The 60,948-nt window shown below is 44.6% G+C and overlaps 1 protein-coding gene across 1 annotated transcript; it reads right to left on the minus strand.

The window, feature by feature from the left end:
* Positions 1-17,624: 17,624 nt before the first annotated feature.
* LOC132385207 (A disintegrin and metalloproteinase with thrombospondin motifs 8-like) lies at positions 17,625-59,634 on the minus strand. The gene is made up of 8 exons (XM_059957121.1): positions 58,609-59,634; positions 54,486-54,618; positions 43,666-43,833; positions 38,878-39,167; positions 34,127-34,313; positions 33,107-33,279; positions 25,355-25,530; positions 17,625-19,173 (listed from the first exon to the last, which is right to left on the minus strand). Exons 1-8 carry the CDS (start codon positions 59,458-59,460, stop codon positions 18,435-18,437), a joined length of 2,718 nt encoding a protein of 905 aa, XP_059813104.1. The 5' UTR covers positions 59,461-59,634; the 3' UTR covers positions 17,625-18,434.
* Positions 59,635-60,948: the final 1,314 nt, after the last annotated feature.

Consider the following 60,948-nt stretch of genomic DNA (forward strand, 5'->3'; position numbering starts at 1 on the left):
TCGATGCTGCCTGACCTGCTGAGTTCCTCCAGCATTATTATAAACTGTTTCCATCTTCATGCTTATCAAAATGTCTTTTAGAGTCATCGAGTCACAGAAACAGGCTTCTCAAAGGAGTATTAATCTGCATAGTCCAATCGACCTGCACCCGGATCATAGGCCTCTATGCCCTTAACCCATGTTAGTTCCAGTCTCACCCAACCTCAGTGGAAAAAGCCTGTTTGTACTTTCTCTGTCTATAGGCCTTAAAAAGGTGGTTATTGTATCTACTTCTACTACTCCTTCTGCAGGCTCATTCCATATACTCACCTCCATCCATGTGAAGAAGTTGCACTTTGGATCCCTTTGTTTCAAATCTTTCTCATTTTACCAGTGTTTCCTTCACAGCTTTTGTTGGTAACATGGAATCAAGAGGTTCTTTTGAGGCTAGATATCCAGAGTAATACACACAAAATGCTGGAGGAAACTCAGCAGGTCTGACATGGAGAGGAATAAAGAGTCAACATTTCAGGCTGAAACCCTTCTTCAGGACTGAAAATAGACAGTAGGTGCAGGAGTAGGCCATTCGGCCCTTCTAGCCAGCACCGCCATTCACTGTGAGGATCACACACAATCATACACAATCAGTACCCCGTTCCTGCCCTCTCCCCATATCCCTTGACCCCGCTATCTATAAGAGCTCTATCTAACTCTCTCTTGAATGCATCCAGAGACTTGGCCTCCACTGCTTTCTGGGGCAGAGCATTCCACATATCCACCACTCTCTGGGTGAAAAAGTTTTTCCGCATCTCTGTTCTAAATGGCCTACCCCTTATTCTTAAACTGTGGCCTCTGGTTCTGGACTCACCCATCAGCGGGAACATGCTTCCTGCCTCCAGCGTGTCCAATCCCTTAATAATCTTACATGTTTGAATCAGATCCCCTCTCATCCTTCTAAATTCCAGTGTATACAAGCCCAGTCGCTCCAATCTTTCAACATATGACAGTCCTGCCATTCTGGGAATTAACCTTGTGAACCTACGCTGCACTCCCTCAATAGCAAGAATGTCCTTCCTCAAATTTAGAGACTAAAACTGCACACAATACTCCAGGTGGGGTCTCACCAGGGCCCTGTAGGGCTGCAGAAGGTCCTCTCTACTCCTATACTCAATTCCTCTTGTTATAAAAGCCAGCATGCCATTAGCTTTCTTCACTGCCTGCTGTACCTGCATGCTTGCTTTCATTGACTGATGTACAAGAACACCTAGATCTTGTTGTACTTCCCCTTTTCCTTACTTGACTCCATTTAGATAGTAATCTACCTTCCTGTTCTTGCCACCAAAGTGGATAACCTCACATTTATCCACATTAAACTGCATCTGCCATACATTTGCCCACTCACCCAACCTGTCCAAGTCACCCTGCATTCTCATAACATCCTCCTGACATGTCACACTGCCACCCAGCTTTGTGTCATCAGCAAATTTGCTAATGTTACTTTTAATCCCTTAATCTAAATCATTAATGTATATGGTAAACAGCTGCGGTCCCCGCACCGAACCTTGCAGTACCCCACTGGTCACAGCCTGCCATTTCCAAAAGAGACCCATTAATCACTACTCTTTGTTTCCTGTCAGCCAGCCAATTTTCAATCCATGTCAGTACTCTGCCCCCAATTCCATGTGCCCTAATTTTGCCCACTAATCTCCTATGTGGGACTTTATCAAAAGCTTTCTGGAAGTCCAGGTACACTACGTCCACTGGCTCTCCCTTGTCCATTTTCATAGTTACATCCTCAAAAAACTCCAGAAGATTAGTCAAGCATGATTTTCCCTTCATAACTCCATGTTGACTCGGACTGGGATAGTAGTTGGGTGAAAGGTGAAATGTTTCAGAGGAATATGAGGGGAATCCTCTTCACTCAGAGGGTGGGTGAGTGTCTGGAACAAGCTTCCAGCGGAAGTGGTGGATTCAGGTTCAATTTCAGCATTTAAGAGAAATTTGGATAGGTACGTATATGGATTGGAGGAGTATAGAGGGTTATGGTCTGTGTTCAGGTTGATGAGACTGGCCAGATTAATAGTTCCCCAATGTACTGAAGTTTTTTGTGACTCTATGACTCTTAAAAAAACATTTGGATAAGTACAAGGATAGAAAGAGTTTATAAATTATGATGGAGGAACTCAGCAGGTCAGGCTGCAGCTATGGAAATGAATCTACAGTTGACATTTCGGGTCAAAATTGGCCAATCCCGATGAAGGGTCCATCACACAGACTTTATTCCTCTCTATAGATGCTGATGCATAGATATATGACTAGGACACTGATAAAAAACATTTGTGAGGGAAGTTTATTAGGGAGCGTACTCAGTGGGTTTCATCGCTTCTGACTTGATTATATTTAAAAGCTGGGATATATTGTGAATGTCTGGTAAAAAGTTTGCGCTGGGGAGCTGAACATCCTGCTAATGCCAAACTTCATCTGCTGTCTGCTGAAATTCAATAATCTGTCTAAACCATTGGGCTAAATTTATCCCTAGACTGGAAGTTATTACCCCTGAGCATCAGGCTCTTGAACCAAAGGGGATAAATTCACTTAATTTCACTTGCCTCATCATCAAAATGTTCCCAAAACCTATGGCTCACTTTCAAGGACTTGTCAGCCCGTTTTCTCGATATTTATTGTTTATTTATTAATTACTGTTCTTTCTTTTTGTAGTTGCACAGTGTATCTTCATTTGCACACTGGCTGAACACCCAGTTGGGTGGACTTCTATTATGATTTTTGGGTTTATTGAGTATGCCTGCAAGAAAATGAATCTCAGGGTTGTAAATGCTGACATATATGTACTTTGATAACCTATTGACTTTGAACTTTGAAGTTATCCTCCACATTAATATTCTATCCAATGCAGTAGCTTCCCCCCTCACCCATACCAAACAGTGATGCAGCCTATCAGAATGCTCTCCATGGTACATCCATAGAAGTTTTCAAGTGTTCTATTTGACAAATCTCTTCAGACTCTTAATGAAATATAGCTGCTGTTTTGCCTTCTTTATAGCTGCATTGATATGTTGGGACCAGGTTAGATGCTGAAGAGATATTGACACCTAGGAACTTGAAATTGCTCACTCTCTCAACTTCTGACCACTCTATTAGGATTGGTTTGTGTTCCCTCGTGTTACTCTTCCTGAAGTCCACAGTCAGCTCTTTTGTCTTAATGACATTGAGTGCAAGGTTGTTGCTGGTGTCCACTCCACTAGTTGGTAAATAGTATCTTGCTCCTGTACGCCCTCCCATCTCCATCTGTGATTCTACCAACTATTCTACAATTATATCATCAGCAAGTTTATAGATGGCATTTGAGCTCTAGCTGGCTACAAAGTCATGGGTATAGAGAGAGTAGAGCAGTGGGCTAAGCACACATCTCTGGGGTGCACCAGAGTTGATTGTCAGCAAAAAGAACATATTATCACAAATACACACAAATTGTGGTCTTCCAGTTAGGAAGTCGAAGATCTAACTGCAGTGGGAAGTACAGAGGCTAGGTTCTGTAACTTATTGATCATGACTGTCAGAATGATGGTGTTAAAGACTGAGCTACAGTCAATGAACAGCATCCTGACATAGGTGTTTGTATTGTCCAGGTGATCTAACACCATGTGAAGAGCTATTGAGATTACATCTGCTGTAGACCTATTGTGCTGATAGGCAAGTTTCAGTGGTTCCAGGCCTGGCTGAGGCAGGAGTTCTTTCTAGCCATGACCAACTTCAAGTAGATGTGAGTGCTACTGTGCAAAAATCATTAAGGCAGCTCATACTACTCATCTTAGGCACTGTTCCCTTTTTGAAGTCAAAAGGATTTTTTTTGGGCCAGCACAGCTTTATTGGCATTGCAGTGGATCCTTGACTGCCTGAAGGAAAATGGGAGAAATATACCGAGACAAATTTGACAAAGGAACTGTCTTATAGTAACTCCTTCAATGGTTTGCTCTTATTATTATAGCTTTGGGTCCAGTAGATAACGGTTCATTAGTTGAACTTCCAATGTACTGTATGTTTGCTTTGCCTGTTTGACCACAGCCAAAGACCCATGCCCTCTTGCTTCATCCAACTTGCTTTTCGATGAATTGTCTGCAGCAGAAATTTATGCTCAGGGCTACTTTATTGGGCCCACCTGCTCATTAATGCAAATATCTAATCAGTCAATCATGTGGCAGCAACTCAATGCATAAAAGTATGAAGACATGGTCAAGATATTCCATTGTTGTTCAGACTAGATATCAGAATGGGGAAAAATGTGATCTAAGTGACTTTGACAGTGGAATGATCTTTGGTGCCAGGTGAAGTAGTTTGAGTATCTCAAACTGCTGATCTCCTGGGATTTTCACACACAACGGTCTCTGAAGTTTACAGAGAATGGTGCGATAAATAAACAAAAATACATCTTGGGGGTGGTGGATCTCTGGGTGAAAACACCTTGTCAATGAGAGAGGTCAGAGGAGAATGGCCAGACTGGTTCAAGCTGACGGGAAGGAAACAGTAACTCAAATAACCACATGTTACAATTGTGAGCAGAAGAGCATCTCTGAACACACAGCACATTGAACCTTGAAGTGGATGGGTTTCAGCAGCAGATGACCACAAACATACACTAAGTGGCTGCCTTATTAGATACGGGAGGTACCTAATCAAGTGGCCACTAAGTGTATATTTGCTTTGCCTGTTTGCCCACAGCCAAAGCCAACTTCTTAGGAAATTTGCATTTGGATGAATTGAACATGTTGACATGCTTAAAAACAAGGATTTTGAAAAATCTGCTTGAAATAAAAACTGGAACCCAAGAGATTCTGCAGATGCTGAAAACCCAGAGTAATAAAAATGTTGGAGGAACTCGGCAGATCTGGCAGCATCTATGAGGAGAGATAAAGAATAGATGTTTTGGGCTGTGACCCTTCATCAGCTCTGGAAAAGAAGGGGGCAGAAGACAGAATAAGAAGGTGGGAGAGGAAAAGGTGTCCAAGCTAGACCAGGTGAGGGCAAGGTAGCTGTGTGGAGGAAGGAGGGATGAAGTGGGAAGCGGGAAGGTGACGGGTGATTCCTTCTTCTTCTGAACTTTACCATTTCTACCTATCCCCTCCCCAACCACTCATCTTCCCCCTCACCTGTTCTTACCTATCACCTGAAAGCTCATACTCCTTCAGCTCTCCCCACCTTCTTATTCTGGCTTCTTCCCCCTTCCTTTCCAGTCGGGAAGCGGCCTGGTCGAGGGAAGTGCCCGGTGTGAAAAGTGCTAGTCTTTGGCTCGAGAGTCTTCGGCGCCAAGGCACAATTGCAGAGGGTGAAGACATGACCACTAAGCTGATTCAGTGTGCTATGTGCATGATGTGGGAGGTCAGGGACACTGATGGTGCCCCCAGCTGCAACAGCTGTGGAAAGTATATCCAGATTCAGCTTCTGAAGGAACATGTTGCAGCACTGAAGAAAGAACTGGATGGCCTCAGGTTTATCCGCGAAAATGAGGGTTTTCTGGACAGGACCTACAGTGAGGTCGTTACACCGAGGGTACCGGAAGAGAGAAAGGGGGTGACGATGAGGAAGGAAAGGATGCTTGAAGTACAGGAGACCCCAGGGGATGTACCTCTCATAAACAGGTTCACCTTCTTGGAAACTGTCAGGACAGAAGATACTGCCAGTCTGAGAGGTGGACAAGTCTGCGAGCCGAAAATTGGTGCAGAAGCAGAGCTGAGGACCCAGACATCAGGAAGAGCCATGGTAGTAGGGGACTCCATAGTAAGAGGTACAGAAAGGGGTTTCTGTGGCAGCAGGCCAGATTTAAGGATGGTGTGTTGCCTCCCTGGTGCTAGGATCCAGGACATCACGGACCGATTGCAGGGAATCCTCAAGGGTGAAGGTGAACAGCCGGAAGTGGTAGTGCATGTTGGCACAAATGACATCGGGAAGAAGAGGAAGGACAGTCTGCAGCGGGACTTCAGAGAACTCAGAAGAAGGCTGAAAAGCAGAACTTCCAGGGTGGTTTATCTCTGGTTTGCTTCCGGTTCCTTGTGCTGGAGAGGGCAGGAACAGGGAGATAATGGATCTGAATGGAACTCTCCACCTACAACTATGATATCCTGTACCGACCTGGAAGGCTCAATTAGCCCCTCAATGCCCTATCCCGGGGAACGTATGCCAGCGTACAGCTTGACCGGCTATACACCCTCCATGCAGATCTTTGCTACCCGGGGGTCACCCGATTTTACCATTTTGTGAAAGCCCGGAACCTGCCTTACTCCCTTGAGGACATCAGGACGATGACCAGGGACTGCCAAGTCTGCGCTGAGTGGAAACCGCACTTCTACCGTCCTGAAAAGGCGCAAATTATCAAGGCCACTCACCCCTTTGAGTGACTGAGTGTCGACTTTAAGGGCCCCCTTCCCTCCACCGACCACAATGTCTACTTTCTCAACATAATCGACGAGTACTCGCGGTTCCCCTTTGCCATCCCCAGCCCTGATACCACTGCCACGTCCGACATAAAAGCCCTGCGCCAGCTTTTCACTCTGTTCGGATATCCAAAAGGGGGTGACGATGAGGAAGGAAAGGATGCTTGAAGTACAGGAGACCCCAGGGAATGTACCTCTCATAAACAGGTTCACCTTCTTGGAAACTGTCAGGACAGAAGATACTGCCAGTCTGAGAGGTGGACAAGTCTGCGAGCCGAAAATTGGTGCAGAAGCAGAGCTGAGGACCCAGACATCAGGAAGAGCCATGGTAGTAGGGGACTCCATAGTAAGAGGTACAGAAAGGGGTTTCTGTGGCAGCAGGCCAGATTTAAGGATGGTGTGTTGCCTCCCTGGTGCTAGGATCCAGGACATCACGGACCGATTGCAGGGAATCCTCAAGGGTGAAGGTGAACAGCCGGAAGTGGTAGTGCATGTCGGCACAAATGACATCGGGAAGAAGAGGAAGGACAGTCTGCAGCGGGACTTCAGAGAACTCAGAAGAAGGCTGAAAAGCAGAACTTCCAGGGTGGTTTATCTCTGGTTTGCTTCCGGTTCCTTGTGCTGGAGAGGGCAGGAACAGGGAGATAATGGATCTGAATGGAACTCTCCACCTACAACTATGATATCCTGTACCGACCTGGAAGGCTCAATTAGCCCCTCAATGCCCTATCCCGGGGAACGTATGCCAGCGTACAGCTTGACCGGCTATACACCCTCCATGCAGATCTTTGCTACCCGGGGGTCACCCGATTTTACCATTTTGTGAAAGCCCGGAACCTGCCTTACTCCCTTGAGGACATCAGGACGATGACCAGGGACTGCCAAGTCTGCGCTGAGTGGAAACCGCACTTCTACCGTCCTGAAAAGGCGCAAATTATCAAGGCCACTCACCCCTTTGAGTGACTGAGTGTCGACTTTAAGGGCCCCCTTCCCTCCACCGACCACAATGTCTACTTTCTCAACATAATCGACGAGTACTCGCGGTTCCCCTTTGCCATCCCCAGCCCTGATACCACTGCCACGTCCGACATAAAAGCCCTGCGCCAGCTTTTCACTCTGTTCGGATATCCAAAAGGGGGTGACGATGAGGAAGGAAAGGATGCTTGAAGTACAGGAGACCCCAGGGAATGTACCTCTCATAAACAGGTTCACCTTCTTGGAAACTGTCAGGACAGAAGATACTGCCAGTCTGAGAGGTGGACAAGTCTGCGAGCCGAAAATTGGTGCAGAAGCAGAGCTGAGGACCCAGACATCAGGAAGAGCCATGGTAGTAGGGGACTCCATAGTAAGAGGTACAGAAAGGGGTTTCTGTGGCAGCAGGCCAGATTTAAGGATGGTGTGTTGCCTCCCTGGTGCTAGGATCCAGGACGTCACGGACCGATCGCAGGGAATCCTCAAGGGTGAAGGTGAACAGCCGGAAGTGGTAGTGCATGTTGGCACAAATGACATTGGGAAGAAGAGGAAGGACATTCTGCAGCGGGACTTCAAAGAACTCGGAAGAAGGCTGAAAAGCAGGACTTCCAGGGTGGTTATCTCTGGTTTGCTTCCAGTTCCTCGTGCAGGAGAGGGCAGGAACAGGGAGATAATGGATCTGAATGTGTGGCTGAGGAACTGGTGCAGGAAACGAGGATTTACATTCTTGAACCACTGGGATCTGTTTTGGGGTAGGGATGAATTGTACAAAAGGGACGGGTTGCACCTTAATAGACGGGGGACCAGCATTCTGGCAGACAGGTTTGCCACTGCAACATTGATGTGTTTAAACTAAGTAGTGGGGGGGAGGGGATGAACTGGAAATATAAGGATGGAGTTAAAGGGAAAGTGAAAATACAAAAATTTAAAAAGGACAACAGAATCAATGGAGTAGAATGCTCAAGAAGAGATCATACGGTATGGCCAAGTGAAATGGGAATTGATATGAAAGGAGAGGGGAGTAACAAATTAAAAGTATTATATATGAATGCACGAAGTATAAGGAATAAAGTAGATAAGCTTGAGGCTCAGTTGGAAATTGGCAAGTACGATGTTGTGGGAATAACTGAGACATGGTTTCAAGCGGACAGGGCCTGGGAAATGAATATTCAAGGATATACATCTTATCGAAAGGACAGACTGACTGGCAGAGGGGGTGGGGTGGCTCTGTTGGTGAGGAATGATAATCAGTCCCTTGCGAGGGGGGACATAGAATCAGGGGATGTAGAGTCAGTATGGATAGAACTGAGAAATTCTAAGGGTAGAAAGACCCTAATGGGAGTTATCTACAGGCCCCCAAACAGCAGTCTGGATGTAGGGTGTAAGTTGAATGAAGAGTTAAAATTGGCATGTCGCAAAGGTAATGATACAGTTGTCATGGGGATTTCAACATGCAGGTAGACTGGGAGAATCAGAATGGTACTGGACCCCAAGAAAGGGAGTTTGTGGAGTGCCTCCGAGATGGATTCTTAGAACAGCTTGTACTGGAGCCTACCAGTGGCAGACTTCCTGGGAAAAGAAAAGAGTCGCTCATGAGGGGTGGCATTGGTGGACGTGCATAACAGGGAGCGGATGGAGTGGAGCACATCGGGGAGGACCTCCTGCCAGCGAGAGACCAGCAATCCCTTTGACTTAAGGGCTAAGAGTGTGGCCTTCCACACAGTGGCATTCTCCCTCTCCACCTGTCCATTTCCCCGGGGATTATAGCTCGTGGTCCAACTAGTAGCAATACCCCTAGCCAGCAGGCACAGCTCCTCACTCATAAAGGAAGACTATCTATCACTGTGGATATAGCAGGGATATCCGAACAGAGTGAAAAGCTGGCGCAGGGCTTTTATGACGGACGTGGCAGTGGTATCAGGGCCGGGGATGGCAAAGGGGAACCGCGAGTACTCGTCGATTATGTTGAGAAAGTAGACATTGTGGTCGGTGGAGGGAAGGGGGCCCTTAAAGTCGACACTCAGTCACTCAAAGGGTGAGTGGCCTTGATAATTTGTGCCTTTTCAGGATGGTAGAAGTGCGGTTTCCACTCAGCGCAGACTTGGCAGTCCCTGGTCATCGTCCTGATGTCCTCAAGGGAGTAAGGCAGGTTCCGGGCTTTCACAAAATGGTAAAATCGGGTGACCCCCGGGTAGCAAAGATCTGCATGGAGGGCGTATATCCGGTCAAGCTGTACGCTGGCACACGTTCCCCGGGATAGGGCATTGAGGGGCTAATTGAGCCTTCCAGGCCGGTACAGGATATCATAGTTGTAGGTGGAGAGTTCCATTCTCCACTGCAAAATTTTATCATTTTTGATTTTGCCCTGATGTTTGCTAAACATGAACGCAACTGAGCGCTGGTCGGTCAGCAAGGTGAACCTTTTGCCGGCGAGATAGTGCCTCCAGTGCCTAATAGCTTCCACTATGGCCTGGGCTTCTTTCTCCACTGCGGAGTGCCGAATTTCAGGACCCTGAAGGGCATGAGAGAAGAATGCTATCGGCCTTCCTGCCTGATTGAGGGTAGCAGCCAGCGTGAAGTCGGAGGCGTCACTCTCTACATGGAAGGGAATGGTCTCGTCCACCGCATGCATCATTGCTTTGGCAATGTCCCCTTTAATGCGGCTGAAGGCCGCGTGGGCCTTGGCTGAGAGGGGCAATGCGGTGGACTTGACTTGGGCTTTGTCTGCGTAGTGAGGGACCCATTGGGCGTAATAGGAAAAGAAGCCCAGGCATCGTTTGAGGGCTCTGAGGGTGGTGGGAAGAGGGAGTTCCAACAGGGGGCGCATACGGTCGGGGTCAGGGCCAATGACTCCATTCTCCATGACATACCCAAGGATAGCAAGTCGGGTGGTTCCGAACACACACTTGTCCCTGTTATAGGTGAGGTTAAGAGCTTTGGCCACTTGAAAAATCGTTGGAGGTTGGTGTTGTGATCCGGCCAGTCGTGACCACAGATGGTGATGTTATCCAGATAGGGAAATGTGGCCTTCAGTTGGCACTGGTCCACCATCCAGTCCATTTCCCTCTGGAAGACAGAGACACCATTTGTGACACCGAAGGGGACGCGCAGGAGGTGATAGAGCCTGCCGGCCGCCTCGAAGGCGGTGTAGGGGCGATCCTCTGGGCGGATGGGGAGCTGGTGATAAACGGATTTCAGGTCTATGGTCGAGTACACCTTGTACCGAGCTATCTGGTTGACCATATCCGTGATGCGGGGTAGGGGGTACGCGTCAAGCTGCCTGAACCTATTGATGTTTTGACTATAGTCCACGACCATCCTATTTTTCTGTCCATTTGGAACAACGACCACCTGGGCCCTCCAAGGACTTGTGCTTGGCTCAATGATCCCCTCCCTGAGCAGCCGCTGCACCTCCGACTGAATGAAGGCCCTGTCCCCCGCGCTGTACCTCCTGCTTTTGGTTGCCACAGGTTTACAGTCGGGGGTCAGGTTGGCGAACAGCGGTGGGGGAGGGATCTTGAGAGTGGAGAGGCTGCAAGTGGTGTCTGTAGCGCGGCTGTTGGCATGGTGCTGGGTGGGATGTGTGGGTCGGTGTGTGTGTGTGGTCGGTAGCGGGGTATGTGATGAGGTCCCACAAAACTGAGGATTCCTGACAGTGAGTGGTGGGAGGGGCCCATCATACTCCGTTGTCACACTTTTCAGGTGGCTCTGGAAGTCGAGCCCCAATTGCACAGGGGCACACAGTTGAGGCATGACCAGTAACATAAAGTCCTGATATTCTGTGCCCTGCACCACCAATGTCACTACACAACCCACCTGGATGTCTGTGGAATGCGATCCAGAAGTCATGGTGACCCTCTGGCTTACCAGCCGTGTCACGAGTCCGCAGCATTGCACCGTTTGGGTGAATAAAACTCTCAGTGCTGCCCGTGTCAAACAGGTAGCTGGTCCTGTACCCCTCCACCAGGATGTCCATCATTGACCTTGCAAGCTGGTGTGGGGCGCTTTGGTCAAGGGTTACAGAGGCCAGAGTTGAATCGCTGTCTTTGTGCCCAGTAAGCACCTGTGGGTCAGAGGCGTGGCAAGGTGGCACTGACAAAGATGGCTGCCCCCATGCCTTGCACGAGGTGGGCAGGCAAGATGGCGGCGACCAAGATGTCCACCCCCATGCCTCGCATGCGGCACTGCTCGGCCTCGCTCATGGTTTGGACTTACAGGCCTTGGCGAAGTGGCCCTTCTTTCCGCAGCCGGAGCAGGTAGCTTCTCGGGCTGGGCAGCACTTTCGGGGGTGCTCTTCGAGTCTGCAGAAGTAACACTGCACAGACTTGCGACTGGCACCTGCCGTGGTCGATTCGTTGGAGGGTTGCAGGGAGTTCATGGACTCGTGAGTGGCAGCAGCTGTGGTCGAATTGCCGGCGGGGTCTGCAGCGTCCATGGGACCGGCGGCTGGACAGCGTCAGCGTTGTGCAGAGCAGCCTGCAACATGTCGGCCAGCTCGATTGCTGACTGTAAGGTAAGATCAGTGTTTTCCAGCAGCCGCTGGCGCATGTACACTGACCTGATCCCTGTAACGAAGGTGTCTCATACCAGGAGCTCCGCATGCTGTTCCACCATCAGTCCCCTGCAGTCACAGGCCCGCACGAGTGTCTGTAGGGCCTGGACAAACTCAGTGCTCGACTCTCCGGCCCACTGCCGCCACGTCGCTAAGCGATGTCTTGCATAGACGGTGTTCACTGGCCACAGGTACTGTCTTTTGAGAGCGTCCAGTGCCCCTTGGTAGGTCGGCAGGTCTCTGATTAGGGAGTAGACCCGCGGACTGACTCTGGAGAGGAGAACTCTCTGCATGATAGCAGGCTCAGTCACGCGAATCTCTTCCAGGTACGATTAGAAGCATGCAAGCCAAAGTTCAAAGGCAATGGGAGATTGAGGATCAATGTCCAATTTATCTGGTCGTAAAATGTTCTCCATGTTTTAAAATTGCAGCTAATAAAACTGATGCACCATCAATAACTCTCGGAGATGGGAGGCGAACTATAGGCTTTTATTAGCTGCAAGAGACCACGATTAGCAGCAAGTGACCACCACACAACATCCTTGAGACTGAGGGAGGAGCAGTGCCTCCAATCGCCTTTATACAGGGGTCTGTGGGAGGAGCCACAGGAGCAGTCAGCAGAGGGGCGTGTCCAGACAGGTATATGTAGTTCACCACAGATATGTTTTAACCTACAATTTGAGAAGGAGAAGGGAAAATCGGATGTGTCAGTATTACAGTTGAACAAAGGGAACTATGGAGCTATGAGGGAGGAGCTGGCCAAAGTTCAATGGAACAATACCCTAGCAGGGAAGACAGTGGAACAACAATGGCAGGTATTTCTAGGAATAATGCAGAAGGTGCAGGATCGGTTCATTCCAAAGAGGAAGAAAGATCCTAAGGGGAGAAAGGGGCGGCCGTGGCTAACGAGAGAAGTAAAGGACAGTATAAAAATGAAAGAGAAGAAGTATAATATAGCAAAGATTAGCGGGAAACTGGAGGACTGGGAAGCTTTTAAAGAGCAACAGAAGATAACAAAAAAGGCAATACACCAAGAAAAAATGAGGTACTAGCCAAAAATATAAAGGATAGTAAAAGCTTCTTTAGGTATGTGAATAGCAAAAAAATAGTTAAGACCAAAATTGGGCCATTGAAGACAGAAACGGGTGAATTTATTATGGGGAACAAGGAAATGGCAGATGATTTGAACAGGTACTTTGGATCTATCTTCACTAAGGAAGACACAAACAATCTCCCAGATGTAATAGTGGTCAAAGGAACTAGGGTAAAGGATGAACTGAAGGAAATTTATATTAGGCAAGAAACGGTTTTGGATAGACTGTTGAGTCTGAAGGCTGACAAGTCCCCGGGATCTGATGGTCTGCATCCCAGGGTACTTAAAGAGGTGGCTCCAGAAATTGTGGACGCATTGGTAATCATTTTCCAATGTTCTATAGATTCAGGAACAGTTCCTGCTGATTGGAGGGTGGCTAATGTTGTCCCACTTTTCAAGAAAGGAGGGAGAGAGAAAACAGGGAATTATAGACTGGTTAGCCTGACGTCAGTGGTGGGAAAGATGTTGGAGTCAATTATAAAAGAGGAAATTAAGACACATTTGGATAGCAGTAGAAGGATCAGTCCGAGTCAACATGGAGTTATGAAGGGAAAATCATGCTTGACTAATCTTCTGGAGTTTTTTGAGGACGTAACTATGAAAATGGACAAGGGAGAGCCAGTGGACGTAGTGTACCTGGACTTCCAGAAAGCTTTTGATAAAGTCCCACATAGGAGATTAGTGGGCAAAATTAGGGCACATGGAATTGGGGGCAGAGTACTGACATGGATTGAAAATTGGCTGGCTGACAGGAAACAAAGAGTAGTGATTAATGGGTCTCTTTTGGAAATGGCAGGCTGTGACCAGTGGGGTACTGCAAGGTTCGGTGCGGGGACCGCAGCTGTTTACCATATACATTAATGATTTAGATTAAGGGATTAAAAGTAACATTAGCAAATTTGCTGATGACACAAAGCTGGGTGGCAGTGTGACATGTCAGGAGGATGTTATGAGAATGCAGGGTGACTTGGACAGGTTGGGTGAGTGGGCAAATGTATGGCAGATGCAGTTTAATGTGGATAAATGTGAGGTTATCCACTTTGGTGGCAAGAACAGGAAGGTAGATTACTATCTAAATGGAGTCAAGTAAGGAAAAGGGGAAGTACAACAAGATCTAGGTGTTCTTGTACATCAGTCAATGAAAGCAAGCATGCAGGTACAGCAGGCAGTGAAGAAAGCTAATGGCATGCTGGCTTTTATAACAAGAGGAATTGAGTATAGGAGTAGAGAGGACCTTCTGCAGCCCTACAGGGCCCTGGTGAGACCCCACCTGGAGTATTGTGTGCAGTTTTAGTCTCTAAATTTGAGGAAGGACATTCTTGCTATTGAGGGAGTGCAGCGTAGGTTCACAAGGTTAATTCCCAGAATGGCAGGACTGTCATATGTTGAAAGATTGGAGCGACTGGGCTTGTATACACTGGAATTTAGAAGGATGAGAGGGGATCTGATTCAAACATGTAAGATTATTAAGGGATTGGACACGCTGGAGGCAGGAAGCATGTTCCCGCTGATGGGTGAGTCCAGAACCAGAGGCCACAGTTTAAGAATAAGGGGTAGGCCATTTAGAACAGAGATGCGGAAAAACTTTTTCACCCAGAGAGTGGTGGATATGTGGAATGCTCTGCCCCAGAAAGCAGTGGAGGCCAAGTCTCTGGATGCATTCAAGAGAGAGTTAGATAGAGCTCTTATAGATAGCGGGGTCAAGGGATATGGGGAGAGGGCAGGAACGGGGTACTGATTGTGTATGATTGTGTGTGATCCTCACAGTGAATGGCGGTGCTGGCTAGAAGGGCCGAATGGCCTACTCCTGCACCTACTGTCTATTTTCAGTCCTGAAGAAGGGTTTCAGCCTGAAATGTTGACTCTTTATTCCTCTCCATGTCAGACCTGCTGAGTTTCCTCCAGCATTTTGTGTGTATTACTCTGGATATCTAGCCTCAAAAGAACCTCTTGATTCCATGTTACCAACAAAAGCTGTGAAGGAAACACTGGTAAAATGAGAAAGATTTGAAACAAAGGGATCCAAAGTGCAACTTCTTCACATGGATGGAGGTGAGTATATGGAATGAGCCTGCAGAAGGAGTAGTAGAAGTAGATACAATAACCACCTTTTTAAGGCCTATAGACAGAGAAAGTACAAACAGGCTTTTTCCACTGAGGTTGGGTGAGACTGGAACTAACATGGGTTAAGGGCATAGAGGCCTATGATCCGGGTGCAGGTCGATTGGACTATGCAGATTAATACTCCTTTGAGAAGCCTGTTTCTGTGACTCGATGACTCTAAAAGACATTTTGATAAGCATGAAGATGGAAACAGTTTATAATAATGCTGGAGGAACTCAGCAGGTCAGGCAGCATCGATGGAAAGGAAGCAGCAGTAAGACCAAATTTTAAAAGTGGGTAAGCCACCTATTGATAGATGTGACTGCACTATAACTGGTCAGCAAGAGCCAAGAGTAGCTTATCTTTCACTTTCTTGGCTTAGCACAGCTTTATTGGCATTGCAGTTCGATCTTTGACTGCCTGAAGGAAAATGGAAGAAATATACTGAGACAAATTTGACAAAGGAACTGTCTTATAGTCACTCCTTCATTGACATGCTATTACTATTATGGCTTCGGGTCCAGTAGGTAACGAACGGTTCACTAATTGAACTTCCAACATGCTGTAGGTTTGCTTTGCCTGTTTGTCCACAGCCAAGTACCTGTGCCCTCAGGAAACTTGCATTTGGATGCATTGTCTGCAGCAGAAATTTAACATTTATGCTCAGTGACTACTGTATTGTGTCTACCTGCTCGTTAATGCAAATATGTAATCAGCCAATCATGTGGCAGCATCTTAATACATAAAAACATGCAGCCATGGTCAAGAGGTTCAGTTGCTGTTCAGACCAAACATCAGAATGGGGAAGAAATGTGATCTAAGTGACTGTTGGGGTGGTTTGAGTACCTCAGAAACAGCTGATCTGGGATTTTAACACACAACGGTCTCCGTTCACAGAGAATGGTGCAACAAATAAACAAAAAACATCTAGTGAGTGACAACTCTTTGGGCAAAAATGCCTTGTTAATGAGAGATATCAGAGGAAAATGGCCAAACTGGTTCAAGAATGACAGGAAGGAAACAGTAACTCAAATAACCACGTGTTACAACATTGGCATGTAGAAGAGCATATTTGAATGCACAAGATGTTGAACTTGAAGTAGATGGATTTCAGCAGCAGATGACCACAAACATACACTCAGTGGCCAGTTTAATTAGATACGGGAGGTACCTAATCAAATAGCCACTAAGTGTATATTTGCTTTGCCTGTTTGCCCACAGCCAAAGCCAACTCCTCAGGAAACTTGTCCAAATTCATGGCTTATGTTGACATGCTTAAAAACAAGGATTTTGCATAATCTGTATGAAATAAGAACTGAAAATGACTAATAATTTTAAACTGGTACCCAAGAGATTCTGCAGATGCTGGAAACCCAGAGTAACACATCACTTCTGCTAGCAGCTTTTTCCAGACACTCACCCACCCTCTGAGTGAAGATGATTCCCCTCATATTGCTCTCAAACATTTCACCTTTCACCCATCACCCATGTTAGTTCTAGTCTCAGCCAATCTCAGTGGAAAAAGCCTGTTTATCTTTGCCCTGTTTGTTATCCTTATAAATGGTGTTATTGTATCTGCAAGAACTACTATCCCTGGCAGCTCATTCCATATACTCACCTCCATCCATCTGAAGAAGTTGCACTTTGGATCCCTTTGTTTCATATCTTTCCCATCTCACCAGTGTTTCGTTCACAGCCTTTGTTTGTGACATGGACACAAGAGGTTGTGCAAATGCTGGGTGAGACCAAATGAGGGGCAAGATGAGTGCTTGTGGGAGGGGAGATGAATTCAGAAGCTGGGATGGAATAGGTGGAAATGGTAAAGGGATGTGATGGAATCACATCTCACCTCCCAACTTCTCACTTTACCCCCCTTCCCCCACTCACATACCTTTCCCTCAGCTGGTCTCACCTGTCACCTTCTAACTTGTACTCTTTCCTCTCCTCCTCGTTCTTATTCTGCCTTCCTTTCCTGTCCTGATAAAGGGTCACAGCCCAGAACGTCTATTCTTATGGTTTTATATTGCTATATTTCTACACTATTCTTGGTTGGTGCGACTGTAACAGAACGCAATTTCCCCGGGATCAATAAAGTATGTCTGTCTGTCTGTGTTTACTTCTGACCATAGGTGCTGCTGGATTTGCTGAGTTCCTCCGGCACTTTGTGTGTGTATTGCCTTGGATTTCCAGCATTGCCCAATCTTGTGTTTGTGTTACAAGCAAAGATTGTTAAGGAAACAGTGGGAAGATGAGTTCCTCCAGCATTTTGCTTATGTATTGCTTTGGATTTCCAGCATTGCCCAATCTTGTGATTGTGTTACAAGCAAAGATTGTTAAGGAAACAGTGGGAAGATGAGTTCCTCCAGCATTTTGTGTGTGCCACTTAAAAATGAAACAGCAGGGATAATAAAGATGTCAGAGAGGCAAAAACAAAAATAGTCTAAGAAATAATCAAAATGACAGGAGTTAGATTGGAAGTTAAAATCCTTTTATTGTGCAAGGTTAAACAAGGCTGTAGACAAAGCAAATTCTGCAGTACTAAGGTGGCAATGTTCATACAAAGATTTTATAATATTTTTAAAATAAAATATTGAGCAGATTTTAATTAGCTCCCACTTTGACTGAATTCTTATTATTTGTTACACAGGAGCACAAAGTAAGCAACTCTATGAATGAGGAAAACACGTCCCTTGGGTTGTACCAGCAGCATCTATTTAAAATAAAACAATGTGAAAATAAAACCTGTACAAAAATAAATAGCTTTGAAAGGAAGCTTAAAAGTACCTACTCTCCTTCATTGAAGGTATGACACTTCAGGTACACTATATACAACATTGGAATGCTACATCTGAATTGCTATTAAAATCTTCTATAAAATGCACACTCTTGTGTGGGGTGTACTATATTAAACTATTACAGACAGTACCTTAATTAAATTACAGTTAATATGATTACAGGTTTGTCGCCCTTGCAATGGCCGACTTGTCAAGAGTTAAGACTGGACAGCAGCATATGAAACAATTACAGTATGTTGGCCTGACTTGTGAAAGGCAACATTCTTAGCATCACTGAGGTAGATAGCTTTCTGGAAAACAACAAAAAGGAGATAACCCGTGGTATTTATTACCTTACTACATCAAACCAGTCTACATGGTTGACCTTATTCAGTCAGTTAGTGCATTTTCCTCATTTACCCATGCCTACCACAATCTGGAACTAAACAGGCTTGCATCCAGTTAGTAACGGGCTTTTAATGATGTTGCTTTCCACTGAGAAAATGTAGCCACATTTAGCATTCCTGCAGGAAGCACTCCCCCGTCATGGGCTTGGGCCGTTTGGAAGGGTCACATTTATTCTCTTCCGTGGTTTTGCCAGTATATTCAACACACAACACACTCTGTCTTCTCTCCCCAACACCACAGGTTCTGGAGCAAGAGGACCAGGAGCCCAGCTGCCAAAGTGGGCATGGTACATCAGCGCAGGGTCTGATGCCTTTTGGCCCCAATGCCTTGTTACAGACCGAGGACACGTTGCCATCATTGTCCCGACACTCCACGTTTCTCCTCTGCCAACCAGATCCGCAGCTGCGAGAACATTCGGACCACTCTCCGGGAGTGTACTGAGAGATGATGGCCTGCTTGAAGGCATTAGGAGATTTCTTGGTTGACTTGGCTTTCTGCTTGCTCAGTAAGACATCGTTGGTGATGAAGAAACTATACTTCACCCTGGGAGGCAGTGCATCGGTAGAGATCGACAACAACTGAATTGTCAGTGGCTCCCGCAGCTGCTTGAAACTCTGAATCCTTTCCAGTGTGGTCGAAGAGCCACTGTACTTGAGAATAGCTCCTCCAAATGGAATATATTGCTCTACTGTGATCACAGAATAGTCTCCATTCAGAATGTATGTATCATCCAGCAGTTTCACAGCCAAGTAATTCCCATCATGCTTAACTCCTTTGTGACTTCGCTGTTTGACATCAATATTGGTGGCTCCAGCAGGGATGGTAACAATGTCATTGTAGCCATAGCTAGGAAGATAAAGCCACACCATTAATGCATTCATCATTTCCAGTACACAAGTGTAAAGGAGAACAGAATAATTGTCACTCTGGATCTGATGTAGTACACGAAAAAATACAAGATAAAGAGCACAATAAAAATAAAAAATTCAATGAATATAAATACATAAACACAAGAAAGTCTACAGATACTGGAAACAAACACAAAGTGCAGGAGGAACTCTGCAGGTCAGACAGCATCTATGGTGTTGTGTTGGGCAGCATCTACCCGTTGTCGAGGCTTCCTATCTGCCACAGTGCTGTGTATCAAGGGTGATACTTGAACAAGAAAATAACACAAGGTAAGAAATACAGTTCAGACACAAGTAAGGATTAGGTATGAAGAGGGCATGAAAGATGGCCTTCAGTCTCTGGGGTGGCACGGTAGTGTAGTGGTTAGCATAATGGTTTACAGCACCAGTGACAGGGGTTCAATTCCTGCTGCTGTCTGTAAGGAGTTTGCACGTTCTCCCCATGACTGCATGGGTCTCCTTCGGCTGCTCCAGGTTCTTCCCATTTCCCCAAAACGTACTGGTTAAGGGGTAAGTTGTGGGCGTGCTATGTTGGTGTCAGAAGTGTGGCGACACTTGTGGGCTGCCCAGCACAGTCCTCACTAATTTGAGTTGATGCAAATGATGCCTTTCATTGTACGTTTCATTGTGCATGTGACAAATAAATCTAACCTCTGGAAGTTGAATTTGATGCAACTGTTAACAATGATGAGCTCATGCACAGAATCTGCCTATTGTTCAGTAATGTTATGCCTGTACAGTACAGTTAAGGTCCAACTAGCTTGCAAGCCCTAATTCACTCCAGAAGTAGACTAATAAGGACCAGATGGGTCCTGCAAAGTCTTTACTTATGATAGAACTATTCAGTCTATTTTGCTTGCATTCAAGCAAGCTCTTCAGCTGCACTGGCCTTCTCTAATACAATCTTTTCCCTTTCCACATGCTTCATTTTCAAAATGTTTAAAGCATCTTTGTGTCTTTCTACAAATGTACTGTGGAGAGCATTCTGAATGGTTGCATCACTGTCTGGTATGGGAACACCAGTGCACAGGATCAGAAAAAGCTGACCACTACCCCCCCCCCCCCCCCCGCAGCACTGAGGACATCTTTAAAAGGTGATGCCTCAAGAAGGCGGCATCCATCATTAAGGACTTTCACCATCCAGGACATACTCTGTCTCATTACTACTATCATGGAGGAGCTATGGAAGTCTGAAGACACACACTCAATGTTTTAGGAATGACTTTTTCCTTTCCATCAGATTTCTGAAAGATCCGTGAACACTACCTCACTATTTTGCTCTCTTTTTGCACTTATTTAAAAAAAAAATAACTTATTGTATGTTATAGTACTTCTGGTATTGCACTGCACTGCGCCATCAAACAACAAATTTCCTGACAAGTGTCAGTGATATTAAACCTGATACTGCTATTTGCCTTTTTCACCTAGCAAGGTACAGGCTGAGGATCTTCTGCTCTAATAACCAATGTGAATAAATGTCAGATTGGTTTCACTAACATTGAGATGTGTAACTAACTGGTGGAAATAATGGACCAGTTTCCCCACATGAGGATGTGGGGACAGTCCAAACATAATGATTGTTAATCCTGTTGCTGTCACCTTTCTGCAAAATATTGGCCCAGTCACATGGTAACGTGAGATGGCAATACACACAAATGCCATCTTGTGGTGGTAATGCATGGACTGCCATCTTGTGGGGGATCCAGAACAACTCCCACCCATCAAAATCACCAAACCATACTAGCTGGCTTATCTGGCAAATCAAATACGCTGAGGACAATAAGAAAAGGAAGAGCAGGAGGCTGCCATCTTGTTCCTACTGTCTGCTCGACTCTTCAATAAAGTTTTGGCTTTTTATCTCAGTGTCTCTTTCCTGTACCAATTCCAAATTCCTCAATTCCAGTCACTTGGCCTTGTATATACTCAGAAACAGAGCCTTCATAATACTCAAAGAATTCCAATGATTCATTAAGTCTAGATGAAAAAATTTCTTCTTCTTTAAATCCTGTATGACAACCCTTACTGAGGCTGTGGCCCAGCCAGAAAATGCCAACTCAAAGCTACCTTTAGACCATCACAAATTCTGTATGGTTCAGTAATATGATCAAAGTCTTAAACTTGAGTACAGGCCTAGTCTGCAAAATTCATACTAATTCCCAGAATCATCCTGGTGAAATATTGTTACATTCCCTCTATTGCAGTACCTTGAGTTTTCAAAATCTCTAATATTCTGACATATTCAAACAATATTACAAAAAAAAATCAAATAATTAGTTAATGTGTACTTGTAGGAATTAAACTTGGTGCCAGTCAGCTGTGGAGGCCAAGTCATTGGGAATAATTAAAATGAAGAATGAGGGGGGATCTCATTGAAACCTACCAAATATTGAAAGGCCTGGATAGCGTGGATGTGGAGAGGTCATTTCCAATAGTGGGGAAGTTTAGGATCCGAGGGCACAACTTCAGAATAGAAGGACATCCTTTTAGAACAAAGATGAGGAGGAATTTCTTTCAGAGTGTAGTGAATATCTGGAATTCATTGCCACAGTCACCTGTTGAGGCCAAGCCATTGGGTTTACTAAAAGCAAAAAAATAGAGGGAGGGGATCTCATAAACCTACCAAATATTGAAAGGCCTAGACAGAGTGGACATCGAGAGAATCTTTCCAATACTGGGGGAGTCTAGCACTAGACGGCATAGCCTCAGCACAAGGACATCCTTTCAGAACAGAGATAAGGAATTTCTTTAGTCAGAGAGCAGTGTATCTATGGAATTCATTGCCACAGATGGCTGTGGAGAACAAGCGATTGGATATACTTAAAGTGGAGTTTGATGGGTTCTTGATTAACAAGGGCATCAAAGGTTATGGGGAGAAGGCATGAGAATGGGATTGAGGGGGATAACAAATCAGCCATGATGGAATGGAACAGCAGACTTGATGGGCTGAATTCTAATTCCACTCCTTTGTCTTATTGTCATATTTGTAGCTAAATATTGCAGGTTAAATATGGAGCAGCATTTTGTTTACAATCCTAACTTGTAAAATTTTGAAAAACCCTTTAACTCCATTCCTTTTCCTGTTTTAGAAAAGGTTCAAAAGATTGAATCTTTCTCTTCTCTTTCTCCTGTAATTCTATCAACAGCTCTTAATTGCATCCTTTCCAAAACTTGAATTCCCTTCCAATAATGGGGCCTCAGTTCACCAGATGTGATTTAACAATTTTCTTTTCATGCAAATTCAGCATTAAGGCACTGGCATTAAAAGATTTAACAACCTCAGATTCACAGTGTAATTTTAAAGACTTTTACCCCATCTACACTGTCATTAACATAATTATGTGACGTGTCATATGACATGGGCGATCACAGTCGCCATGATCATGATCGTTCTTGGCAAATTTTTCTAAAGTTGTTTCCTATTGCCTTATTCTGGGTGGAGTCTACAAGACGGGTGACCCAGCCATTATCAATACTCTTCAGAGATTGTCTGCCTGGCGTCAGTGGTCGCATAACCAGGACTTGTGATTTTCACCAACTACTCATACGACCATCCACCACCTGCTCACATGGCTTCATGTGACCCTGATTGACTGCTACACCTCTCCCAGGGGTGACCTGCAGGCTAGCAGGGAGAAGAAGCACCTTACATCTCCACCCCACCACCTTCATCTGCATTCATCTCTTAATTATGACTCTAAAGGCCACTTGTTTCATCAAGCCTGTGCCAGCTCCCAGAGAAATCTCACAAATCCATACCACCTCCTCCAGATTTTTTTGTAGCCCCAACACTTGTTCTCACTTGTCTCCACCAACTCCTCTTTGATTCCTCAATCACTTGCCCACACCAAGGTGTCATTCATAGTAGCAAGTCAATGTACCAGCATGTTCCTGGGATGTGGAAGGAAACTGACCACAGGGGCAATGTGCAAACTCTACACAGACAGCAACCAAAATTGGGATCGAACAAGGGTCCTCGAGGCAGCTCAACTCACTGCCACACCATGAGCTCTTTTAAGCAGATACTTTTCCATGTACAATTGTGGAGTGGTTTTAACAAATTATTTATTAATTTCATGTAAATAAATTTTCAATCTGGTATATTTTTAGCTAAAATCAATTTTAAAAAAATATTATGCCCTGAAGGAGAGTCTTTGCCCAAAACAGCAACTGTTTATTCATTTCCATAGATGCTGCCTGACCTGCCGAATTCTTCCAGCACTTGTTTTTTGTTAAATAGTTTTACTACTGATAATTAGAATAGTTTTGACATCTTTTGAATGTTTCTAGGACTTCACTCATTGGAAAGTTGATGTGGAATTTTGCCAGGACTTGAGGGCCTGAGTTATGAGAGGTTAGGTGGACTTTATTCAGTGTTGGCTGAGGAGTAACCTAGAGATGCGTAAGATCATGAGGGGCATTGATTCGGTGAATGCATGAACACGACCTCTTTGCATTTATTTATACAACACAGTAACAGGCCTGCATCAACCAATTGAACCCACGTGACCAATTAACCCACTGACTTGTACACGTTCGGAATGAGGGAGGAAACTGAAGCACCCGGAGCAAAACCATGTGGTTATGGGGAGAACGTACAAACTCTTTACAGACAGTGACAGGAATTGAACCCCGGTTTCTCATGCAATAACAGCACCACACTAACTGCTACACTACTGTTTTATTTATAATTTACTTACCTTTTTGCAACTCAGTAACTTTTATGTCTTGCACTCTTAATGCCACACAACAAATGTCATGACATACAGTAGGTCAGTGATAATAAACATGACTCTAATTCTCTCCCCCCGCCCCCCGGCTTGGGAAATTAGCCACTACAGAGCAGAGGTTTAAGATGAGAGGGGAAAGATTTAGGAAGGGCCTAAAGAAAGATTTAGAATGGGCAACCTCTTCATACAGAAAGTGCTGGGTAAATGGAACCTGCTGTCAGAGGAAGCAGTCAAGATCTGTACAATGATATCATCATCATCAGTAACACACATAAAATGCTGGAGGGACTCAGCAGGCCAGACAGCATGCATGGAAAACAGTAGAGTTGCCATTTCGGGCCAAGACCCTTCAGCAGGACTGGAGAAGGGACTTGGCCCAAAACGTCGACTCTACTCTTTTCCATAGATGCTGCCTGGCCTGCTGAGTTTCTCCAGCATTTTGTGTGCATTGCTCTGGATTTCCAGCATCTGCAGATTTTCTCTTGTTTGTGATCATCATCATTGTGTGCCATGTCATATGACGTGGGCAATCATGTTATTTCACCATGGTTGTTCTTGGCATTTTTTTGCTACAGAAATGGTTTGCCATTGTCTTCTTCTGGGCAGTGTCTTTACAAAACAGACGACCCCAGCCATTATCAATACTCTTCAGAGATTGTCTGCATTGTCACATAACCAGGACTTGTGATATGCACCAGCTGCTCATATGACCATCCCCCAACTGCTCCCATGGCTTCATGTGACCCCGAATGGGGATGCGGGGAGGGGGGTGTGGTGGTAGGGGAGCTAAGCAGGTGTTACACCTTGCCCAAGGGTGACCTGCAGGCTAGCGGAGGGAAGGAGTGCCTTACGCTTCCTTTGGTAGGGATGTATCTCCACCCCACCACCTGACATTGCAATAACATTTAAAAAGCCATTTTGACAGGTACAGTAGATGGTCAGGAAAGGTTTAGAGTAGGGGTTCCTAACCTGGAGTTCGCAAACCTCTTGGTTAATCATAGAGATCCATGGCATAAAAAAAGTTGGGAACACCTAGCTTAGAGGAATATAGGCATCTTGGTTGGCATGGACAAGTAGGACCAAAGAATCTGTCTCCTCTTTGACTTTGAAAGGTGAAATATTTAAGGGGAACATGAGGGAAACTTCTTCACTAAGAGTGTGGTACGAATGTGGAACGAGCTGGCAGCAGATGTGAGTTTGATTTCAACATTTAAGAGAGACTCAAATAGGTACATGGATGTGAGGGATATGGAGGGCTATAGTATGGGTGCAGGTCGATTGGACTGGGCTGAAAATCATTCAGCATGGACTAGATGGACCAAAGGGCCTGTTTCTGTGCTGTAGTGCTCTTCAACTCTACCCATACAGAACTATTTGTAGAAATGGACTTACTTAGATTTGTTCAGAGAGCCGGTGACCTTCCTGCATGTCGAGCTATTCCCACCACAAACAGCACACTTGTCGAACTTCTTACTGGATCCAATGACGTGGTCACAGCCAGCCTTCACACACTGACCATGGACACAAACCGACGTGGTTTCTGGGCCACATGGAGTGCCATCAATTACCTGCAACACCAAGAATTTGCTGAAATTAGGTTTAAATGTCATTGCCAAAAATACACTGATGCCCAATATGTGGCTGCTCCCAAGGATTCATTGGCCTAAGGATGGATTATGAGATGCTGAACAGAGAAGAGGGGTGGGGAGGGTCTGAATTAGTATTCCATCTACAAATGCATCGCTTATCCAGAAGCCCACAGGATATTAAAGCGACCTTACATAAAACCCAATTTATATAATGCTCTAGGAATGTATACAACCTCTTGGTAACCTTTAGAAGTATTTATTTATTTAGAGAAACAGCGGGTCATTGGCCCTTTTGGCCCTTTGAGCCATGCTACCAGCAATCCCAATATAACCCTAGCCTAATCACAGGACAACCTAAAATGACCAACTAACCTAACTAGAAAGTCTTTGCGGTGTGGGATGAAACTGGAGCACACGGAAGAAACCCACACGGTCAGGAGAGGACATACAAGGTCCTTACTGAAGATGCCAGGATTGAACTCCGAACTGTCATAGCATTCCGCTACACTACAATGATGCCCTATGGAGGAGTACATTCCTTCCTGGGAAAACAAGTTAGAAGTTATTTTTTAGTAAACACAAAGTACACTGCAGATGCTGGGGTCAAATCAACACGTACAACATGCTGGAGGAACTCAGCAGGTCGGGCAGCATCCGTGGAAACGAGCTGTCAACGTTTTGGGCGGATACCCTTTGAGACCCTTGACAGCTCATTTCCATGGATGCTGCCCAAACTACTGAGTTCCTCCAGCATGTTGTACGAGTTAATTTCTTGTAATGTCTCAAAGGATGAGAAGTTTATAACATAACATTTGTTTGCAAAGCTTTAATATACAGAATTCAGAGAATTCTGTAATTGCAATCTTTTACAATTGTCAAATTATATTCGCAAGTGTTTTCAAATAGTCACATATTTCTGGAAACAATAATTGTACTGAAGGAAACTAGAAAACCTATTTAACTAACACATAAGAAATTAATCAGACCTGTATTAAGTGTTCTCTTTTGACTGGTTTGAAAGACGACTCATCTTAACTGTTTGAAGAAATTGGGAGCAAAGGACATCACCATCTCCAGTGGGAAAGCTGAAGCTCAGGTTCTTTAATGGGTTTCTCTACGGAATGGTCCCAATTTCAAAGATGACAATTAGCTTTATGTGTCACATGTACATCAAAATGTATGGTGAAACCCATTTGGCTGGGATGGTGGGAAGGAAATATGACTGAGTAGCAACTGAAGTCACATTTAGGACAAATGAGGATGAGAATTTATGTGATATCACAATTTAAACCATTTGAATAAAACTGCAGATTTTCAGAATTTGACATTTCAGGTCACAAGTATTAGTCTTATATAATTTTTTTTAAAAATCCACGTTTTATTATAGCTGCTGTCGCTATTCCTCTCTGCGCTTTGTGGTCCATTGGGCAACAACCTTTGCTGTTTCTGTAGCATTTTGCTTTTCTTTTTTTTTATGAGCCCAAGTTGCTACCCACCACGGACGGGAAGTGTGCAAAGAGCCAGCTGGATTCGAACCTGGGACCACTCGGCTCATAGTCTGTAGGTCATAGGTGTAGGTGCCACTACACTATCAGCCGGCATTGTGTAAATATTTGAAATTTTCTGATAGAAGTCTTTGAAAGTAAAATGTACAGTGGATTCCTGTTAATAAGAAATGTATGTTGGATTCCAGATAATTGGGCCATCGATTAATCATGGCAGCCACTTATTTGGGACAACCCTTAAAGAACAAAAATTGAGAAAATATCCTGGATTCCCTTCACTTATTTGGGTCACTGCCAATTAGTTGGGACAGGAGACTATTGCCCAACAGTTTCTAACTAGATACAGTTGCATGCACTTGTGTGGCTGTTAAGACACTATACTGTGCTTACAGCAAACCGTTTTTGAATAGCATCAGTTGTGTGTGTTTGTCGAGAAAAGTTGTGATTGGTGTCACTCATGGTTGGTCAGAGATAAACATTAAGACAATTCAGAACTATTTTGCTCACTGCAGTTTCAGGCACTCAGGCTTGGAAATGCCAGAAATGGCTAGGAATGAAAATTAAACAATTTCACTACTTCAACGAGTTAGGAGCTACAAAGAATTTGAAGGTGTCGACTACTATCTTGAATGTTACAATGAAAATGAAGATTTGGAAGATTCAGTCATCAGAAGCATTGTATGAAGGCAGTCCATTATCTGCACTAGGTGTCTGCGCTGATTTTGTTCATAAATATACAAAGTTTTATAGTATGGTAGTAGATTTGGCAGTGTTGTAATTTGTTCTGTATTTCATTTAAATACATAATTTGTTACTCAGTTAAATGATAGTTTGTCATTTTTATACCTTTTTAACAAATTCCATGAAACTTCAGATAATTGGACAGTCACTTACCTGGGCCAAAATGTACTAGTCCCAATGTGGCCTAATTAACCGGAATCCACTGTATTTATTTTTGTGATACGAAATCTCCAAACATAATTAAATGCAAATTCCAACACTGCCATTAAAAGCCTTGAATTGATCACTTTTAATCCACATGGTGCCAAACATATGATTCACAGATAAAACTCATCCAAAGGACTATACAAAGCTGAGGCATTGACAGCATGGCCATTACTCCTGCCAAGTTGGAGAGTATTAAATTAAACAGAAAAAGTACTTCAAGATACCTTAAAACTCAGCTACCCACAGCAACATTGGGAGAGATCCAGTGGCTTGCAACTTCATTTTATTTTGTAGGGAGGGAAGTGTTTGAGAAGTTTTAACCAAATCATGGTTGATGCTCAGGGATGTTTGAAACGTGGACGTGAGCTGGGGTTGGGCAGGCTCATGCTTTATCGATTTAGGAAAAAAACGATACATAGAGATGGAGTTTATACTGAAAAAAAGACAATAATTAAAGTAAAGGAAATGGTATGAAAAATATCACTGCGTTTTAAATTTAACAACAAAAAAGATTAACTGTAGAGATTTTCAGTAGAGTGGCTGCAATAATGGATATTTTGCAAATTGTGCTTTTTGAATCTCTCACAATTATATGAGATGAGACTAAATCCCATCAAGGCAGCACAGCAGCCGATCACAGGTTTACACTGATAGAGATTCAGATTCACTTACAGTCGGCCCTCCATATCCACAGGGGTTTGGTTCCGGGCCCCCCGCGGATAGCAAAATTCACTGATGCTCAGGTCCCTTATATAAAATGGCGTAGTATTTGCATATAACCTATGCACATCCACCAATATACTTTAAATCACCTCTAGAATACATATAATACCCAATACAATGTAAATGCTATGTAATTAGTTGTTATACTGTATTACTTAGGGAATAATGACAAGACAAAAACGTCTGTACATGTTCAGTACAGACGCAACCATCTTCCGTGAAACCCGAGCAGTGACAGTGGCGAACAGCAAACATAGCGTTCAGCATTTGTTTTCCAGTGAAGCATCATAGAGGCAGCACGCACCCCGAGCAGCAAAGGTGGCGAGAAGCGAAAATAGCGTTCAGCATTTGTTTTGCAGCAATCCGTATAGAGGCAGCGTGCACCCTAAGTAGCGAGAAGTGAAAATAGCATTCCGTTATGCACCGAGCTGTTATTGAGGCAGCACACACTGAGCAGCAAGACTGGCGAGAAACAAAAATAACGTTCAGCATTTGTTTTCCAGTGAGGCATCATGCACCCCGAGCAGCGACAGTGGCGAGAAGTGAAAATAGTGTTCAGCATTTGTTTTGCAGTAATCCGTATAGAGGCAGCACGCACCCCAAGCAGCGAGAGTGGCAAAAAGCGAAAATAGCGCTCGGCGTTTGCTTTGCAGCGATCCCTATCGAGGCAGCACGCTCCCCGAGTGGTGTGAGTGGCAAAAAGCGAAAATAGCGCTCAGCGTTTGCTTTGCAGCGATCCCTATCGAGGCAGCACGCTCCCCGAGTGGTGTGAGTGGCAAAAAACATAAATAGCGCTCGGCGTTTGCTTTGCAGCGATCCCTATAGAGACAGCGCGCTCCCCGAGTGGCGAGAGTGGAGAAAAACATAAATAGCGCTCGGCTTTTGCTTTGCAGCGATCCCTATCGAGGCAGCCCGCTCCCCGAGTGGTGAGAGTGGAGGAAAGCGAAAATAGCGCTCGGCGTTTGCTTTGCAGCGATCCCTATCGAGGCAGCGCGCTCCCCGAGTGGCGAGAGTGGAGAAAAACAAAAATAGCGCTCGGCGTTTGCTTTGCAGCGATCCCTATAGAGACAGCGCGCTCCCCGAGTGGCGAGAGTGGAGAAAAACAAAAATAGCGCTCGGCGTTTGCTTTGCAGCGATCCCTATAGAGACAGCGCGCTCCCCGAGTGGCGAGAGTGGAGAAAAACAAAAATAGCGCTCGGCGTTTGCTTTGCAGCGATCCCTATCGAGACAGCGCGCTCCCCGAGTGGCGAGAGTGGAGAAAAACAAAAATAGCGCTCGGCTTTTGCTTTGCAGCGATCCCTATAGAGACAGCACGCTCCCCGAGTGGTGTGAGTGGCAAAAAGCGAAAATAGCGCTCGGCGTTTGCTTTGCAGCGATCCCTATAGAGACAGCGCGCTCCCCGAGTGGCGAGAGTGGAGAAAAACATAAATAGCGCTCGGCTTTTGCTTTGCAGCGATCCCTATCGAGGCAGCCCGCTCCCCGAGTGGCGAGAGTGGAGGAAAGCGAAAATAGCGCTCGGCGTTTGCTTTGCAGCGATCCCTATCGAGGCAGCGCGCTCCCCGAGTGGCGAGAGTGGAGAAAAACAAAAATAGCGCTCGGCGTTTGCTTTGCAGCGATCCCTATAGAGACAGCCCGCTCCCCGAGTGGCGAGAGTGGAGGAAAGCGAAAATAGCGCTCGGCGTTTGCTTTGCAGCGATCCCTATCGAGGCAGCGCGCTCCCCGAGTGGCGAGAGTGGAGAAAAACAAAAATAGCGCTCGGCGTTTGCTTTGCAGCGATCCCTATAGAGACAGCGCGCTCCCCGAGTGGCGAGAGTGGAGAAAAACAAAAATAGCGCTCGGCGTTTGCTTTGCAGCGATCCCTATAGAGACAGCGCGCTCCCCGAGTGGCGAGAGTGGAGAAAAACAAAAATAGCGCTCGGCGTTTGCTTTGCAGCGATCCCTATCGAGACAGGGCGCTCCCCAAGTGGCGAGAGTGGAGAAAAACAAAAATAGCGCTCGGCTTTTGCTTTGCAGCGATCCCTATAGAGACAGCACGCTCCCCGAGTGGTGTGAGTGGCAAAAAGCGAAAATAGCGCTCGGCGTTTGCTTTGCAGCGATCCCTATAGAGACAGCGCGCTCCCCGAGTGGCGAGAGTGGAGAAAAACAAAAATAGCGCCCGGCGTTTGCTTTGCAGCGATCCCTATAGAGACATACGTTAGTGTTATTTTAGGTTTTAGGTGTTATTTGGTGGGTTATTTTTTGGGTCTGGGAACACTCAAAAACACTACTTTCGGATAGCGGGGGACACCTGTACAATGGAAATGCTACGTATGAGGCATGATTGATAAGTTCAAGGCCTAAGGAGTCAATTTTAGAAAACCTAGCACATTTATTTTTCCTATATTTACACACTTAGTCCAGTGGTCGTGGAGCATACAGATCCCTTCTTTGTAGAAGTCGGCATCTTGGACCTCTCGAAGTGGTCCACAGCATGTGGTGATTGATAAGTTCGTGGCCTAAGGTCGAAGGAGATGAGTTATTAACTTCAAACTTTCTGCATTATCACTCAAAGTTGAAGTGCACGTGCATTTAACGAGAGCTGCATCTCCTTCTCACCTAGGCCACGAACTTATCAATCACCCCTGCTGAGGTGGAGGTCCAAGATGCTCTCGTTACATGCACGTGCAATTCAACTCAGTGATTATGCAGAATGTTGAAAAATAAATGTGCTAGGTTTTTTTTAAATTGACTCCGTCTACCTTAGGCCACAAACTTATCAATCGTAAATCGTTGTTACACTGTATTGTTTAGGGAATAAGGAGGAAGAGAGAGAACTTATGTTGTTTTTTCTATCCCAATCCGCGGATACGGAGGGCCAACTATATTTATCACATGTACATTGTGATATTCAGAGAAATGGGTCATTTGTGTTAACAACCAACACAGTGATTAACTGAGGGACTGCCCACAAGTGCTGCCCATAGGTTCTGGCAATACAAGTCAATTATATGAAACACGGTGAGACTGACGGGAACCCATCATGAGATTTTGAAAGAACCAATTATCATGTCGTATTTAATTAAATGCTACCTAATGTTCTTCACAGCTGTTACTCAAGTTGCATGAAGCACACAACTCTATGTAGATTGCAGTTAAACTACGATTACACTGGGTTTACAGTTCAATACAGTTAATCATATATACAACTGATTTTGCAGATGCTGGAAATCCTGAGCAATGCTGGAAGAACTTAGCAGGTCAGGCAGCATCCATGAAGGAGAATAAACCGATGGTTTGGGCCGAGACCCTTCCCATTACTGTAAAACTGGGATTGCACTGCCTGAAACCAGGGAATGACATATCATCAATCACTCCAGCACGTCAGTGCCGTGATCCGATGGCAAGTGACAAGAGAGAGACTTGCAACTTAGTTCACTGAAAACAAATCTCCCCTAAATGATCAGGTTCATTAACTTTCCTGGAGAAATAGAACATTTAAAAGCTCACTGGAGATCACTGCGGTCGATGTTCTTAAACTGCAATGTCAGCTGTTGAAGTACACTGAACCACTTGGAGTATTGCAGTTGCTGACAATTCCTCATTAAACACACCTTCTATTGCAAATGTACTTTCAACTTAAGAATGAACATCCAATTTCATGTGTTAGGCAACTTTGTTTCATCATACTGTCGCTGCTTTATTATGAGGTTGTGTCCTCTGGTCCAGACTCCCCAAATATAGGAAACATCCTCCAACGTCTATCTAGGGTTTTCAATATTCCATAGGTTTAAATGAGATGAAACTCAGCAGGCCAGGAAAAAAGTACAGTCAATGTTCTGTGCTGAAACCCTTCGGCAGAACTTACAAACTGCTGACAGACAGCGGAGGAAATTTGTGGTGAACTACATATACCTGTCTGGACACGCCCCCCCCCCCCCCACTGACTGCTCCTGTGGCTCCTCCCACTGACCGTGGCTCCTCCCATGGGCCCCGGTATAAAGGCGATTGGAGACACAGCCCCAGCCTCAGTCTCCAGGATGTAGTGTGGTGGTCAATTGCTGCTTGTTCTTTCTTCCAGCCAATAAAGCCTATATCTCGCCTCACGTCTCTGAGAGTTATTGATGGTGCATCAGAATTGAACCCCAATATTACAGCTGGCACTGTAAATCATTGTACTAACCACTACCGTGTCACCCCAATCAAAGAAATCAATCCAAACATTTTGAAATACACATGGCTGAAATATCTTCCAAAAATTATCGAGAATGCAAATGTTAGGACTCCAAATTAAAACAAGACACAAAAGCATTCAATATGCTGGGCAATTAGCTGCTGAAAAACAGCTTTTGTCTAAACTGTTAAAGTGTTTTATTTACAATCTATTCTAAAGAGGTACTTACTTTGGGTTCAAATACTTTAAATTCACTTCTTCCTCTGACACGGCAGAAGAGTTTACAACGATCTCTTGGGGATACACCTGAGTATTTGGGTGTCCACTTAACTGTATTGCCAATAAAGTCTTTATAATTCCAGCTGTTATACCTTTCACACTGCTCCTCTCTGAAGCTCTTTCCTAATGCAAAATAAAGATTATAAGTTAATTTATTGCTTTGGGAATGATCTCTATTCTGTTTCAAATGAGAAAATATTCAATTTATCACAATCAGACTTGGGTCCAAACTGCCAAATTTATTGTTAATTTCAAAGGATTTCAAATATTCACTTGTATTCATTTCTAACTTGCAATAAAAAAGACCAATATACAAAGTTGTAGATTCAATTCTCTTTGTGTATTCAAACTCTCTTCCCTTTGATCCTATTTCACGTCCAAGGGCAGTTCCTGCTGAATCTTCCAGCCTGATCAGATGATTCACTGTTACTAGGTTTAACCTATGAACATGTCACTTTCTATCAGCATACAAACTACAAGCAAAGAGAGTAACTCTCATATTTGATGATTTTCTACACCATGTGTGGGAATTACAGTAACTACAGTTGTATTACTTGTCACAAAGGTGGCATCCATCGTTAAGGACCCCCACCATGCCCTCTTCTCATTACTATCAGGGAAGACTCAAAGTCAACATTGTACTGAAATCTCACACACATATGTATATATTTTATATTTCTTTTTAAAATTTATAGTATTATTTTAAGTTTTGCGCCGTACTGCTGCTGCAGAATAACAAGTTTCACAGCACACTGGCATGTCACTGGTAATACACCTGTTTCTGATTCTGAAATAGCTCAGGTGACACGAGAACTATGTCTGTGAAATTAGACCTTACATAAATCTTGAAGGTAATGTGTAGAATAATAATAAATCACGTTGACAGGGTAGAGAACATCTATTTGCACATTGCATCACAGTTGATAATCCTCTCTTTACTAAACCGTGTAGATATCTTTAAATGACTCACCATTATTGTTTAGACACTCCTGTGTATTGCAGGATCGATATCGCGTCCGTTGCCCTTCGCAGTATTTCCCACCATTTTGGGGCACTGGGTCATTACATTCTCTGAATGAAAACTGGACACCCCCACCACAGCTTCTGGAACATTCTCCCCAGGGGCTCCACGAACCCCAGCTTCCCTCCACAACAGTCTGCAAAAGATACAAAAACTCAGTGCAGCTGCAAAAAAGATTCCTGGTTAAATCACAAAACTATTTCTATTCTAAGAATCAAATTGTAGTATGGAAAGTCTCCAGAAAGTAGTGTATACAGACCAGTCCATCATAGGTAAAGCCCCCCCCCCCTCCACCATTAAGCACATCTGGATGAAACACTGCCACAAGAAAGCAGCATCCATCATCAAGGACCCCCACCATGCAGGCCATGCTCTTTTTTCACTGCTGCCATCGAGAAGGAGGTCCAGGACTCTTTGATCCCACACCACCAGGTTCAGGAACGGTTATTACCCAGCAACCAGCAGGCTCTTGAACCACCATGGATAACTTCACTCACCGCGACCCTGAATTAATTCCTCAACTTACTGATTCATTTTCAAGGATTCATCTACAATTCATGTTTTCAGTAAAATTTATTTACTTATTTAATTTTTTTATATTTGTCTTCTTTTGAGCATTGGCTGTTTGCTAGCATTTGATTGTGCATATCTGTTTCATAAATTCTATTGCATTTCTTCATTTTCCTGTAAATAACTGCAAGAAAATGAATCTCAGGATCTCAGTACTTTGATAATAAATCTTAAGGCTTTACATAAATAAGTTTAATGTTCAAAGTTTAAATTTATTAACAAAGTATGTACACCATATACAATCTTCATTCATCTTCTTGCAAACACCCTCAGGAAAACAAGGAAACACAGAAAACCACACACAGCAAAGATCGCCTCACATCCAATGGGCAAAGGAGGACAAACTGTGCAAATTGTAAAAATATAAATGAATAACACACAGAACATAAGCTGCTGAATCCCCAAAAGTGAGCCCACAGCTGCAGAGTCAGTTCCGCGCCGAGGCGAGTGAGGCCAGGAACCTGATGGCCACAGAGCAACATGTGCTCCCGGATCTGGTGGTGTGGGACCCACAACTCCTACACATCCTGCCCAATGGTAGCAGCGAGAAGAGAAGCAAACAGGTCAAATGCAGGCCAGTGGCATTGTTCATTTTCCGCTCTCGGCCTCGACGGTTTTAACCTTGCTCGATGCTTTAATCAATGCAGAGCGATGCAGCCTTCTGCTATCAGGACACTGGAGCAGTTACAATTTTCTATTGACTGTTGATTTTATTTTTAAGCTGTGGTTATGTTACACTTCATTACAGCAGGGTTTATGACTGTTACTTACATTGTCCATGCCTGCCCTATTAAATATGAGTTCAGACACAATGGCTGAGAAACTGGGGATAAAGGAAGATGAAGCCGGAACTGCGAATACTAGATTTACAGATAGTGCAGGCAGTAGAATTTGCCTGGGCAGCACACAGAATGCAGGAGGGGTGAGCAGGTCAAGCAGAGACCCCACAGCGACTGTTTATTCCACTCCATAGATGCTGCCTGGCCTGATGAATTGCTCCAGCATTGCGTGTGGGTCTGGACTTCCAGCAACTGCAGAATCTCCTCTGTTCAGTTTACTGCCTGGACTAATTCCACGACAGTGACTGGGAATCAATCACTCCCAGACAAGGATTAGAATGCTCAATGCAGGTATTATCGTGAATGTTTGTTGTTAGGAAACCTCAACTGCATGATTTAATCTTTAGTGAGCCCTTGTGATTTGAGCACTTGTGTAATGTTTCCTTTCAAACTACAGAATCTTCAGGGGATGCAGACAAGATAAACTGTGGGCAATTTTGCTCTGTGAACCTATTGAAAATAAACATAACTAGCAGCTACTGCGTGGATTTACTTGACTGGGTCCCAAACCTTTCATTCTTTCAGGTTTGAGATGTGCCTTTCCTGATGCAGATACATTGGCTTTATCCCAAGGGTATTTGGGCTTTTCCTTCCTCCCTCCCTAGGGCAAATACATGGAGACAGCAAATGCTGAGCAGAGAGATCTTGGGATCCAAGTTCATATCTCCTTGAAAGTGACTACATAAGACAATAATGTAGTTATGGCGGCTAATGGAATGTTTGCTTTTGTTAGTCGAGGCTTTGAGTTCAAAAGTCAGGAGGTTACGCTGCAACTTTGTAAAACTCTGGTTAGGCCACATCTGGAGTATTGCATACAGCTCTGATCGCCCCACTATCGGAAGGATGTTGAGGCTATGGAGAGGGTACAGAAGAGGTTCATCAGGATGCTGCCTCGTTTCGAGGGCGTGTGCTATCACGAGAGGTTGGATAAACTTGGGTTGCTTTCTCTGGAGCGGCAGAGGCTGAGGGGAGACCTGATAGAGCTTTTCAAAATTATGAGAGGTGGACATAGTGGACAGAGAGTATCTGTTCCCCAGTGTTGAAATTTTTAATACCAGAGGGCATGCATTGAAGGTGAGAGGGTGTAGATTCAAGGGGAGCGTGAGGGTAAGTTTTTTTACTCAGAGAGTGGTGGATGCCTGGAATGAGCTGCCTGATATGGTGGCAGAGATGGTGATACATTGGATGCTTTTAAGAGATGTTTGGATAGGCACATGGATGCAAGGAAGATGGAGGGACAGGGACTTGGTGTAGGAAGGAGGGATTAGTGTCTGGGTGTTTTTGATTTGATTTTTAGCTGGTTCAGCACAACACTGTGGGCTGAATGGCCCATTCCTGTGCTGTACTCTTCTATTTCTATGAGTTTTTACCTCCGGTTATTATCAGAAGAAGCCATGTTGTGAAAATTGCTTATGCCTGCCAATACCAATTTGTTTTCACCTTTTGGATACCAATTTGGAACCACCTTTTATTTCCATCTACCTATTGATAATTATTGGTATATTACTGTTCACACAGATCAAGTCATTACACAATGCATTGAGGTAGAACAAGATTAAAAATAATAATGCAGAATAAAGGGTAAAATCGACATGGAAAGTGCACTGCAGGTAAATGATAAAGTACAGAATTGTAATAATGTAGATTGTAAAAGCAGAAGTCTATCTTATTGTACAAGAGATCCATTCAAGAGTCTGAACACAATGGGATAGAAGCTGTCTTTATGCCTGGTTGCAGACGCTCTCCATCTTCTGTATTTTCTGCCCAATGGGAAAGGAGAGAAGGGAATGTCCGGGGTGGGGTCTTTGATTATTCTTGCTGCTTTACTGAGACAGAGTGCATAGAGGAGAGGCTGGTTTCTGTGATGTGCCAAAAGGTGTCCACAACTCCCTGCAGTTTCTTGGAGTCACATGCAACACATTTGCCCTGTCAAGCCATTATGTATCTGGATAAAATGCTGTCTATGGGGTGCAGTGATAAAAATTGGTAAGGGTTACTTAGCAATAAATATGCATCATGCCTCATTTTATGGAACAGTCGAGCAGGAAGAACAGTTCTCATAAATGGTGACTAGAACTACAGTAGTCAGACCCTTCGGCCTAAAATATAGTGACAACATTTTAACCTACCTAACATCAATCTGACACTTCCTTCCTACATAGCTCTCAATCCTTTGATGATCCATGTGCTTATCTAAGAGAATCTTAAATAGCCCGAATGTACCATCACCCCTGGCTGAGCATTCCACACACCCAACACTTTCTGTACAAAAATAATCTACCCCTGCAACCCCCCCATAGTTCCTCCAATCACTTTAAACTGATAGCCCCTCATTTTAGCAATTTGCACACTGGGAAAAAGTCTCTGGTTATCCATTCAATCTATGCCCATTATCATATTCTACTCCTCTCTATTAAACCACCTCTACCCTCATTCAATCCAAAGAAAAAAGTAATAGCTCGCTCAAACTTTCCTCATAAAATCTCTCCAATCCAGGCAGCATCCTGGTAAATCTCCTCTGCACCCTCTCTAAAGCTTCGAACGGCTTTTCTTTGAACTGACCAGAATTGAATACAATACTCCCAAGTGTGGTCTAACCAGTGTTTTATAAAACTGCAACATTATCTCATGGCTCTTGAACTCAAACCTTTAACTAATGAAGGCTAACACATCATACACCTTCTTAACCACCCTGTTAACTTGCACAGCAAGTTCAATTTCAGATAAAATACAATTTGCATTTCTACATATTTAATACTTGATAAATTAAACAAATAAAATGCTGGAGGAACTCAGCAAGTCAGGGAGTAACTATAGAAAGGAATGAATATGTGATGTTTTGGGCCAGTCTTGGCCTGAAACAAAGACAGTTTATTCCTTTCCAGAGATGCTCCCTGACCTGCTGAGATCCTCCAGCATTTTGTGTGTGTTACTCTGGATTTTCAGATTTGCAGAATCTGTGTTTTTGGCAAAGCCTGCACTTTGCATCCATTTCTATTTGCCCGTGAGAAGGGAAGGGAGAGAGCCCTCCATAAACAGCTCCAGTCCTGGTGAAGATGTCCCCCTGCAAAGAAACACTGGCCACATTATTCCAAGACAAGATGGTGTGCAGCTTGGAGGGGAATCCATGGGCAACAGTATTGCCAGGCACCTTTCTGAAGGTGGTAGTCATTGAGATTTGACATTGGGTCTTCAGTACGGCTGTTTTTCCCACAAATACAGAAAACCAACAAGAGGATTGTCAAAAGCACAGAAGCAGTTGGAGTAGAAGCATACAATTGCACATCTCACCTTTGCATTCACTATCGTGGTGGGCAAACACATCCCATCAATGCAGATTCTGTCTTGCCCACACGGAGTCCCATCTCCCCAGAGGAGGCTTCCATTTCTGGTGTGACACTCGGGCTTATCCTCGATCCTGCACCACAGCTGAGAGCACACGTCGGAGTCCGATGTGTTCGGACAGTGTCTGTACTCCTCTCCAAAGATCTGCTGGCATTGTGTGTCCAAGTCATACACCTGCCCTGGCAGCTCGGTGGGCAACGAGACCGATTTAGCAGGGGCGTCCAGCAGGCAGTCTCCTGTCAATGAGATTGGTAACACTAGGATCAGGCAAATTTTCTTTTAAACCTTGCTTCTTCTTCAATGAAAACCTTGCTTCTTCACAAGACCTGTGTATTATGTTCTTATTGAGGGATAATAAATCAGCTATGATGGAATGGCAGAGTATACTGGATGGGCCAAGTGGTTTAATTCTGCTTCTATGTCTTACGGAAAAAGTAAATATTTTAGTGTATTCTAACTGGTCAAATCTGTTTGGTTCAGAAGTTTTGGGTTATATTGCTGTAGACTTCAATTCTGCTTAATGTCCTTCTTCTGTTACATTTGATCTCTATTCCAATGTCAAAAGGAAACATTTTTTATTTTTTTAAATTTATATATTTAGAGATGGTGACAGGCCCTTCTGGCCCAATGAGCCTGCGATGCCCAATTACACCCATGTGACTAATTAATCTACTAACCGGTATGTCTTTGGAATGTGGGAGAAGACCCAGAGTACTCAGAAGAAACACACACAGTCTTGGGGAGAACATACAAATTCCTTACAGGCAGCAGCGGGAATTGAACCGGGGTCACTGGTGCTGGTAATAGTGTTATGTTAACTACTATGCTACAATCAGAACTGGAAAAAAGATGAGAAGTCAGAGTAAGAATTTGGGGAGGAGAGGAAGAAATACAAGGTGGTAGATGATAGGTGAAACCAGGAGAGGTGAGGGATAAAGTAAAGAACTGGGAAGTTGATTGGTGAAAGAGATAAAGGACTGGAGAAGGGAGAATCTGATAGAGGAGAGAAGACCATGGAAGAAAGGGAAGGGGGAGGCACACCAAAGGGAGGTGATGGGCAGGTAAGGAAATAAGGCAAGAGAGGAAAACAGGAATAGGGGAATGGTGAGAGGCGGCAGTAATTACCGAAAATTTGAGAAGTTAATGGAAAGTTTAATAAAATCAATTGTATCATTTCAGCCAACCCATCAGGGTGAAATGGAATTTACTGGGGAGAGGGAAGCCTATCAGAATTCTAAAACTAGTTGTCAATTGGGTGGGTTGAATTCAGCCTAGAATTATCAAACAATTACCCATTCCATCACATTTTCAATACTTATAGGAGAATAAGTGTTCAACCATTGTGCACAAACTGTTCACAGTAAACTGGCCACCTGTGTCTCCAACAATCAATGGTATTGATTCAAGAAAAGACTTTCCTCCCCCTCTGTCTGTTAATCTCATCCAATAAGAATCTAATAAAAGATCTAAGGACTTCTAATGCAAGGAGAAGCAATTCCAGAGGTTAAGTACACCAAATGTGGTCTAATATTTGGCATGTTTAAAATTTAAAAGTGTCAATAATTAACTGGAAGAAGAAAGTTTGATTTTGGATCTCTTTTTGACAAAGTGTCTCTCAAATTTCCATAAGACCATAAGGCATAGGTCCAGCATTAGGCTATTTGGCCCACTGCGTCTGTTCTGACACTTGATCACGGCAGATTCATTATCCCCCTCATTCTCCTGTCTTCTCTCCATAACCTTTGACATGCTTACTCAGCAAGAAACTACTGTGTTCATCTCCACTTTAAATATACTCAATGACTTGGGCTCCACAGCTGCCTGTGGCAATGAATTCCAGAGTCACTACCTTCTGGCTAAATAAATTCCTCCTCAGCCCTGTTCTAAAAGAATGCCCCTATATTCTGAGTCTGTGCCCTCTGGTCCTAGACCACCACTATAGGAAACATCCTCTCCATGTCCACTTTAGGCCTTTCAACATTCGATAGGTTTCAATGAGATCACCCCTCATTCTTCTAAACTCCAGTGAGTACAGGCCAAAAATCATCAAGCATGCCTCATTGTTAACCCTTTCATTCCTGGGATCATTCTCATGAACCTCCTCTGGACCTTCTCCAATACCAGCACATCTTTTCTCAGATAAGGGGCCTAAAACTGCTTACAATGCTCCAAGAGAGGTCTGATCAATGCCTTATATAGCCTTAGATCTCGGTGCAGGTTGATGAGATTAGGCAGGAGGCTAGACTTGCATAATTAAATGGGCCAAAGGGCTTGTTACTGAGCTGTGGTGCTCTATGACTCTATAAATGTTCCAACTCCTTTAGTTCACGTGCCTTATTTTGTTACCACCAACATTTCAGTCCAAAGCTGACATAATATCTGGTGAAGGTCCTTATTTTTTTTAATGCAAGCCCAATGTCATTAAAACTTGTGTCAATACGTGAATAAAAGCCTGCAAGTGACAGCAGAAGGCCATTTGGTCCCTCATGTCTGCTCTAGCCATCAAGATCACAACTGACCTCCATAAATTCTGTTGTATTTCTATACTTTCCTGTAAATACTTGCAAGAAAATGAATCTCAAGGTAGCATATGGTGACATATACGTGCTTTGATAATAAATTTACTTGAACTTTGACTTGTCTCTTACTGCAATTAATTTTTTTAAAAAAATAATATTGCACTGTACTGCTGCAACAAAACAACACACTTCACAACATATTAAACCAGATTCTGACATAGCATCATAGGGCATGATTGCACTAAAATTTGCCTCTGCGTATTTTAGCAAAGCCGCTGACCAGTTTAAAATACACCAGCTAATAATTTTCACATGAATAGCAGAGGAAAGAATTTCAGACACAACACTTCAAACATTCAAAGGCCATCAGTGTAAGGTCAGGATCTAGAATTGGAAGAGTTTCTTCAAAGAACTTGCAGACAAATATATCTGGTGTCATATGCACAAGAACATCAAAATTAAATATTGATTTCTCTAACCCAGTAATTTCTCCCCCTCCGTCATCTTTCTTTTTCCATTCCTCATTCTAACTCCACTCTTACTCCTTCATTTCTCCTCACTTGCCTATCACCTGCCCTGGTGTCCCTCCTCTTTCCCTTCCTTCCACAGTCCACTCTCCTCACCCATCAGATTCCTCCTTCTTCAGCCCTTTACCTTTTCCATGTAGCATCTCCCAGCTCCTAACTGCATCTTCTCTCCCCCAACCACCCACCTTCCCCCTCACTTGGCTTCACCTTCCAGCCATTTTATTCTGTCTTTCCCCGCCTTCCTTTCCAGTCCTGATGAGGGTTTCGGCTTAGAACATCAAGTTTTTATTCCCCTCCATAGATGCTGCCTGACCTGCTGAGCTCCCCCAGCATTTTGCGTGTTACTCATTCATTAACTTGCTCTTCTGTACAATTCTCTACATACGCCACCCCACCCCATCAGGGCAGAAGATACAAAAGCCTGAGAGCACAGACCACCAGGCTCAGGATTCTTCTATCCACTATTATTAGACTCGTCAAGGTACCTCTTGTATAAGATAGACTTGACCTTGTTGTGATCTTGCACTTTATCACTATACTTTTTCTGTAGCAGCAACACCATTCTGCACTGTTTTTGTACTCCCTCAATGGCTCTGGGTGCTCTGGTTCCCTCCCACAGCCCAAAGACATGCTGGTTAGTAGGTTCGTTGGTCATTGCAAACTGTCCTGAGGTTAGGTTAGGGTTAAATAGCGGGGTTGCCGGGAGGGCCTTTCTGCGCTGTTTCTCTAAATAAATGGTTTGATCTGCATGAACAGTAGGTAACATAAGCCTTTCACAAAGAGCAGCCTATCTATTCAAAGAAATTTTATTATCGAAGTACAAGCATGAGATTCATTTTCTTGTAGGCATACTTAATATATTAGCCATAATAGAATCTGCATCTACCAAATTGGATGTGATTATGTTTTGCAGCAAGTTTTATTTCTCTAGTTTCAGCTACCAGCTGTCAGTCAGGAAAATAAATAGAATTCAATAGGAAACCATGAGAGACTGCAGATACTGGAAATCTGGAGCAACATACACATACTGGAAGAATACTGCTTGATCAAGCAGCATCTGTGGGGGCAGTTCTCAATGCCCCAGCTCAAATTGTTTTACAAGGACCCATGCATGGTCTGGACCCAGAACAATTCCTTTTGCTTCTCATGCGCTGCTCAACCCAGTGGGTCCCTCCAGCACATGGCCTCATTCAATCGAAGTTTGAAACTACGAGAAGTGTTTACCAACACAAACCACCACATGGTTAACAATGCTTGGAGAATTTGCAATTAATACAACAACTTTAACTGTCAACACGTGCAAATTGCTAGAGGTACTCAGCAGGTCAGGCAGCATCTATGGAGGGAAATAAACAGTCACCGTTTCAGACTGAGACCCTTCAGCAGGACACAAAGTGCTGGAGGAACCAAACAGGTCAGGCAGCCTCTGGAACAGAATGAACTGTCACTGTTTCAGGCTGTGTTTATTTGTGTGTTTAATTGACAAGTTTTGTTTGGTTAATTTCCCCCCTCTATGTGCACATCTGCAGTTAAAAAAAACCCATGTTGGCTGCAAGATACAGACTCTAATCAATAAAAATGGAGAACTCACATTGGAATTTAAAACAGACTCCATGGAAGTTACATGTCAAAATAGAGAAAACACACATATCACCGAAGATTAGAGGACTGTTCCACCATTTACTTACCGTGACCATTGTCAAAGAACTCCGTAACATGAAATGCACTACAGGGAGACCAGGGCAGACTGTTGTTGAGTCGAATGAACAATGGGGCCATCACATGGTTTAACTTCATCTGGCCAAACAGCTTATCACACGCCTTTGAGTCATCATGAGGCATATTCAATTCATGACCTGTCAGCATCAAAAATAATGACATTCAAATTCAGACCTAAAGAGCTAAAGATATAATTATTTCAGAATTTTGTCATGCTCTATATACAATCTGGATGAACTTTGACTACTATCAGCAAATAATTAAACTGGAAAAAATTACCAAATGTTGCAATCTTTTAAAACTAGCAAGGACGTGAGGTGGTGGGGGAAGGGAGGGGAGATGTCAGAGGTACGTTTTCTATGCAGAGTGTGGTAGGTGCACGGAGCATGCTGCCCAGAGCAGTGGTAGAGGCAGATACATTAGAGATATCTAAAAGACTTGTAGATAGACACATGGATGATAACAAAATGGAGGACTATGTAGGAGGAAAGGGATAAATTGATCTGAGAGTACATTAAAAAGTCAGTTATATGGGAGGGAAGGGTTAGATTGATCTTAGAGATGTTTAAAGGGTCAGAACAACATGGGCCAAAGGGCCTGTACTGTGCTGTTCAGATCGATGATAGGATGGCATGGTAGTGTAACAGAACACTATTACAGTGCCAGCAACCAGTGTTCAATTCTGCCACTGCACTGTCTCTGTAAGGAATTTGTACATTCTTCTCATGTCCTCCCACATTCCAAAGGCATACGGATGAAAAACATAGAACCTGGAACATTCCAGCACAGAACAGTACAGGCCCTTCAGCCCTTTAACCAACTCTAACATAATTTTAAAACCTTCCCTTCTACATAGCCTTCCATTTATCTATAATCCATGTGCTTACCTAAAAGTTTCTTAAATGTCCTTAATGTGTTTGCTTCCATTACCACCTCTGGCTGTGCGTTCCACACACCCACCACTCTCTGTGTAAAGGAAAAATTGCCTCTGACATCCTCTCCTGTACTTTCCTCCAATCCCCTTAACATTATGCCCTTCATATTAGCCATTTCAACCTTGGAAAGCAGTCTCTGGTCTCCAAGTCTATGCCTCTTATCATCCTGAGTACATTGATCAAGCTACCTCATCACTCCAGAGAGAAAAGCCCTAGCTTGCTCAACCTTTCTTCATAAGACAAGCTCTACAATCCTGGTAAATCTCCTCTGCACCGACTCTAAAGCTCCCACAGTAGGTCCACTTGGATGTAATTGAGTAGCATGGGCTCATTGGCCTGTTACCCTGCTGTATCTCTAAGTAAAAGGGAAATAAAGTTTTAGAGAGTGAATTCAACCATTAACAGGACACCATGGAACCAGAGAGATTTCCTGCCTAAGACGTAAACAGAATTGTTGACCGATGTCATCAGATAAAAAGATATTACCATTGATCCAAGGATAGAATTCCATTCCATTGACTCATTTCCCATTCATCTTTACAGTATAGAATTTCAGATCCAGAAATAATAATGAAATGTATCATTCGATCTATATGTAAACATGTGACCCAGCTATTTGTGATTAATGACTCACTGTTGTACATCAGCAATCAAGAACATCTGTACATTATCTAGCAATTACAAAAGCTACCAAAGTATAATAGCATTTTGACTTCAAGACTATCATCCAGTGAACCAAGGGTACAGATATCGCAGAGAATTTTGCATTTCCATTGTCAATATTAATGCTGCCTAACCTGCTGAGTTCCTCCAACATTTTGTACTGTATGTGTTCCTTTGCAGTAAGTCCAAATACGTTAGAATCCATGGCACCTCCTCTAGTTAGTATTGATAAAATATACTCAGCATAATAACTTCAGAACAAAAATAGTATGATAAGAGCTGATGAAGGAAAAACAGAGGGCTATGTGGTAGAGAAGAGTTAGATTGATATTGGAGCAGATTAAAGGGTTGGCACACCATCATGAGCCAAAGGACCGGGACTGTGCTGTATGCTCTATGACAGGCACAGTATTGTAGTAGTTAGTGTAATGCTATTACAGTGCCAAATAATGAGATAATCTTAGTATTTTATTGATGATAAGATTAAGAGGCTGCCATATTCTGTTGGCAGAGTCAAGCAAATTAGAATTTGATGACATCAATGAAGCAATGGAAGGAGGAATACACAAGACCGGCATGAAACTTGAAGGGAGGTCTCTGTGCTCAGATTTCAAGACTAGTACCAGTTTACACTGCTGTAAAGTAATATGTCACTGCATCTGCATATTCTTGATCAAAAAAGTGACTAATTCATACATTGCTCATGTTACAAAGGCAGCAGCTGAAGTTTCAAGTTTTGATTGCATACAATATTGTGCAAAAGTCTTCGGCACATATGCAGTATATAGCCAGGCTGCCGAAGACTTTTGCACAGTACTGCAGTAATTTTATGTTTTGCACTGTACTGCTGCAAATGACCAATGAGAGTGATGATATACTGATTCTGATATGGGTCTCTATTGTGGTATGACAGTGGGAAGGAGCAGGGAGAGGAGATTCATGGTTGGGAAAAGAGGAAGGGAGTGGGAAGCACCTGTGTCTCAGGGCTGGAGGTATCTGCACCTGCATCACACCTCCCCCTGCCCCTGGTGCTCCATCTCTGCCACCACTTCACCTGCGGCAATCCCCCCTCACTATTCCCAACATACTTTGCTCCCACCAGATTTACAAACTCACTCACCACTCCATGTTGACAAGTACAGTACTGTGCAAAAATCTTATGCCCATATATTTAGCTAGTGTGCCATAGACTTTTGCACAGGACTGTACATTGAAACAGTGAAATGTGTTGTTTGTGTTAAGAATTACACACCCAAGGAAGCAGCCCACAAGTGTCGCTGCACATTCGGTGACAACAATCTAGTTAAGATTTAGATTAGATTGTTAAGCTTAAATTAATCTAGTAAAGTTTAAGAACATAGCTCTACTCTGTTATTTGCAGTCCAGAGTCTACTTCTCGGCTGCGTGCTCGAATACCAGTGACAAGACCCAGGACCGGGTGGGCCCATGTGAGTAGGAGTCATTGGATCTGCCCAGAGTTCAGCTCCCATCATCAGCTATTCTGGGAGTCATCAAAGTCTGATGTTCAACTGGAAGTCCACAAAGAAGCTGGAGGCCTGTTCTGGAGTTGGAGGACGTCTGTGTGTGTGGATGTGTGGGAGGGGAGATACAGGGGAAGGAGGGAGGAATGTGGTTGGATTTGCTGTTGTTGTGTTCTGCCAGCACTGTGGGCATGCTGTGTTAGTGCTGGAGTGGGTACCGATGCTTGCAGGCTTCCACCATCCCTAGGTGTGTTGGTTATTAATACGAGGGCACATTTCACTGTACATTTGAATGCACATGTGATACAGAAAAAGAATCTGAATTAGATCTTATTTTGCATAACTTTCAGGCAGTGCTGAAATGAAGTCGAATTGTAAGGCCACTTTTTGAACTGTTCTCAAGCTATCCAACCCAAATTCAATTTGCAAACAAAATTTCCATGTCATACAAAGCCAAAATTGGCGATGGGTGTGTATGACAGTGTCTAATTGGACAAGGAGAATCCTTGAATGGCTAAGCAAGATATCCAGCAGAATACTTATGGCGTCCCAGATGGGAAAGTGGAAGGAAGCCAAATCTCCAAATCTTCTCTGGAATACAAAACTGGCAATACGCCTAATCTGCTCTTAACAAAGCAACAAAGATATATTTTAAAATAAAAAAGTATAACTTTCAGTGATGAAGTGTAACTAATCCTTTTTGAGAAAAAAAAAGATAAATCCCTTTTGAAAACTAAGTTTGAAATATTGTCTTTCCACCACTGAAGACAAAACAAGTCCAGTCGAGCTGGAGTACTCAGAAGGGATGTGGATAATTATGTTCTGCAACCTAATAGCTAACAGATGACAGGCTAACCGTTTGCTAACGGTGGGAGTATTGCATCTCTTTGGTAGCAGTCAGGTTAGTGCTACTGTGGGCTATGCATTGCTTACCAGGTAAAAATCAGGGCAATTCTATCAGGGTTCAAGCATCTACTTGTCAGAGACAAGTCACTATTCAAACTCACAATACCATGCTCAGTTTCCCATTGCTTTCATTATAACATCTTGATCCTCACCACTCAATCTTTGCTCAAAAATTTGACTCAAATTTCATTTATAATCAAGGATCAGCTTTATTCACCACAAACAAGAGAAAGTCTGCAGATGCTGGAAATCCAAGCAACACACACAAAATGCTGGAGGAACTCAGCATCTATGGAAAAAAATACAGCGCACCACGTACCTGTACATCTACATGGATTAGGAATTTGCTGTGATGTGTTGGTCAAGGTGTGACATACAACACAAGTCAAATACAACAATTAGAAAGAATAAAGAATTAAACAAAAGTTATAGGTTAAAGGACAGATATGGAATAAAATGTACATAAAAGTGTAAATGCTAGCACCGATTTATCACGTAAAAAGCATTATAAAAAGCGGTTTAAAGCGTTTACTGTGCAGTGCAGTGTTTGGGGTAATAGATTGGGGGTGTGGTAGCACACTAGAATGGTTGATCAGATGAACTGCTTTGGGGAAGAAACTTCTAAGATGCCGTGAAGTTTTTGTTTTGCACTTTCTAGAAAGGAATTTTGCAAAGGGCAGTGTCCACAATATTTCGGGTGCCGGCTTTTTATCCTGCAGTGACTGTAGGCTGCAAGCAATGACCTTTTCTGCTGACCTGACAGTTCACTGTAGTTTTTGTATGTTGTGAGAGGGTGCTGTACCAAAGCAGACGGTAATGGTTGATCTGAGGTTGCTCTCTGTGGTGGCAGTGTAGAATTGCACCAGTATGTCTGGGGAAGATGGAACTTTACCAACTGCTGCAAGAAAGACATCTTTTCTGTGAATAAGAGGTCAGCTAATTATTTGTACATGAGAAGTGGCAGATGGGACCACTAGCAATTTTAGCTTGCAAGATGGAGATATTCCTTAAAATTTGCTGATCCTAAAATCACATATAGCGCTACCTGCCAACAGATGCCTCAGCCCAATACATAGTGGGCACATCACTCCCCATTATCAGTTGTATCTTCATCAGGCATTGCCTTAAGAAAGCAACACCCATCAAAGTATCTCCACCATCCAAGCCATGCCATCTTTTTGCACGTATCACGAGGTGCAGAAGCCAGAAGTCCTGCATCACCAGGTTCAAGAACAGCTAATTCCCTTCACCCACTCAGTTCTGAGCCAACCTGCAGAACCTCAGTACAGCAACAACCCCGACCACTTTACACTACAATGGACTTTGCTTTTGACACACACAAAATGCCAGAGGAACTGAGCAGGTATGGAGAGCAGTAAACAGTCAATGTTTCGGGAAGAAACCCTTCATCAGGACTGCAAAAGTGGATGTGAAGTCAGAGTAAGACAGTGGGGGGGGGGGGCAAGCAGTACAAAATGGTAGGTGATAGGTGAATCTGGAAGAGGGAGAGGGGTGAAATAAAAAGCTAGGAAGTTGATTGGCAAAAGAAATACAGGGCTGGAGAAGGGGAAATCTGGAGGGAGAGGACAGAGACCATAGGAGAAAGGGAAGAAGGAGGAGCAGTAGAGGGAGTTGATGGGCTGGTAAGGTGAGAGAGGGAAATGGGAATGGGGAATGGTGAAGGGGGGGGGGTAAATTATAGGAAATTCAAGAACCAATTTTCATGCCATCAGGTTGGAGGCTATCCAGACAGAATACAAGATGTTGCTTTGTGGCAGAAGAGGAGGCCAAGGACTGACAACCTGATGACATGAACAGACACTTCTCGAACTTCTGGTAATTGCTTCACTCCCCCCCACCTTCACCATTCCTTCTGTTTCTCCCATGGTCTTCTACCCTCTCCTAGTAGATTCCCCCTTCAACAGCCCTTTATCTCTTTCACCTATCAGCTTCCCAGTTCTTTACTTCACTCCTCCCCCTCTCCGGGTTTCACCCATCACCTACCACCTTGTAGTTCTTCCTCCCCTTCACCCACCTTCTTGCTCTAGTGTCTCATCTGTTTTATTCCTAGTCTCAATAAGGGTCTCAGCCCAAAATGTCAACTGTACAGATGCTGTGGTCCTTCTGCCAATCACCTTAGTTCCAAGCTCTCTTGTTCTCAACCTTTTCCACCAACTGAGGTACTGCCTGGATAATTCATAAGCAGTGACAACAGGACAACAAACTGATCATCTAAAAGCCCACTCTACGGATGATCAGAATGGAGTTCCATCATTCACTACAAACTATATCACCTCACCGGTCTGAAATGTCCTTCTACAAGTTTGCATTTGACCTACTGTTATATTTCACATCCTTGAGGATCGTCAACTTTTTGTGGTAGGGAGCCTTGTGTGTTTCGGAGAACCTGACAGCAATGCTGTTAGTAGTTTAGCCTTCTGGGGCTTAGTCCCTGGTAGTGCCACCCATGACAGTAAGGTCAAAGGGGAGGTTTCAGACTGAGTGATCCAACCATAAAGCTGGTGGAATATGACGACACATCCCAATGGCAGTGAAGGCAAAGGAAGACTGCAGCCATTCGCCTTGCACTCCATGTCACCGGACCTTGACCCCAATCAAGGGCCGTGTGATGGCTGCCTGGGCATCAGCCTCCCCATATTAAGCAAAGTTACACTTAGGCATTCTCCATTAAGGGTATCACACTAACATCCCAAAGCAGAATGTGTGGATCCTGAATTGGCCTTTACAGCCTCAAGGACACAACAACAGACAACTCCTTAAGAGAAGAGCATACTCAGGAGATCGAAAAACTACTGTTATACACTCAGTGGCCACCTAATTACACACATCTGCTTGCTAATCAAAATATCTAATCAGCCAATCATGTGACAGCAACTCAATGCATAAAAGCATGCAGACATGGTCAAGATTTTCAGTTGCTGTTCAGACCAAACATCAGATTGGGGAAGAAATGTGATCCAAGTGACTGTGGAATGATACTTGATTATAGATGGGCTGGTTTGAGCATTGCAGAAATTGCTGATCTCCTGGGATTTTCATATACAATAGGTTCTAGAGCAAGAGTTCCCAAACTGGAATCCACAGACCCCTTGATTAATGGGAAGGCTCCTTGGTTAATGTTAATGTGAGAGGTCAGAGGAGAATGCCCAGACTGCTTCAAGCTGACAGGAATACGACAGCAACTTTAATAACCACGTGTTACAACACTGGTGTGCAGAAGAGCATCTCTGAATGCATAACGTATTGAACCTTGAAGTGGACGGGCTACAGCAGCAGAAGATCATGAACACACACTCAGTGGCCACTTCATTAGGCAAGAAACACATATTCCTGTGTTTCTAATACAGCCATAGCTTCACTACAGTTCTGATAATGTGGTTCTCTAAAGAAAGAATTAAGTATTTTGCTTCTGCATGTTGGAGTTCCTCCCCCTTCCTTTTCAGTCCTGATGAAGATTCTTGTCATGAGTCGCTGACTGTCTATGTTCCCTTCATGGATACTGCCTGACCTGCCGAGCTCCTCCAGCATTTTGTGTGTGTTGCTTTGTTTCTGCAACTGCCTGGTACCACTGGACCCAGACTTAAAGTCAAAAGAGAGGAACTGTCCCAGAGCAATGGCTTTCCACTTTAAGAACTCTCCTGCACAGGTCTCCTGTCATTGTGAGATATGATGGCCAACCAACACACAACTGCCTTGCCTGCTTGAATCTGAAATAAAACATATCTCAATGTCTACTTCTAAAACAGTTAAAAAGTATTTGTAGAGAAATATTTGGCACCTTATCAGCATTACTCTGCAATTACCTAATCTACACTATAATGCTCAACAGCTGAATGATGTAACATTGCAACGCAAATCCTTTTATCAGCACTATGCTATGTCCTTGCAAGGCATAGGCATTGGCAGTGTGATGAACACAATGTGTTTTTCAGCAATGAAGCCAGTTCCTTGGATTATGGCAGCCCAGTAGTTAAGTTATTGGATGACTAGATGACCTACTGTAGATGATAAATCTTACTTTAACTTTGACCAATCAAGAGATCAACAATCCCCATCTTGGCAGTGAGGAAATCTGAATTCCAATAATTACATAAGTCTGGAATTAATAAGGTAGGATCAGTAACCAAGAAAATCACTGGACTGTTGCAAGAACCAATGCTTCACTAATATGCTGAATGCAAGGAAATAGCCAGATGTACATGATTCTGTCTCAACAGTGGAAATACAATAATATGCAACCAGCTTAGGCACATACATAGCTAGGGAGTCTACCTCTTCTGCCCTGTACTATAGTAATTTTACGCAGCACTGTACTGTTGCTGCTTCTGCAAAAAAAACCAAAAAAAAAACAACAGATTTCTTGATATATGGGAGTGATGATAAACCTGATTCTGATATGGGTCTTTATTGTGGACTGAGAGTGGGAAGGGGACAGGGAGAGGGGAATCATGGTTGGGAAAAGGGGAAGGGAGAGGGAAACACCAGAGTGACAATCTATAATGATCAATAAACCAATTGCTTGGAATCAAATGACCTTACCTGGTGTCTCAGGGCTGGGCGTGTCTGCATCGGGACCACCTACTGCCACCACTAGCACTCCTTCTCTGCCACCTGTCCCAGACCACTCCTAACATCCATTGTTCCCACAAGATATAGAAACTCACTCTGGTCCACGTTGACCATTACAGTACTATGCAAAAGTCTCAGGCATCCTAGCTATATATAGGTGCCTCAGACATTTACACAGTACTGTTGTTTGGATCCTAATGAAGGGTCTCAGCCTGAGAAGTCTCCTGACCTGGTGAGTTCCTCCAGCATTTTGTATGTGTTACTGTTAACTCATTTCTGAATGGCCCAGGAAGCCATTTCAGGAGGAAGAGTGTGTGGAAAATAAAGGGTTGCACTAGTCAGCAATCTGTTGAGGTCAGTAACATATCAGTATTTTTGGTATTTCAGTTAACCTACATGTCCAACTTTCACCTTCCACCTACAAGAGGTTAACAGTCAACACTATGGAATTATTATTGGGCTGTAATATTTTGCTGCACAAGATGATAAGGAGGTGAAGTGTGGATATCAGAATGGTATAGGACCTGGTAAAGACACAATCAGGCCACATGGCTGGGAAGTTGGAATATGGATATGTTGAAAGCTTGAATATTATGGGCACTGGCCTCCATGGCATCGAGGATATCTTCAAAAGATGATGCCTCAAAAAGGAGACATCTATCATTAAGGACCCATCACCCAGGACAAACACAACTGATAATAATTAAAAACAGTTCGCTCTAAGCACAGTGTAATGTCTAATGGCCACACAAGGTGCAGAAGATGGATGCTAGTTAGAAAACGTTTGCCAACAGTCTCTTGTTCCAATTAAGTGGCTTATTGTCCCAAATAAGTAAATGGAATCCCAGCTAGTTCTTCAATTTGTTTTTGTTCTTTAAGAGTTGTCCCAAATAAGCAGCTGTCCTGATTAACTAATGGACCAATTAACCGAATCTGAAGTATAGTTCATTGTAATTTATAGTTTGTTTGTGTGCATTGCAATATACTATTGCCACAAAGTAATATATGTCATGGCATATGCCAGTGATACGAAACCTGATTCTGAGCCCCAGGTAGAATGCAGCTCTTCACCCTGGGCTATCAGCAAAATCAAAGCTGGCTAGCACACACAAAGTGCTGGAGGAACTCAGCAAGTCAGACAGCATCTATGAAGAGGAATAAAGAGCCAATGCTTCAGGCTGAGACCCTTCACTGGGACTGGAAAGGAAGGCAGAAAGCTGGTTAGCCAGGTGGAAGGAAGCTGTGAAATGCTTACAGGGTTGAGGGGAGTAGAGATGTATCTTAAGCTTAGCGCCCGGGTAAGTGACTCCCACTGGAGAAGATTTTTACCTGACTGTGTTCAATATCTAGTTCTCTAAACAAAAATGTCAGCATTACACCAAATTTTATTTTTAGCAAGCGTATAGTTCCTGAACCAGATTGCCTTTATTCTGATTTATCATCGGGCCAAAGAGAAGTTAATGGAATTGATTAAGTATAGGGAGCAGCAGTAGAACAGGAAAAGGCCACTCAGCCAACTATGTCCGTGTTGAGGATGATACCAACTTAAACAAATCCCATAGTCTATTCCCTCCAACTCCTATGCCTGTCTAAATACATTGCGTTGTATCTGTTTTCATCAACTCCCTAGCATTGGGTTCCTGACCCCTATAAAGCCACTTGCTTCTCAAATCTTCCAAATTCTCCCTTTTACCTTTCCCTTTCACCTTTTGTTTCTCCTTGCTCTTTGATTATATACACATAAATGGAAACTACTAGTGAATAATGACAGTAAAATATATAAAAACAATGACAGACAGACAAGCAATCGAACTTTATGAGAAACTGTGTGCCCCTGTGCACACACACAAATGCAGTTTCCAGGAGGTGCTTGTCCGCAAAGGCGTGAAGCCCACATGGTCACGGGGAGATCATACAAACTCCTTACGGACAGCGGTGGGAATCAAACCCTGATTACTGGTGCTGTACTAGTGTTATGCTAACCGCTATGTGCCCATGCCCATGAAGACAGGTGATGCAGAGCACCCCTCATTGGGCCCAAAGACAGCAACAATGCCCAGGATTGTTCTGTTGAGGTCATCAGAACATGCAATCGCAGTTTCCCCACACACCACCCCCTTCACATGCTGAAGAATCTGCGCTCAGTTAATATACATTTAACAGATGGTCCACAGTTATGTCCAAATTTGCCGCTGATTGCGAGTTCCACTATACCTAGTTCATGTGCGGTGGTGTAGGCTGCCTGAAGACCATTATCTTCAATCACAGCGCAGCTTCGGCTCTGGTCGCACATGGTGCCAGTGTCTGCCACCCCAAGGGTATCGCAGCTCTTGTGGCCACAGATGTCCTGCAAGGAAGGAATCAGAAACAGTTCAAACACACTCCCTCCAAAAGAAAAACTAATGAGCAAAACACCCATGTTACATCATGTTTTTCCAGCTGACTCAGTAGTAAATTATTTAGTATCTGTGTGGAATAATTAAGAGTAACGAAAAAATACTACCAACATGAATTCATAAGACATAGGAGCTGAATTAGGCCATTTGGCCCATTGAGCCTGCTCCAATATTCCATCATGACTAATTTATTATCCCTCTCAACCCTATTCTCCTGCCTTCATACCCTTCCTAATTAAGAACCTATCATCCTCAGCTTTAAATATGCCTAAAGACTTGGTCTCCACAGATTGCACAGATTCATCATACTCCGGTTGAAGATATTCCTTCCCACCTCCGTTCTAAAGGTTATTGAAGCGGTGCCCTCTGGTCCTAGACTCCCCCGCTGCAGGAAACAAACTCTCCACATCCATTCTATCCAAGCCTTTCAATATTCAATAGATTTCAATGAGCTCTCCCCTCAGTCTTCAGCAAGTACAGGCCCAGAGCATTCAAACACTCATAAATTATGCCAAACACTCTTATTAATAATGCCATACAACTGATTAATTAATAAAATTTTATTTATTCAAAGATACAGTGCGAAACAGGGCTCTCTGACCCAATGAGCCGCACCACTCAGCAAACCACCTATTTAACCCTCGATTGACCACAGAACAATTTACAATGACCAATTAACCTATTGATAGGTACACCTTTGGACTGAGAGAGGAAAATGGAGGAACTGGAGGTAATCCACACAATCATCAGGAGAACGTACAAACTCCTCACAGACAGCAGCAGAATTGAACTCTGAATTCCGACGCCCCGAGCTGTAACAAACCGCTACGTTACGGTGGCGCCCCAATTCTTTAGTATCTGTCTGGAATAAATGAGAACAACAAAGACTGGTAAATAAATACGACTGATGTAAATGCCAAGTGCCACACAGACTAGGAGTTCCAGTAAAGATGGGAATAAATGTTTAATTAAAAAGTTGCTTTACCATTTAAGTGACACTGCAAGTGATATTTCAATTAGGCCTTTGTGGAATACACTAGCTGGCTGCTGTCACACTCAGTTGTGCTCCCTTTCAAATGTGCAACTTTGCTGGCTGGCTGCCAGACAAGTTCTTAGAAAATACAGTTGTGTATCAATCAAATCTTCCACTTAAAAAGCACAATGGTAAAATAAAACCCTCATCCAATCAATCTGACATCCTTAAACTTTCAGATAGAGGACAAAAACTGCTTCATTTTAAAATTTGGTTTTACGCAAATGCTGCTTATGTACAATACAAAGAATTCCTAACTTCTAACGAAAGGAACAGAACACCGAGGACTAGAGGGATTAAATACTCTGCTTTGGCCAGAACATTTAGGCTTTTCAATCCAATTGCCATTAAGCTGGTCAGAGGAGTTGCTACAACTTCAAGTAGAACATCCTACTATTTCCAAATTTTAGGAAAAAGCACTCTGTGTCTCAGAATAGAAATTTGTCCTGAAAAGATGCTGCAATGGAATCATCCATTTCAAAGCTTTAAATCTTTAATCTTTGTGTTCCAGTGTGATAATTAGTATTCTGACATTCATTGGAATGTCTATTTGAGTACATATTTATTCATCAGTATTTTTGCTAAAAGATGTTTTCCAATGTGTAATAATTTGGTTAGTGTTCTATTTGGGACAATTTGGATATTTGTGTACAGTCTTTGGGTATTTGTCTCTGTGTGTACATATTTATCCATCAGTGTTTTTGCTAATAGATGTCTTAGAATCTCATTGCAGAAAGGTCACATCTTCTGCCTGTTCACCAACTTGCAAGTTAGCCACTTGCTATGAATGTTTATACTCCCTGTCTGTCACGAATGAAAACTAAATGTTATGGAGCCAGCAGGAGTACAAATCTACTGGCTGCAGTTAATAAATTCTCATAGCCCTCCACAGATCAGACTCTGAAAAAAAAAATCTAGCAAATGTAGAACTTCTACACTCAGACATTTACCTGTGCATTGACCAGAACCAACACCTTTAGCAGAAAACCAGCATGGGGCATTTGCTATATAAGCTCAGAAATAGTCCCACATCTCCTAGCTAAGCAGAGAGTTTAGATAATTATAACCAGGGATGGCATGAGGTGTCTATATAGCTACCCTTGCACTGCAGTTATTAACATCTGGTTGCCTGTAAGATTTTATTTTTAAACATCTCAAAATAAAACTTTGGATTTCCAACGTTTCAATTATATTTCAGATAGGAAAGTGGTTTGGGCTACTGGTCGGTCTCTCAACCCTACCCCTTAACCAGTCACCTGTCTGTCCTAATCTTAATCCCCGATTCACCTTGAATGAATAAAGGACCATGGCTGATGGTCAGTTCTACACGCTCAGTACAACACAGATTAACTGCAAGCAGCGGCTATTTTTCACAGCTTGCACTGAACTACAGTAGTTCCAACTCATCAGCTCCCTCCCCCATTTCAAGCCTCACAAATCTCTCTACCTGAACCAAGTCACAAGTATCTGCAGATGCTGGAATCTGGACGAAGACGCAAAACGTTGAAGGAGCTCATCTGCTGACAGTCCATTTCCCTCCACAGAAGCTGTCCGACCCACCGAGCTCCTTCAACGTTTTGCGTGTCTATTCTAGATTCCAGCATCGGCAGGCTCCTGTGTTCAGGTAGAGATTTGTATCCCTACTGAACCGATCGTCCCGTCAACCGCCCTTCCATCACAGAGAGTAGGCGACACTGCACCAGCTTCCAGGATAAGTGACCACGGTATTGTGTAGAGCGAGACACTCCAGAGCGTACACTGTGGAAGACATTTCTCCCACAGACGATAATCAGCAGCCAGTTCTACGCGCAATAAACGTATCAGAACCCAACATTTGCGCGGATAATTTCGGCGGTAGTTTTGTCGCCTGATCACCCTCCCGACTTGCGAACTTCCTCGAACTACCAGCCGGGAGCGGTGGCAGGACTTTGGAGCCCAATCGTCTCCGGGAACTGGATCCTGAAATACGGGAACCCCGCGGGCTCGCCACTGCGAGCGCAGCACTTTTCCCACCCGCTGAACTCCTTCGCCAGCCCCATCTCCCCGTTCTGATCGGACTGCCTCCTCCTGTCACTTTGGGGGAGAGTTCAGAGATTCCCGCAGAGAGGAGGGGTTTTGGAGAGAGAGGGTGGTTGTGGTGGAGAGCTGAGGAGAGACAGTTGGGTCCGGGGTGCTGCAGAGCTATAGACCGAGAGTAGAATCCCGGGAGAAGCGAAAGAGGGAGATGGGCACCAGGAGTGGAGGAGTCCAGGGTGCGGGAGACTGAGACAAGAGGCAAGAGAAGGAACGGGGTCCCCGGATGGTGGGGAGGAGGGTATCCCGGGAAAAGGGAGATGGACACCAGGAGTGGAGGAGTCCGGATACAGGAGACGTAAGACAAGAAGCAGGGGGAGGAGTCACCAGAGAGAAGGAGCGAGGTACCAGAATAGTGGAGAGGGAGAAATCCCGGAAGAACCAGATGGGCACTGGAGGAGGAGGAAGTGGTAGGGGTACCCTGGGGTACTGAAGAGTAGGGGGCTGCAAGGAAGGAGAGAGGCGGGAGAGAGAGTGTGGACACCGGGAAGAGGGTGGTTCCGGAACACTGGAAAGACAATGATCCCCGGGAAATGGGCACCGGGAGAGAAGCAGCGAGGGGTCCCGGGATGTTGGAGAATGTGCGGTGGGGAAAGGGGAGTCCCGGAGAAGGATGGAGTGTAGCGAAGATAGGGAGAGAAGTGTGTGACTGTGGTGGTGTTCTCAGAGTGCTGGAAAAACGAGAATCTCAGGAGTGTGGAAACATCTGGGGATCCCAGGAACAGCAGCAACAACGCACCGTTACGCATGCGTCATGACTCGAAATCTGGAGGGGGCAGAGGAGAGGATAATGATGCCGGGCCGAGTGGACTCCACCAGCCCTCTTTCAACTCACCTGGCGGGTGAACAGCAGCGCCGTATCGTAGTGCTCGGGGTGCAGGTCGCTGGGCGGGTTGAAGCGACGCTGCCAGGTGCAGAAACGGCGCAGTGTGAGGCCGGCGTTAGCGGAGACGGAGGGGCCCTCCTCGTCGTTCCCCGCCACCAGCACCTTGACCACTACCACGTGCAGCAGGTTCCGGATGCTGGGGTCCCGGTAAAGACCGGCCACCACTGCCATTAGTGTGAGCAGGTAGTGTTCGAGTCCGTCGCCGTGCCGCTTCGCCATCGACGCGTCGGCCACCAGTAGCGTCTCCATGAAGCGCGCCTCGGACACGAATCGGCGAGCGCGGCCGTCCGGCTCTATATGGGGCGGGCGGAGCACCGGCAGGACGGGAGCCGACGGGCAGCCCCGCCGCTCCAGTCGGTGAGGGCGCCGTAGCGAATGACCATCGGACCGCGGTTCGATCAGGTAGTCGTATCCGCCGGCCGAAAAGGCGCCCCGCATGCCTCCGCACAGGCTGACGGCTGCCCGCGACCCCCGGCTCCCCAGCAGCCCACCCGAGTAAAAGCAGTGGCGGAGAGACGGTTCGTCCCGCTCCCGGGACTCACCCAAGTGCCGCACGCTGAAGCCCGGGGCCAGGAAGCTGGAGTCGGGTACCAGGTGGAGGGTGAAGGGGGTGCTAAAGGCAAATAGGCGGTAGAGGCGCCGCTCGGCAGCACCGACCAGCTCTGGGCGCTCGTACCGCCCGTTCAGCTGCACCGGTGTCACCTCAGCCACGCACGGGTCCTGGGTAGCGGGGAGTAGCGGTCGGCCGAGCAGCAGTAGCACCGTCAGGGCGCCGACAAGCGGGGTCAACCTGCTGGGCATGGCCGGGCGAAGGGGAGGGGGCGTGGAGGTTGTGGATGTCAAACTTCAACGCGTAGGACGAGGTGATCGGCGGGCTGGGTGCTAAGCTCCGGCCACTGACTGCTTACAGTGCCGGCACCTCCTTATATACTGTCACCGCCGCCGCCGCCTCCGTGGCCGCGACCCGCGCCCCGCGATCGCCACCGTCCCCGGAGTCGGACTCTTGCGGAGAACTTTCCGCCAATCAGCGGTCGCTTCGCCACGCCCCCACCCACCTTGCTCCCCCTCCCGCCTTTAACTCTTGGGGCGCCGAGGACGAAGTGGGGTAAAGAGAGTGATGTGAGAGAGAGAGAGAGAGACAGTTGGAGGAGAGGGAGGAGGGGGTGAGAGAGAGATAAAGCAGGACAGCGGGAGAGGAGGGAAGTAGAGGTAGAGAAGATGGGGAAGGAAGAGGAGAGGGAGGGAGGGGAGAGAGGGAGGAGAGGTGAGGAAGGGATGGGGAGATGAGGAAAGGAGGAGTGAAAAAGGTAGGGAGGGGAGAGAGAGGGCGAAGGAGGAGAGAGAGGGGAGGGAAGGGGGAGAGAAGGGAGAAGGGAGAGAGAGGGTGAGAAGTGATAGCGGAGAGAGATAAAGGGGTCGGGCAGAAAGACTTCCGGCACCACTTCAGTCAGTGAGCCCAAGAAGAGACCATTCCTCCCATTGCATCTCCCATCCTCACCCTCAAATCGTTCTGAACACCCTGCTGGGATGAAGAAACCGCAGCCAGAACCCGTCGGCTCAGCGCACCAGCCCCGGAAAGGAAAATCAGAGCACCTCAAGACCTTTGCGACTTGGTCCGGGCAGGTTTATTGTCGGAAACGCGAGAGGAGGCAAAATTTGTGTCTGATAAAACGGGGGGGGGGGGAGGTATTATAAAGAGAGAGCAATTAACAGGAGCATTTCAGATGTAAAGGCGTTCAGAACACAGGTGACTGAGAAGTTGGCCAGACCAACTTTATGGGGACTGAGATGGTGTGACTTGGAACTCGCTCCGAGCGCGGACTGCAACCGTTCCCAAGCCGGGAGAGGAGAGGGACGGGGAAGACTGGAACACACAGCGCTCTCCAACGGCTGCTTCAGCCGGCGAGAACAGAGATCTGTTATCCCGCAGTCCCACGCTGAAATACGCACCTAACTGAGCGAGGCAAGACCCAAGATTCAAGATTGTTAATTTAATCATTCATCAGTACTCGAGTGTAAAGGAGAACGAAATAATTGTTATTCCAGATTCAACGCAGCATAAAAACACAATAAGCATAAAGAACACATAAACAGCACAATAAATATAAGTTTAAAACATTCCTATATAACAGAATCATAATCAGAATCAGGTTTAATAGCAATGCCCCTTATAATGGTTCCTTCAGGTTGTTATAGCCGGGGGGTGGTAATGGGGATAAGTTCCCTCTACCTATTAAATGCTCCCAATGACGTGTGTCTCAAATAGCCTCTGTCAACCAAGTCCAGCCT

The sequence above is a fragment of the Hypanus sabinus genome, chromosome X2 (genome assembly GCF_030144855.1).
Source record: "Hypanus sabinus isolate sHypSab1 chromosome X2, sHypSab1.hap1, whole genome shotgun sequence".
Classification (NCBI taxonomy): Eukaryota; Metazoa; Chordata; class Chondrichthyes; order Myliobatiformes; family Dasyatidae; genus Hypanus; species Hypanus sabinus.

Excerpts from the sequence above, each read along its gene's own strand:
- LOC132385207 (XM_059957121.1), bottom strand. The coding sequence starts at position 59,460 with ATGCCCAGCAGGTTGACCCCGCTTGTCGGCGCCCTGACGGTGCTACTG. Across the intron at positions 54,619-58,608 it reads CGCTGCTGTTCACCCGCCAG|GACATCTGTGGCCACAAGAG; the intron begins GTGAGTTGAAAG and ends CCTTCCTTGCAG. Across the intron at positions 43,834-54,485 it reads CACCACCGCACATGAACTAG|GTCATGAATTGAATATGCCT; the intron begins GTATAGTGGAAC and ends TGATGCTGACAG.